This window comes from Salarias fasciatus, chromosome 22 (genome assembly GCF_902148845.1).
Source record: "Salarias fasciatus chromosome 22, fSalaFa1.1, whole genome shotgun sequence".
Taxonomy (NCBI): Eukaryota; Metazoa; Chordata; class Actinopteri; order Blenniiformes; family Blenniidae; genus Salarias; species Salarias fasciatus.
Genome location: NC_043765.1, coordinates 5905227 through 5977158, shown reverse-complemented (window position 1 = coordinate 5977158; position 71932 = coordinate 5905227). Strand labels below are relative to the sequence as shown.

General features: G+C 42.9%; 3 protein-coding genes and 1 pseudogene across 5 annotated transcripts in view; 3 read left to right on the top strand and 1 right to left on the bottom strand.

Annotated features, from left to right (window-relative positions):
• LOC115409768 (neurensin-1-like) overlaps positions 1 to 2269 on the top strand; it is a 4668-nt gene extending 2399 nt beyond the window's left edge. The window contains exons 2-4 of the mRNA XM_030121044.1: positions 1 to 20; positions 512 to 664; positions 1839 to 2269. The exon at positions 1 to 20 is cut by the window's left edge and continues 56 nt beyond it. Of these exons, the coding sequence (XP_029976904.1) occupies positions 1 to 20; positions 512 to 664; positions 1839 to 2240 (575 nt within the window). The 3' untranslated portion in view covers positions 2241 to 2269. The remainder of the gene's footprint in view (positions 21 to 511; positions 665 to 1838) is intronic.
• Positions 2270 to 19966: 17697 nt separating this feature from the next.
• Positions 19967 to 35398, bottom strand: LOC115409769 (lysophosphatidylcholine acyltransferase 1-like; annotated as a pseudogene).
• Positions 35399 to 40510: 5112 nt separating this feature from the next.
• On the top strand, positions 40511 to 42057 carry ndufs6 (NADH:ubiquinone oxidoreductase subunit S6). Its single transcript, XM_030120549.1, is given in 5 exon segments — positions 40511 to 40836; positions 41149 to 41160; positions 41162 to 41203; positions 41372 to 41494; positions 41915 to 42057. Coding segments are annotated over 5 exon segments (420 nt in total). The 5' UTR covers positions 40511 to 40662; the 3' UTR covers positions 41984 to 42057.
• A 1184-nt stretch (positions 42058 to 43241) lies between these two features.
• On the top strand, positions 43242 to 68493 carry LOC115409375 (major histocompatibility complex class I-related gene protein-like). 3 transcript variants are annotated; one of them, XM_030120533.1, is made up of 9 exons: positions 43242 to 43293; positions 44069 to 44335; positions 46988 to 47266; positions 47475 to 47656; positions 65573 to 65717; positions 66259 to 66360; positions 67790 to 67807; positions 67914 to 67960; positions 68192 to 68493. In XM_030120533.1, the coding sequence occupies exons 1-9, from the start codon at positions 43242 to 43244 to the stop codon at positions 68267 to 68269; spliced, it is 1170 nt and encodes a 389-aa protein (XP_029976393.1). In that variant the 3' UTR covers positions 68270 to 68493. The 3 variants fall into 3 exon arrangements, 2 of the variants coding, with proteins under 2 accessions (XP_029976393.1, XP_029976392.1); XR_003933941.1 differs by lacking the exons at positions 43242 to 43293; positions 44069 to 44335; positions 46988 to 47266; positions 47475 to 47656; positions 68192 to 68493 and adding exons at positions 59506 to 59652; positions 62476 to 62739; positions 64259 to 64534; positions 65914 to 65970 and having other exon boundaries at positions 65391 to 65717; positions 67914 to 67927; XM_030120532.1 differs by lacking the exons at positions 43242 to 43293; positions 44069 to 44335; positions 46988 to 47266; positions 47475 to 47656 and adding exons at positions 59506 to 59652; positions 62476 to 62739; positions 64259 to 64534 and having other exon boundaries at positions 65391 to 65717.
• The last annotated feature ends 3439 nt before the right edge of the window (positions 68494 to 71932 follow it).

Sequence of the window (71932 nt, the reverse complement as noted above, 5' to 3'; positions counted from 1 at the left end):
GAGAATCCTCCGGCAGCGAGGTGAGCTTCCCCACTGCAGCGCATTAGACTGAGTTTTATTCCATTTTATTACGGCTAAAGGAGTCTCATGGTCAACATTAGTTCACTTCAATTCAATTCAGTTTTATTTATATAGCGCCGTTTACAATATAGCCGTCCCGTGGCGCTTCACAATAAAATGAAATATGAAGTTCAACCCCAACAATCCCACATGAGCGACATGAAAGACAGTCTACGTTTTAAAAAATGACCTTGTTGCTGGTTGATAACTCTTTGGTTGGCGTTACAGAAGGTCTCTAAGCAATCTGAAGCAGTTTAACTGAAAAAAAAAAAAAGTTACACTGCCAGAAATCTTGCAGTGACATGCAATACTGACATGGATGTTTTTAGGATAAGAAGCATTAGAGAATGTCTCTAAGCAGTCTAAACCTAAAGCAGCTTAGGTAAGAAAACCACCCCAGACTGCGTGAAATGTGTTGATACCTGTGATTTGTTGCTCCGTGTCTCTCCAGCCTGGTTCCAGCTGCCTTCAGTTCGGGGTTCGGTCCTATCTGCACCACTTCTATGAGGAGTGCTCGTCCTCCATGTGGGACAGAGACCCCGAGGGCCGGGGGTTCGTCCAGAGCCAGAGATCAGCCCAGTGGTGGAACTCAGTAGTCTGGAAGGTAAAATTGTCAAATCGGTTCACAAACCGCTCCGTGCCATCATAATTACTTCCCTCTCAGTACCTTAACTGCAATCCTGTAACGCTCATTCATCTCCTCGATCCATTATTAGTCATTTCTATGACAACTGCGTCAAGTAGCTTGATTGATTAGGAGCTTATTAGCCCGAGAGGCTGACTGACTGAAGGTTTGCTTCAATAAAAATGGGCAGGAACGTGATATCGTGCACACAAACCCTGAAACTGATTTATTACCAGGGCGCGCTGAGGGTTGCGTATGAAAGGTGAACAAAATCACACTCGTTTAATGCGTTTGCCATCATGAATATGGAACACTTCATTCAGCCGCTCCACAGAGGAGGCAAGCGAACGATACCGCATTCAGCAGGTCGCATGTGAGCGCCAGGGCTGTCAACACATTCAGTTTCAACATAATTTCATCTTGAGAGGGCCAAACCAGCAAAATAGAGTCTGAATAACCTTAAAGTTGAAACTCAGTGGCGTAGAGGATATGTGATGAGAATGGTTTATTTTCTTAAAACCAAACAAATACAACAGAAAATGACTGTAAAGTCAACATGAAGCCAATTCCTTGATTTAAAAAAAAATAATCAATGTTTTCTCTGAAATTTTTAATATATTTATATATTTACTTCATGGGTCGGATTGGAGACTCTTGAGGGCTGGTTTTGGCCCACGGGCCTTATGTTTGACACCTATAGTCTAAAGCATAGAAAATCCTCATGTAAATGCTCCCGTTTGTGGTTATTCATAGTAAATCACCTGTAAAACACACCAAGGTGGAAGAGCTTTGCATTAACGTGCATTTCAGCCCGCTTTCTTACTAAATCAGGCCCTAAATGAGTAAAAATGGCTTCTAAAACTGGGTGGATTGTTCCACCTGGTCTTTTTACCTGCTGCTGGTGGAACAGCTCCAGGAGAATAAAACAAACCTCTCATATGATGCAGACGCTGCATTCTGAACTGTCTCTGCATGATGAACAGGCTGCGTTGCGGTGGTATTTGTAAAGGCATGAGCTTCACGCACGAATCTGGACGCTTCTGCATCCTGACCTTTTCTAACAAGAAGTGAGGAGCGCCGAGCGAATAAGGCCAAATGAAGAAGCAGGGCGGCGGTACAAACGACCGGCTCAGCTCAGTGTGTGTCCCTCCAGGTGTCCTTGGCCCTGGGTCTTCTGATCCTGACGGCGGGCGTCGCCACGCTGTCGGTCGGCTACTCCACCCCGCGCAGGATCGAGTCTTTCGGGGACGGGGAGCTGTTCTTCGTGGACGCCCGGGCCATCAGCTTCAACAGGGGGCTGCACGCCAGCGCGGCGGCCGGGATCAGCCTCTCCTGCCTCGGCTCCGCCCTGACGGCCATGGCGGCCGTGGTGTGGATCCTGCCCCGGTCCAAGCTGAGGGAGAGGCTCTTCGATAGACCGGGGGAAGGGGAGCGGAGGTCAAAGGGCAGCGGATTCAGAGACGCGGGTGATGTGGTGACCAAGCCGCCGGGCAGACAGGAGGGGAGAGTGCCCTTCACTCTGGCAAAAGTGAAAAATGTGCAACCGAATTCCTAAAGTAAATGCAGAACTGCGAGGCGTCTAAACTTTCATTCTCGTCCTGGGGCCTCATTTATATTGTTTCTTTATCCAACAATTATCCTTTTCTCCTGGAAATTGTTCAAATGAGGCTCGTTTTGTGGCCTTTAAAGGCTTTAAGAGCACAAACTGATTTCAAAACATCCTCATTAGAAATACATAAATGAGGCCCCAATGCTTGAACCGAAGACCCTGCGACTTCCTCAAGCTTCCCCCAGTGCAGCGCAGGGACGTAGCTGTCGACTGTGTTTGTGCAGTGCGCTCGTGTTGTACTACAAGAAAACACACTGAGTAACGCCTCAACAATCAAAGAGAGTCAAGCTGTGGTGCGTGATGACAGAAAATAATGTTGTTTCCTCCCGCTTGGTAGCGTATGTCGTACTTTAGCGATGTTTGATATTTTTGGTTTTCGACCGAGGTGGCAATATTGCATGAATCACATGTGAAAACCCATTTACACACACACTCACACACACACACAAGCACACACCACACAGCGAGAGGCTGTAGATAAAGAGACTCATTACCAATCCCGCATTTTCACGCACCTACACTAATGCTCAACCCTCCGTTTTGAACCCATGTACAGTCTCATCCACTTTTCACCCTCGTACACACCACACACATTCACTCTCTCTCTCTCTCTCTCTCACACACACACACGCATAAATTTGCGCTCCATTGACAGTATCGCCTATTTTCTCCCCACTGTAATCTGGTTCTGTAATTGCTTGCAATCTGTGTATCCAGGCAACAGTTGGGCTTCAAGTGCTCTATTTTGAACTCGGAACAAAGACTCTTTTGCGATTGGTCCCTCACTTCCCCCCTCTCTGGATTTTCACACCAATCAGATTTTTTGTTTACAGGCACACGCAGCGACTAAGTGGCGATGCGGTGAGGGAGAAGGAATTTGCACCGGCACCTTAGAGGCCACCTGTCTGATTGGGTCCTCCGATTCATTATAGTAGCCATTAAAATAGAGAGCAGGAGTTAGAGAACGGTCCTGATTTACCGGCACTGAGTGTTGCTGTTGGTGTTTCTCTGTTTTGCTGTGGTATTAGTCATGGTGAAAATAATGAAGTACAGTGGGATTAAGTGTCATCGCTGCGAAAACAAATGGACCAAATAAACTTGTGATCTGCATACTCCATTTTAAAAAGGTGTTTGACTTTTTCCACTCAGTTGATTCTGCTGCTGTTCAATGGTTTTCAACCCTGAACCATTTGTTTTTGTTTTTGTTTTTTGAGATTTTGATGAATTAAAGGCCTTTTAGCAAACTTAAAACTCAAATGTCTAAAAACCAAATTGTCCAATTTTAACCTAACAAGTGTGTGTAGTTAATTGGAGGTAATCAGATTACCCTGAGAGAAGCCACACATGCACAGCGAGGACACCCAAACTCTAAAAGCAAATGACGGAAGGTTTTGAACAGGAGCGCTGCTGCAATGAGGTGAAAATGACAATAACCCAGTGAAGCTTTAAATGGGTAAAAATGAACACGCGAAAAACAACAGATTGAACACAGCATTTCAAAAACCTTTTATCATTGAGTTAAATCCACTGTGACGTCTAATTCGAAGCCCTTTTTTCAAAGTAAACATCTCTTTGTGTTGTGGTTTTCCAAATGCAGACTGAGATAAAAACACCTTTATTGATCAACTAATGTTCCTTCAACTAAACCATAACCTTGAATATCCTGTTAAATCAGCCAAAGAAGCTGATTTATTTCTCAAATTATGAACCTTTAGAGCCATTTAAACTAGATGTCACTGCTGTTGGCATTTCGTATGATTTGATCCATCTTCATAGTCAAGCATTCATCAGGATTTCACTGAAGTCCAGATCTCCCTTTTCTCTGAACTAACCCTAATCTGTCATTCATAAGCCTGATCCAGACCCCAAACAAACACAACAGAGGTGTGTAATGTGTTTTTGCATTTAAAAAGAAAACACTACAATTAATGTGACCAATTCAGGCACGTGTTCAGACAAAAAAAAAAAAAAAAGACTGTGATAAATGCCAGTGTTAAATGTACAATACCAAGAAGTGTGTGTGTGTGTGTATGTGTGTGTGTGTATAAAGTACATCGTGTTACTTTGGTGAGATGAGTCACAGCTGTGAGTGTGACTCATATCGTCTTGTCTCCCGAGTCACACACCAACAAACAGAGAGAGCAGAGAGACAGCCAATGTTCGCCAGCCCAGACAGGACACACACACACACACACACACACACACACACACACACACACACACACACACACACACACACACACACACACACACACACTCAGCAGTGTCATCAAACTCTGTCCATACATCATCTTTCCTTCCTGTGTTAAAATAATTAACACATCATAATCTGCAAACCTTCATGCCATCACTGGTCCTGCCGTTGGCGGCTCTTTACACTGTCGGCGCTCGTCTGCACGGCTGATTTGAGCGGGCTGGCTTTATGAGCAAGTGTACGTATGTGCATAATGTGGTGGAGAAGTGGAAGCGCGGCCAGAGTTTCCCCCGTGAAGACGGAGGCTGGTTCGCTCCACTGACTGCAAAGCTTGCAGAGTGAGTCACTCGGTCGAGGGAGAAGAGCGCCGAGCCGTCCGTCACACCCTAACATCTCATCTGCCCAGGAAAACACACTCGAAGCCGGAGTGTTTCTCAGCCTCTGGATGGAGTGGTGGGAATATCAAGCTGTCCGGATTTTATTTTAATCAACTGAGCTGTACGGCTTGATTATCAAAGGTTCATAAAAATGATAGTTTAGTGTAAAAATGTGTTTAAATGTTGAAGTTTTTTTTAATTTTCAGAGACATCAGAAGGATTTCAGTTCACACCAACATGTTGATTTATATCAGTTTGAAGAAATGTAGTTTTGAAAACAGTCACAGACATGTCTAAAGACAATGTTTTAACAAAAAAATGACATATGAATGAGCGCATGGTGACAACAGAGTACGAGTTACACTCAAATGGATCATCCCAAGTTGTGCACAGTTACTGCGCTTTATGAAACATCCCATCACAAATCCTCAGTTCTCTCCCTGATCGGTTCTGACTCCACTGGTCCTGCGGTGTCAAAAATGACACTCTTGGGCCAAAATCAGGCTTCCAGAAGGCTTCAGTCTGATTAAAAAACGTAACACGGCCTTCAAAAGGTCCTTCAGATGACTTCCTGGAATAACTTGGAAACGACATATTAGCAGTGAGGATGTTTGATGAATGGAGAACTCTTCCACACGCCGCTCAAATGAGAGGAACGTGAGCTCAAGAAAGACCGGAGACGTCTGATCACTGGTGTCAGAGAAACTGAAGATGGGAAGAAGTGGCTGGAGGACAGTTCAGCGATCGAAGTGCCTCAGTGCTTCAGGAACTAGTGGAAGGACAGGACATGCCGACGACGCCGGATTCTCACTCTCGCCCTCATTACCATACTTAAAACGGCGGTTTGCTGTGTTTTTCCATCCAGCATCTCAGAAATCTGTACATCTGGAGCTAATGTGTGTGACAGACAGAGATGGTGGAGATTCTGAATGCAATTTCTTCGAGTGAAGCTCTTTCTAAGAACGTAGCTCTGGACTGAGGCGTCCGGACGGACGTGACAGCGGCGAAGAGCGGGAAGTCCAACAGGGGGGGAAAAGAAAAGAAAATACAGGAGAGCAGCAACAGTCACTGTCTCACCCCCACTTTCATTTGTCATCGCATGCCTTGAGGCTGAAATTAACATTTCCCTCTAAAGAACTAAACCTGCGCGTGGCTCCATTACAAGTGAGGCAACAGCAGGCAATCACATCGCCAATGAACTCATCAAAATTCCAGCAGTGGTTCCGGTTGACCACGTTGATGTCTCCCACATTAGGACATGAAGAGATATCATTTCCCGCCGCAGCCGCAACTCAATTTGAGCATTTGCAATGACCAAATTCTCTCTCTGAGCAATGAAACATACAGTCCATCACCATGAAAATACTCGCCGCCGCAGCGCGCCGCACCGGCGGTGGAACGTGTCCGCCGGTGCGTGTTTTCTCTCTTCCCGTCTTGTGATTTCACCCAACGGAAAGTTTTGCTCGGGAGCGTCGTCAGACAGAAGCGGCTCGTCTCTGTACATTCTAGATGAAGTCCTCCGCATCGCGCCATCGACGGAGTGTTTTTGGCTAAGCCGACGCTATGGGCCGTGGAGATGAAACAGACCAACACCCCGTTTCATCAGCCAGAGGCGTCGTTACGGCCGGGCCGACCTCTCACATCAAACAGAGGAGAATCCAAACCCAGTCAAAGGCATTTATCCTCACTTTATGAACATTTTTTTCTTTTGCTCTTCAGATGTAATATGATGTATTGCATGGATTTTTGTGTATTTCCTTTTTTTCGTATTTTCGACTGCTCCCCAGCACATTTTCACTTTCATTCTTTTGAAAGTGTGGCTATTTCTCATTTTTCAGAGGATACAGACTGGAATAGAGCTGGATCGAACATGATAAATACACCAGATGCACAAGAAACAAGAATCACAGACTGTACAAGCAGAAATGGTAAACATTTTCTACATTTTTTACTTTTCACCCTCCATTTTTGCTTCTTGTCTATGTTTACTTTCACTGTTTTGAAACCTTTTAAAAGTTATCCAAATCTTTTAACTCTTTCAAATGGATTTTACCTTTTTGAAGACAACCTGACTCAGTTGTCATGTGAACGAGGGAAAAACGTAACTTTTCTGAAACACTGCGACTGCACATGTCTACCATGGCCGTAGTAGACTATTTTTCTGCACATGCAAGAGTAGATTGGCAAGAACGTCAGCCTCCAGAGTGTCCTGACTCCTGGTTCAGGTTCTTCTGGGTCTCCTGGTAGTTTTACAGTTGAGAGTCACTCGGAATGGCAGTCCAAATGAATCGTCTATCCATACGAATGTTGCTCTCCACATGCATGTACAGTAATCAGAAAAAAGAAAAACAAAAACAACACCCATTAGTGGCCCAACATGAAATTGTTTCCATGTAAACACACAACATTTTTGAAATGTTGCTGTGTAAACGTGAAACTTCTTTTCTGAATTTTCTCTTGAAACGTGTATAAATGGGTGCAGCTGTTTCTCCTTGTCCACAGCTCAGGAATGTATCTGCTTGAAGAAGCACTAACATGGAAATAGAGCAACTTCTCCTCCAATGTGTCACTGCAACAATAATCAGCATATCAAAAATAGTCAAAACAATGAAAAAAAAGATCATCTCATAAATATAAATTGTGAATAACAACCTAAAATCAAAGGATTTCCATCAGAATTTGTTGGATTTGGCACCAGCTGTTAACTTAAGACATTCACTTTGACAAGTGCTAAGTGAAATAACAATAAATCCCATCTGTCTTGTCACATATGAAACTATAACCTTACCTCTAGTGAAGGTTACAGTTTCACACGACGGTCTTTGTTTTGACGGATCTCATAAACGCTGCACCAATAAGAAGAAATGCACAGATCGCAGAGCTGAAGATTGAAACTGTGAAGCTCACGGACTCAAAGCCATCCACAACTCAGATGGATAATCATATTTCAACATTTGTCATACCAGTCCCCACACACACACACACACACACACACACACACACACACACACACACATACACACCTCCACTGATTGAAGCAACTATTCACTGAGTCTCTGGTGGCCGCCGTAAGTCACTCAAGCAGGAAATAAGCGTAAAAGAGAAGGTGAGCAAAAACTGTAAGAGAGGGAAGAGAAAAGTAAATTAAAACACTTCATCACAAAAAAAATCTTTGGGAATACATTAAACATTAGATATTTGTAATATATAACAGTGTTGGATGATGTGCGGTGGATTTTAATTCCACTTTTTAATAACTTGCAAAGGCTCTTCTTTTTTCCTTCTCTTGTTTCATCTGCTGTGTTGATCCGTCCCGGTTAAGTATTTATGAGAGCAGGGCGATAATAAGGTGGCTAAATTCATGGCTGCAGGTGTGCAGAGGATGGTCTTAATAAAGTGGTAAGTAGTGTTTTGAATTATTATTGCATCTTAAGAAAAATGTGTCGAGTTATAAGTGAGAATGTGCAGTGAGGCCGACCGCTGCTTCAGGCCTGAACTCACATCTTCTGATAGGGTTCAGGTTCAATTTAACTTTATGTCAGATTAAAAAACACAAAACAGAAGCGTCTCCCTGATAAGAATCATATTTGGGTTTGTAACAGTGAATAATGTTTAACTTTTTTCAGTGCAATAAAGGCAATAATGTAATAACTTTACCGATAGTGTATTAAGATCTCTGATTCATTATTGCAGTTACACTTTCCCAATAATCGCATAAATTATTATGTGACTGAATTAACATTAATTGCATTAATTATACAGTTCTTGGAAATATGTGCAGATTGCTTATCAAAAACGCACATCGTTGTCATCTTCGTTCATTCATTCATTTCACTATTTTATTATATTACTGACTTTATTGTATTCAAAATGGTTCAATTTATCACCTTACTGGTTGTTACAGAGTTTTGAAGTCGGTTATACAAGAAAACTAATTTGTGTTTTGTTGCTCATGCTTGCTCAACTTATGCTGTTGTTGTTAAGTTATGTACAAGCCTTCAGCAGTTGTTGTGTTGCTAAAAAATTGCAAACAAGATGGAAAGAATGATCACATATCAGTAAATAATTCAGTTTACCAGGAAATGCAAAATGAAGAGATGAACTTGAGCTACTGAATGATTTATTCCCACTTTGAGCCTGATTTCCTCAGATCCTAAAGAAAGAAAATATTTCACTGGATTCATGCATTTTTGAGGATGATCAACCAAACAAACTGTTTCCCGACTCCAGTAATTCCTCCTGAATGGGAAAGTCTGAAATCGTGAGAAATCCATCTTTTTTTGTCTGTTTTTCTGACGACAGATTCTGACTTTGCTCTCTGGCAGGACTTGGAGGAACAGTCAAGTACAGTTTCGAAATATCGTTGTCCATCGAAGAAGATTAGTCACAAAGTCAAAATCATAGTAAATATGTTATATTAACATCTGCGAATAAAAGCTGTGGAGAGCCAGCTGAGGATGTGTTGTACATCAATGTTTAGGAAACTCCTTCCTGTAGTTTGATCCATCTGGGATCTTTAGAAAGAGTGTCTGCATTTGAATAATCAGTAAATCAGCTTCTACGTGTCTGTGCATGTAATATCTTCTAGATACAAATAAACATTAAAGAGAGACAGTAGCAGCCTTCACTTTCTGACTGTTGGTGTGAAGCTTTGAGTTGCTGCCGGAGGTTTGATTGTGACTTCCTTTCATGAAGTTATTAGTCTTTCTCTCCATTATAGATTCAAAACAATGATGTTATTTAAAATGCACAGTAGGCATTATTTTGAAATTTCTTTTGCTCTGAAAACAAGGTAAGCTCTTATGTTCTCTTTAACCTTGAAAATATTTAAAAATGAGTCTTGATCAATAATCTTTAAGTCTGAAGGAGTCAGCGAACAGTGACGGACGGGTTGGGATTTGAGGAGGTTTCATGTCTGTGGCAGTGTTTGCTCTCCTACAGTATATTTCCAGATTCGCTTCTCTTCATGTCCCTGCAATGTCAACTTAAAGTCAAGCTGCAGGAGAGCCCAAACATGTCGCCCGGCTAATCAAAAGTTTGCATTGCAGGTAAAGTTATCCCCCCCCCCCACCTCTCTCTCTCTCTCTCTCTCCCTTTGTCTGAAACCCATCAGCAGATTTGGCACAGTCAAACACCTCCGCATATTTGCAGTCACCATTGGTTTGTTGAGCATTAAAAATGTTAATTGGAATTTTTAAAAAGGAAAGAAAATATCGCATTACCATCCCACCTCCTCCAGTCACAGGCTGTCAGAATGCAATATTCCAAATTAGATTGTATTTGGATAATCTTTTGAACTGTAATAGGTTTCCAGCCAGCAGGCATATTACTATTGGCACATCATTATTAAACAAAAGTGACACCGAACCATCACTTTGCAGGCGGCGCCAGATAAACGTTCGACACCGTGCAAATAATATTAGTTCTGCTTCCAGAGTCACTGGCTTATCTCTGGGATGCTATATTGGGTTCATATCCCTGTCGGCTGGCGAGGGCCTTCTGACGGAAGTGTCTAAATTTATGAGTAGCCCATATGTGTGAGGTGCATGTATGAATAGGCTGCTGTGTGTGTCGCACATTAACGCTTTTATATGTAAATGCCGTGTTTGTGCGCGCGTGGGCGGACGGACGGATGAGTGTGCGCCCGCTCGTGGGTGTGCGTGCAAAAAAAAAAAAAAAAAAAAGGGAAACTGGATGCATTCATATGTAAATAGGCGGTGCGTGCGCGCCTGTATATGCAGACGCGACCCATATCATGGCATAATGAGATCCGCCACTGTTGGTTACCCTCAGACAGTGGTAATTATGGCTGCGGTGGAGAAAGGCGGGATGGACGCGGGCCTCGGCCCCCCCCCCCCCCCCCCCCTGACAGCCCGCCGCGGGCAGAATGACGACCTGTCCGTTTGGCGGGAGTCGGTTAACAGGATATGATAAATTAGACGCCGCATCTGCTTTCTAATCAGCTTTACAAAACCGGCATGTTGCACCTCTGACAACATCCAACGCCAGAAACAGAGCGGCGTTCGGTGTCGTTTCACTAGAAAAACGAGATGGGAGACAGCATGGTGCCAATAAAACAAAAAAATACTGTGTGGAAAAAGGAGAAGTGTTTTTGTTTGGCTTGCTCAGTTTCCTTCCCGGAAGGCCAAATTGAGCGTTACACCTGCAAACAGCCCGTGGAGAGGTCTATAGGTTGTGTTAAATGGACCAAAAAGCTTGTTTCTCATTGAAATGGGCGAAAGCCTGGTTTGTAAAACAGTGTGCAAAGTGTTTTACAAGGCTCACTCTGTTTCTGTGGAAACTGTACTGTACCCTATCAATAAAAAGCAAATGGAGGAATAAACGCATGCATTCGGAGAGACGAGGTTATTTGCAGTAATTGGACCTTGCAGCCAATTTCTGACATATTGATGCTCGATTATTACAAGAAAACCATTCCGGGTCAAATGTTAAGGTAAAACTGGTCTTCATTATTTATTTTTCACTGTAAGGTAAAAAAAAGAAAAAGAAAAAACGCGATCGCTGATAATTTATCAAGACCAAAAACTGCGTGTCACTCAAATAACAGCCCAGTTAATCAGTTAAAAGCTGATTCATCTGCCTCTCAGACACAAACAGCTCGTCTGCAGAGGAGCTCGGACTAATGAGCCGAGCTGTGCTGAGATCAGTTTCTTCACTTCGCATGTGTGACACACCATCAGTGAGGTTATACGTGGAGTCATCGGGTGATCCAGCCTCAGCCTGCGTCCCAGTAACTCACCTCTACGCTGCTGTGGAGGGCCTGACATGCAAACACACCGCCTGGCAGCTCAGTGGGCCCCCGCCTCCCCGTCACTCCCCCACCAGCTGTGGCTCCATTTTCCTCTGGATTCTGTCAGTTCACGCAAATATACGGCAACTGAGCGGGCGAAATGGATAAAAGTGAGGCGCCGTTCTCGTATTTTTTGGCATTTTCGTTTTTGTTTCACATTTACATGGCGACATTCAGAAAACGATGCAGTTTCATGTTGGGCCAGTAGTGGGCGCTGTTGCTTGTTGATGTTATGAAATCACACCTGTGCTGTGAAAAATAGGCTATAAACATTAAAAACAGCGAGTACACTGACATTTATGTGGACAGACGACCAAGTTGGAATGAAATTAAAGTGATTCTCATGTATAAAATTATAAAGTTCCAGGAGAATATGGACAAAGAGTCATGACACTATGGAGGCAAACATTGATGTTCTTGTCCATCTTACTTACATGAGTACAAAACAACTATTTACTACATCCATGATGTGGAGTTTGAGCGTTTGTTAAAATTTCTACCTGCGTTTTTCAACAAGTTGTGTTTTCAGTGGCTCCGAGCCCCACTGTTGTGGAAACACACCTCCAAAACACAATGAAAGTTTTTCATTTTCAGTTTGACGTCTGTCATCTGAGGTTAACTCCACACTTAATCCACATCCTCTCTAAACCTAGATGTTATTTGTTAATGATCAACATTTTCTCTCATTGAAATTCTTCATACAGGTAATTTTTTCACTTTAACTGAAGTTTTTTAATCATTTTTTGAATAAACTACACTGACGTTTTGTTTACAATCAACCTTCAACACCACTTGATGCCGCAGTGACGGAGAGCTTTATGCTAAAGTTTGCTGTGCGATGAAAAGGACTCGTGATGGATGGAGGGATGAGTAAAGGCACGCGCTCCTGAAAAGCCTCACTGAGGGCGTTTGTATCCGGGTCTGCATCGCCCCATCTCCATCTGTCTTGGCTGTAATCGTCCTTGTCCCACCGTGCGTCTCTCTCCGGCGCGGAACCCGGCCCGCTCTCACCTGATGGGCTCCGCATCCTCTTTGCACGCCGACAATCGCGTCAGCCAAGTTCTGATTTATTTTCTTGATACTTGCCTTGAACCTTTCAGCGGCGAGCGTCGCTCCCTTTTACATCTCTCCATCTCTGAATGCGAGAGTTTCCTCGCCGGCTCGTCTCGGCAGCTAATGGGCTCCACGCGGCACACACTGTCTTTTATGGCGAGGGGTCCCTTGATCAAGTGCATGTTTCCCTGCCTCATATAAGCAACACAGAGGAGGAAACATAAAGGATATGGCAACGCTCCATTGGCGTGAGCCCTCGCCCATCAATACAGGGCACTCAGGGAGCAGCCACATGCACACATCCATTTTCCACAGTGTTTTTTTTCTTATATATCTTCTTAAATGATTTGAAAGGCTTTCACAGCCGCCTTTTATTAGTTTTTTTTTTAACTTAAATTCCAAAACCCACTTATCAAGCTTGTCAATACTGCTGGCTTAGAGAACCAAAATATAACTAATCATCACAGCTTTAATGTAAACGGGCGTGAAAGCACAACGTAAAGTTGTGTAAAGATGCAGCGTTGCCCGTGGCGCTTGTTTTTTTTTTTTTTTTTGGTGTCATGTGGATATGGTGGAATCGCAGTGACTTGAACAGCAGGGTGCATGTTCCTTCATGTGTCTTTCCTCATGACATCTGATGCATTTAAAAAAAAAAAAAAAAAAGAAACATCTCTGGATGTGACACAGAGCAGTGGTTTTCACTGTGCTGGTATTCTGGTTTTGGAACTATGAGGAAGGACGAGTTGGAAATAGCTGCAGCGTGTATTTGAACGATTACCAGATATTTTATTTTGCTTTTCCGAGTAGCAGCATTCTTTTTTCCCTCCATAAAGTAACATCAAATTGTCCCAGATGATTTGTACTGCCAGAGAAGTCACTTCTTAATTTAAGTTGCATTACAAGCTAAACAACAAAAGAAGATATGACTTATAGTCCAGAAAGTATGGTAAATTCTTAAACCTTTTAGTATATCATTGAAAAATAAAGACATGAGAATATACAGCCTAACTGACTTTCTTCATTTATGCTGGAATATGAGCCTCTGGTGAGATGACTCAGAAATACCAGTCATTAGAGAACATGCTGATCATTCTGAAGGTGTTTATTATCATCAAAAGACTTTAATAGATGAGGATCCTCTTGATGGCGATGATCTGTGATTGATCCTGAGTGAACATTAGTAATCAAATCACAGTTCTCAAGCAATCCTAAAATGAGGAAAAGGGTCTTTAATGTATTGCAACGGAATAAACACGCTGGAGCACGTTGGACTATGGAAACATTTGTTCAGCGTAGACGAATTCTGCGAACTGAAGGCCAATTAAGGAAGCTCTGCAGATGATGGTCCTTCACAGCTGCGAGCTCAGTCGTCTGCCTGGGTGCTGCGCTCACAGGCAAATAATGCACCTCGCTCACGTCCGCTCATTAAACAAATGCGACAACATGAGAGCTGTTCGCTCACCGATTCGCAACGTGTACGGCAATTAATGAGTAAAGACATTCCTGATATTCCTGTTGTGCACTGAAATTTCTGTTCAATTACAGTTTCCTCTCTCACGTCGAGGTGAGTTTCTCTCACACAGTGAGGAGACTGTGTAGAGGCTGCTGCCTGATACTGTAGATGCTGTTGTATTTATTAGTCTTTGAAATGAATATTACAGGAATTTACTAGTATTGAGTTCCGTACTGCACTAAACATCAGTGGCTACTGGGTTTCCAAGCGACTGAAGGTAGAAAGAAATCATGATGTGGTCTCCATCATCCTCTGACCTGAATTGGACTGACAACCTGTGGAGCATCTCCAGCATAACAATCCACAAACAGCCACCACAAAGAGGAACATGCAGGATCAGCCTCATTAAAAACATTCAGTTTCATTACGTTCTTCGTCCTTTTTATTTCTCAACAAACAAATAATTACATCCAGATTGCGTTTCATTCCTGGAGCAGGAATAAGTTACACTCTGTCATGTTCGGTCGATCTCTGCCGGAAAAAAGGAGCAAAGATCCCAGTGATTTCCTTGTAAATGTCAGAAAAACAAATCAAAATATAATTGAGTAATAAGCTGCGGCATGTCGTTTTGGTGTACTGAGCAGAGAAGTCAGCTGTAAACCAGCGACGCTTCAGTGGAAAGATGCTTCCACCGGTGAGGATTGAAGGTATTATTTTGTCAATGAGCCCCGTGGGCTGATAAGCATGATGAAACCGCAGCATGGGGCTGAGTGGCAGCGCAGGCTGACATGTTCGCTCACATGTCTCATCAATCACTCCCCCAAAAATACATTTCACTTCAGCAGTGACTCGTTAAGCAGAATCAGGGCACAGCTAAAGTGTACTGGAACACAGGGGATTATAATAATAACAGCTGAAGAGAAATTCAGTAGTGAAGTTTAAGCCATGGCAGGAAACATCATTAATTAATGCACTGAGAGGAGATCAGAATGATTTAAATCAAAGGTGACAAATTCATATTAGTCCAGGGGGCACATACAGTCCAGTTTAATCTCAAAGCACAAAAACAATCACAGTTGTTTATACTTGTGTGTGCTAACAGCTAGCAGGCTAACTGTTAGCACAGCTAGCAGGCTAACAGATAGCAGGTATGTTCTGTTCCTTCCTAATGTTAATAAACCTGCTTCATGTAATATCACAGACCGATCTGGGCTTTATTCCAGCACTGTAGAGCCTTTTACAGTTAACGTTAGCTTGTTAGCTTACAGCTAATAATGAGATATCAAACACTTTTTAACACTTCAATACTGACACCAACATAACACAAGTCAGTTTTAGAAATAGGTCCTGCATTTCCTTGACTGTGAAAAAACATGATTTAAATTATCATCCTGTAAAGTGAATTAAGATTATATTTTTTATATGTGCTAGCAACAATTTTAGCTGGAGAAAATAGCGAATTGCAGAGCAGACTTACAAAATAAGACTTTTAAGGGGAAACCAAAATAGTCTTCTTCTATTTTAGTTGTTGAAATAAAGTTTAATGGTTTACATTCATTGCATATTGAAATAAAAATTGAAAATTTGAAAGAACAATAAGTTTTACAAAAAAATTTCATTTCATCAATCAATTTTTACAGTGTGAGTAAAATTTTCTTTTTTGCATTTTTCCCAAATGACATACAACTTTTAGTTGTTGTTGTTGTTGTTGTTGTTGTTGTTGTTGTTGTTGTTGTTGTTGTTGTTTTGTGCTGTCCAGTTAGTCAAATAATAGAGTAATAGTAGGAGCATTTCTATGGTGCCGTAGCACAATTTTGTTGCCAAACATTTATGGTGCCAGTGATGTATTTTTGAATATAGTATACTTCTTGTCAAAAGTGGAATTATCAGCTAACTACGACAAATGCTATTTGTGTGACCATATTTTCAGGACAATAAGTTGCACTTATTGTCCTGAAAATATATATATATAAAAAGCAAGGATAAAGAAAGAAAGGGGGAAAACGATGACGTGAAATGAGTCATTGTTCGTCACAGTGAGAGATTGAAACTTAAGTTGCACTTATTGTCCTGAAAATACACTAATTTAAGTGCTACTGAAACTATATTTTGGGCAATCGGTAGAAAATACGGGAGACACATTTATATTAACATTTTTTCTGGAGTGTAGCTGGTATTTTTTTATCCAGAAAACATGGTAATATATACATATATATGATATGGTAATATTCAACACAATGTGACCAAAATGCTTCTTATATTATATTACCACAACATCTGGACTAAAAGTGGTACAGAGTAGCATTTATGTTACCATTATTTCTGGACTATAAATTGCACTTATATTACAACATTTTCTGGAATATAAGTAGCACTTTTAGTCCAGAAACCATGTTAATATAACATGAGCCATCCTGGAAAATGATCCACCACATTATATTCAATGTCTAAGGAAACTGTCCACATGCAGTCCTCTGTCACTTGATTTAAAGTCAGTGTTCAAGAATCCGACAATGTGATGTGAAAAGATAATAACCTCTACTGACCTGAAGGCAAGCGGCTCTGAAACTGAGGTCTAAAACCCCCGTGGGCCGTGGCAGTCACAGATCATATAGGTAGATAGATTTACACATGTCAGAGAAAACAGCTATGAGACTCTCATGAGAGGGTTAACTGGAGGTGAGCCAAGCATTGTCCACTGCTTTTATTTTGTAGGAGTCCTGGGTGTGATACAAGAGTTTGGCTTCATTTGAATATTTCAATCTTCAGTCTCAGGAAAAAATTTTTTATTTTGACTTAAAATTATGTTTAAAAAAAAAAACAATAAAAAATGCACATCAAACTGCACTTTTAGATTTGTGATAATAAATTATTTCACAAAGAAAGACTAAAAATATCAAGGACCGCTCCTGATAGAGACATATATGGTGCTCTTCTTCAATTACTGTTAATTTTGTTGTTTGTGGTCATTTTTTCCTCATATTACTGACACAGCTGGTGTGGATATTGGAGGACTGGAGACTGTTTTTTTTTTTTTAATAATTTGTTTTATCATGTGTTATTGCTATGTGCCAATATAAGGAAAGTTCTTTACAATCATTTCATCTCCCTTTTGGCTCCTGTCTAAACAGGATTCGGCACAAATGCGCCCGGTGGGGAGTAACTGCGCTGAGTTTTTACTGTTTTCCACATCTATGAACCTCTGATTGCGAATATTAGTGCTGGCAGCGAGGACTTCCACAACCTGGCTCGCGGGGAAGGGAACCGGCTAATTTCCAGGCGTGAAATGGCTCGTCCGCTTGGCCTGCACAACAGAAGTGAACTGAATCTTTGACCCCTGCAAAGTAAAGTTCCCACCAGGGATCTCCGGCGCTGTGATGTTGCCCCCCCCAACTACAATCGCTGGGATTAGGTCCAGGTTTGTATTTACTGTGTGACGGCTGGAGATGGATGGATCCCCAAATGCTGTGAACACATTCCAGCCCCCCTGTGTGGTGGGCTGCTGTCTTTCATGGCACGCTCCTTTGAGGCGCGAGTATCTGAGAGAGACTGCAGACAGGCGCTGCTCAATGAGCAATTTATATGTTCTCAACAAAGCTTCTTCTCCAGACCCCGAAGGCAGGTCTTAATTGTTAGACGTGATATCTCCACTCTTCCCTCTCCTCCTTTCTTTGACTGTTTTCCTCTCCCTTTTCCTCCCACCCACCCATCCACCCTCCCTCCAGCTATTAGGAATTGGATTTGGAGCAGAACGATCCATTTAGTCTCTCCCCTCCATCTCTATCCCTCTCTCCCTGCTTCCACACCTCCTCTGTAGGTTTCTCTCATCAAAGCCTGGGCTTAATCTGTCTATTTTTACCTGGAGGAATGAAAGGGAAGGGGATGAGGTAATGCTTTCCCTGTCCATCAGGTGGGCAGTGGTGCATGCTGGGGGATCACACAGGGAGCTAGCACCACCACGTGGATGGGTGAGGAGAGAAAACACACACTGTCCAAACCTTTCTTTCTTCCTTTTCTTTTTTTTTTCTTCTTTTAAACTTTAACAGAGTCCCAGAGAAGACATCAGTGCAGACAGATCACAGACTAAAAGGAAGATAAAAAATAAATAGTAGTGACAATAATCTGAGTTTGACCTAAAATCATTCAGTTTCCTGGAGGTCAGAATGTGACAGCAGAGCTCCACCTAGTGGACACAGACAGGAAGTGACTAATACGTTGGGCTGTGAATGAAATATGACAATGAAACAGTACAAGAAGTGTCGAGTGGAAAAAAAGTCAGACATTCATTTTTAAACTTGAAAAACATACAAAACTGTAGATTGATTATTTACTGGCTTGTAAAATTCCTCCTAAACATTTCTTTTTTAAATAATTCCTGTCTCTTTTTTACTCATCTACACACATTTTTCCCTTCTGAATAAAGTCGATCTGTTGTTACTGCTTTTAAATCACGATTTCGCCTCATTTCCAAGACATGTATCATGTTTGAATGCATGTAAGAGAAACCTCATTTATATATCTCACTTTTGACTGAGAAAAAAACATAGATTTTGGATTATTCTCATTCTAGTAATGATCAGAGACACAGGAGTTGAATATACCAAAGCTTTGTCAGGATACTGTGTTGAAATTACTTACTGCCTCTTACTGACCTGGCAAAACTACAGATGCCAAATGTTTTTAATGAAACGCTCAGATTTCAACAAATGTCCTTCTAATACTTATGACTTGCAAAGAGAGAGGTTACAATATGTCAACTATGAAACAACAAGAAGATTCAAGAATCTGCAATTGGAGAAACTGTTCAGAAACACTTCATAAAACTACTAGAAAACGGTATGTGTGTGCATTGCCACTAGAGGGCAGCAGAGTCTCAGGCTCTAAACAGTTAAATCACAAACAGCCGTGACTTTTATTCAACGTTGGTTCCTTTTCTGTGAACGAGTTAAAAACACCTGATTTGGGTTTAATGAAGGTAACATCAATGTTAAGAAAAAAATTTAATAAAAAAAACAAACATGTAAAGTCCTCCTTTGGGGTTGAACTTCTCAACACTGACATCCAGAACAGTTTTGATGCCTGGAATGTGTTTCCGAAGTGAGGAAGATTTCTCCTCTTCTTCTTCCAAGAAGAATGAACTTTTAAATCAATTGTTGTATTTCACAAACTATGGTTTTCTAATCTCCCGTTTTGCTGCAACATAAGAAATGATTGACTATGCATTATTTGATAATTGTAGTAAACCACACATTATTAGAACATAATGTAGTTTAACTTCAGGTCTTCTGTTGCTTTTTTGAAATTGTTTTCAAAGTTCCCCACAACAATAAAAGCATTTTCCCATAATATGATAAACTTTTAGAAATCTGAGATTTAAATAATCACTGCTTTCTATGTGGAAAAAAAGCCTGTAGTATAAATTGTAATAAATAGCTCAGATTTATGTGATACATCAAAAATTATCTTTAACTTGTGATGAAGCTTTATTTAACTTTTTAAATCACTCCTGAAAAGAATGATTTCAATAATTAAACTATTTTTTAGGCCCTGTCTACACAACCTTTCAAGTGAAAAGAGTTATTTCAAGTTCTGTGCTTTCATTTCAGAAGTTTTGCCTTTACTCAGAAACGTTTTGAAGCTGATGTCCATTTACACAGAAACAGCAGTAATGTTGAAATCAATGTAGTTTTCATGTAGGGCCACTAGTGGGTGCTGTTGTTTGTTTTTGTAGTGAAACCACAGAGGACAAGATGCAATAAGCATGAAAAACATACACAGACATTCTCAAAGAGTCAATGAATTTTAGTCTTTTCAGAATCATTGTTGTTCTTGATAAGTAAACAAACATTTGTTTCATGACTTGTTTTTTATATGTAACCTAAAAAAAAAAATCACTGAATATTTGTAAAAACCCTTTTCAAAATCTTCTTGTTTCATCCTAATCATGAAATGATACTAAGATTATCAAAAAAAAAAAAGTGTGTTGGATCAGCAATGTCTCAAACTGCTTGAACTTTCTAAAACTGCCCCATGAAAGGTTAATATCAGTTCACCTGAGAAAACAACACCAGCGATCACCAGGAAATGGAAAACACTCCTCCATTTATTGGTTTAAGTCTTAAATAGCTGTGCTTTTTTTTAACAAAGGAAAGAAAATAAATAACTGTTTGAGCGGAGCACTAAAAGAATAAAAACTAAAGAGAGTGAGGATCCGTGTCCGTTGCACTCTAAGGCACAGAGGTGAAGCTGCTGCCACGCTGGACACAGAGGAGGCCAGGAGAAAAATCGGTCTGTCTTTATTCGTCTTTGCCGTGCTTCTGTCCGTTGCAGCTCTTGTCGTGCGGCCGGACGCAGAAGCGTCGCGGATGATCTCTGAAGTCGATCCAGTCCAGCGTGTGAGGATTCTGCTGCACGTACAGATAAAACTCATCTGGAAGAGAGGAGAAGATTAAACATGATTGTCCAATTTTTTTTTTGCTGTGAAATGAGATGAGATGAAACGCTCCGGTGTGTTTTGCATGTTCCACACGAGTTTGTGCAGATGGAAACTGTGCCCGACTGTTTGATGGTTAAGAGGAGGAAGAGCTTCAACAGGACAAGAAGAGGAAGAAGAGGGTGCACGGAGGAGCTTTTGACAGTTTCTAGGAAAGACAGATGGTGGATGTAAAAATTTCCTCCAACAGATGGTATTTATCTTCTTCAGTGAAGCCAAGAAGAAGCGGAGTGTGATGGTGACAGCACAGACGAAGTGGGGGGAGACACTGACAGATGCTGTCAATCATCTCCAACACACTAATTTCTGTAAAATTGCGATAAATAATTGAACGAAATAAAAAAATAAATAAATAAAGGGAGCGGTTTCTCACCGTAGCTGATCCGGCCCGTGTCGGGCTTTCCGAGTGTTAAAAACATCGCCGAGAGGTCCACCTCCATCACTCCCAGCATTATCTCCAGGGTGACGGCCAGATCCTCCTCCAGGATTTCCCCGCCGTCCTCGTTTTCGTACATCTGCACACCGACATGTTGCCTCAGCAGACAGAAACAGGCTCGGGAAGGAGGGGATGGAAAGGGCTGAGGAAACAAGGAAGCTCACCTTGAAGGCCAGTTTGACCGTTTCCATTGACTTTGAAGGCCGGTAGACGGTCGATAAAGCGGTGACGTAGTGTCTGACGTCTATCTGTCCATCTTCACTCTGCAGGAGAAGTATAAAGAAGAAGCATAAAAGGAAGAAAGGAAGGATATTATTCTCAAGATAATGAGACTGTGTTGTTCATTCTGAGCAGAGAAGCTTTGTTAAACTCTAAATATGTAAATCTCACACATTCTATGCTGTTGCACATCCCACAAATGCATGGCTCTTACGAATGTGGCACCATTTAAAATGGACATAAACAGGCATCGATTTACTGCAAAACCAGTATGAAGAACTGGTGTCTCCCACCTGGTGGAAGACCCGGTGGATTTGTCTGAGGGTGTCAGAAACAGGCAGGTTGAGGAAGAGGGCGAAGTGTTCCAGCGTCAGACCGCCCCCCTGCAGCTTCCTGGCTCTCCTGGCCAGCTCCTCCAGCTGCTCCGCCGTGCTGCCTGCTTTCACCTTGCTACGGCAAAGGGAAGCACAGTTAGCTCTGGAGACGAGTCAGGACCAAACTACCCTCTCTTCTTCTTAATTCAATAACCAAACTCAGTAATGCTATCTTTCTTTAACTGTATTGTCTCGTTTTGCTATGATACATTTTTTTTAATTATTCTATTCAATTGAATTTATTTTGCACTGTTTTGACTGTTTTTCTGTCCCTCCACCAATAGGTGGCAGTGTTCACACACTGTCTCTGCGGTCCCACCGTCCCACCGTCAGGCCGGTCCAGCCTCCCTCCACTCACCCCAAGCGGCACACCAGCCGGTTGAACTCCAGCAGGCCGCTGCAGTCGTGCACGCTCAGGGGGCCGTGCGACAGGCTGATCTCACGGTCGTCGAAGGACAGGTCGGTGAGCGGGGCCCCCAGCGCCCTGTCCGGGTTTACAAGCGACACACACACACACACACACACACACACACACACACGTCTGTGAGTTATGGGTGTCCAAAGTAATGAAAAGTCACGTGCACGCACACACGTTACAAACACCTACTCGGCCATGAGCTTCCTGACGTTGTTGGCAAACAGAGACGGGTTGATCTTCTCCTCGTCTGAAGGAGTGTAAACAGGCAGGTACTGCGAGGACAGACAGTCAGCTCAGGAAACTGCGGGAGAAAAAAGAAAACGGTTCCGGCTCCATAAACTGCTCACCTCGATCTCCATAGAGTTGTGAGGTTGGCACAAAGTCAGCCACAAGATCTTCAGCCTGAGAGAAAGACAGAAGAGATCTATCAGGAAAATGACAGAGTGAATACAGATGGTTGTGGAAGTCATGGCGGTTCCCCGACAGCATCTCGCAGCGTTCCTTTCTAATGGAAAACAGGTCACTGGTGTTTTAACCACATGCTTAACAGTGGGGAAGGAGATGGTGTGTGTGTGCGTGTGTGTGTGAGTGTGTGTGTGAGAAGCAGAAACACTCACGCTCCAGGACCTTTCCATGTCCATGTAACAGTATCCTACAGAGAGGAAAGAGGAAATAACTCAGAACGAGCGGAGGAACACCCCGTGACACAATTTTAACTCAGCCATTCACTCCTGTTTGCCATCTCTCTCACACTGGGACATGTGGTGTGGTGGTGTGTGTGTGTGTTGTGTGTGTGTGAGTCACTCTCAGTGTAAACTACAGATATGTGGATTTATCGCCGCACAAAGTGAATCAAACACAATAGTCAGGATTCATACTGAGGATGTTTGGATAATCAAGGCTGTGGTTGAGAAGAAGCATGATTCTGTGTGACCAATGTGATGATTAAAAAGACTTTAGAAGTCTCAGTGAGTTTGAAGCCGGCAGTGTGAAATCAGGAAAAATAAATTTAATCTCTCTAGATTGAACTGCATGAATTATCTGTTTCTATGAATTAACCGTATGTTCATGTTCAGAGGAAAAAGATGGAAAAGCAGTAAAAATTAACAACTCCCGGTCTTTCTAACTATATTGAAAAAAATACATTAAACTACAGATGATCCAAAAAATAAAAAGATAAACAAAAGAAAAAATAAATGTTATATGGAGTGAAAATTCCAAAGCTCAAGACAACATTATATCATTCAGTGGTTCTTTCAAACGAATAATATTAAACTGACTAGCTAATTCATAATAATCCAAAAAACTTTTAAATAAGTAGTTATTGCACATAGTTGATGTAGACCAGTGCAGTTTTAGTGACATTTACAAATTATACACTCAAGACGTCAACCTCCTGAAATTTTTTCTGTTAGTATTTCCTGTCCGCAGGTTGAATCTTCATCATCTTATTAAAATGTACTGATTTACATCATGCTGCAATAGTATGATTAGATACAGTTCGAATAAAATTAGGGAAATCTTTGAGTAAAACCAAATCTGATTCTGAAGATCAAGGAAAGTAATCACTGCAGGAAACTCTCCCCGATGCTCTCTCTGCCTCGTGGTGCCACGTTGTCACGAGGTCAGTGCCGAGCGCAAAGTGAAGCGGTGACAAAGCTTTCTAGGGAAACAGACGAAGAAAAGGCGGTATGAGAGCTGCGTAATTTATGAGGGAGCCTGGGAGAGGTGCCGAGAGCCAGAGACCTGACACCCTGTGTTGTGTGTGTTTGTGTTTGTGTGTGTGTGTGTGTGTGTGCTGTGTGTGTGTGTGTGTGTGTGCGAGGGATAAAGACGGAGATGGAATATCATCCCACTCGGACGTGAAGTCACATCGGCACCAGAGGAGGAAAGAAGCCATACATCAGAGCCCAGCGGGCGGGGTCACAGGTCAGGGATCAAAAGCCACAGGGGGCAGAGTTCAGGAGTTTACCCAGTTTGTTGGGGTAGCGCAGGATCACCGGCTGCACTGGAAGTCCCGGGATTGAAAGCACCTGAGAGACATGAAGGAAAAAAACACACAGACCATGAGGAAGAGTCGGCTCAGAGCGCAACTCTCCAGACAAATCCGAGGCGCTGTGCTGCAGATTTGAAGACAGCGCAGAGACACAGGACCGAGCTGAACCGTGTGGACCGGTTTGGATTATTGTCAGAACCTCAGGATAACCTCCGGCGCTGGCAGACCGACTTTGTGTTATGTCCTGCTGATGACAGGCGAGCTGATAAATGCAATATACACTATTTATCTTGGGACAAAGGCCCATTCAGGCTTTTGTGCAGCCTTAGAATGGCCAAAGAACATTACACATGACAAAGGGACTGAACCCTCCGGAGTATAACTTACAGTTTTGTGTAACAGGTGAAACAGAAATAAAAAAAACCAGAAGATTTCTCCTGTTGGGACTTAGTGGAAATCCATGTTAGGAAACGTGGATTTAAAGGCTTTAGATCCAAAATGATTCACCAAGATGACTTGAGCTTAAATCAACTCGGAGATGTCTAATATAAGAATATATCATAGCTTGAAGTGAGAGCGGCGAGGCTGTGAGCGAACATAAAGATGAATATTAAACAGACGAGAGTGTGAGGAAGGACAGGTGCAGACGGGGAGGGGATGAAGAGACAGCTCCCTGGAAGGCTGTTTGAGATGAGAACATGACTGGAGGTATCTGTGGAGGCTGTTCATGCACAGGTGGTCAACACACACACACACACACACACCACACACAACATCACACACACAGCTGATCTGTTGTGCTGGGAACCAGCGATGGGACGTAACTGAAAGCGACACATCCAGAGAAGACTGGCAACACAAAGCTGACAGACGAAGCTGGAAACACACACACACACACCACACACACACACACCACACACACACCCACACACACACACACACACACACACCACACACACACACACACAGCGAAAAGTGTGTCCCAACAGGGCTTACTGGGAATGACAGAATTACAGACTGGAAGAAATGGGATTACACAGAGCAGGCTGTGAACAATGCCACACACACCACACACACACACACACACACACACACACACACACACACACACACACACACACACACACACGGGATATGAGCACAATAACAAGCCTCTGAAGCGTTGGGGACAACAGCTCGTCCTGCTGCAGTGTCCTAAAGCGAGACACTGAACGTCCAACAACGTAAAATTAATTTGTCCAGACATCGACACCTGCAGTTGGCAGCTCTGCAGTCATACCCCCCCCCCCCCCCCCCCCCCCCCCCCCACCCCCCCAACACCTCCATCCCCCCACCCTCCATAAATAAATAATCATGCACAGGTTCAAGCATACAAAATGAAAAGCATGCTGAACATAGCGATCACACAAAGTCGTTCTTTTGGCAAACAGACACGCCCGTCAGTGAAAACAGCGCTCCCAGCAATGGGGAACGGCGCTTTTTACCATCTAACAACAACTGCAGACACAAATAAGAGGCTGGTTTATACAAACGTGCTGCTATGTAAATAAATAAATAATAATGTAGAAGCATTACATTGTTTCACATATTTCACCCTGCTCATTATAGCCTTTAAGTCGCCCTTCACCATGATTACCACATACTGGCATGCTTGAGCCTGAGGGTGGATTTCAACATGGCAATAACAGCTGGATGACACACTGACGTGCTGACTCTTGAAATTTTCCATTCAGATCACTCAAACATTACAACTCATCATTCAGCTCAGGACTAAAACACTTTAAAGCTTCAGATCAAAAGAGAAGTGTTTGTTTTTTTATTGCACTAAGGACACTCAGCAATAACACCAGGCTGACCCGCCGTCTAGTTTCATGACACAGCTGAAGCAGGAAGGCCAAGGAATAATACCAGCCTTGAATAAGATGAGCCCTGACCTGTTGGTGCACGTCCCTCAGGAAAAATCATGATCTGAAACATACAAATAGAAATGGAGGCACGTGCACACAAAATAAACCCCTTTAACTTTTCCTTGATGTAGTTTGGATCCATTTGTGTCACTTACTCTACATTTTCTTTGTTTTACTTCCCTATGGCGAGAGCTAAGGTTAGATATGTGTGTGGATTTATGTGCATATTCACATATTTTACCTGAGGCCACTTCCCCCCAGACTGGGCTCTCCGCTTGATCTCCTCTACAGTTTTCTTCCTGGAGTTCCTGATCGGACGGAACACAAACACGGGCCTGATGTAGCTGATCAAGCTGGGGGGCCGGGTTATGGATGAGCACCGAAACAAGAAAGAAGAAAACATCACATTACTGTCAACACAACAGCTGCGTATGAGCCGTATGGAACCAACAGCCGCGTGGGATTGTGGGTAAATGTGTCTCACTTACTGCCCCAGACGGGATGCTCCTGCTCTCCAGCTTGGTGACGATGGAGCACATGGTGTTGGTGACTGGGATGGCATCGAAGTACGAGGAATGCGGCGCCACGGTGAGGATGGGAACTTCGGACGGCGGCGCTCGCTCCCCTTTCACCTGATCCAGTGAAACCTCCGCAAAACCACATGGCGCGCATGATCACCCGGAGACACACGTCTACGAACCTGGTGGAGGCGACGGTTATCATCAGATACTTCAAGGAAAATAAAGACTTTATGGTTACGAGTCACTCCATATAACTAATCAATCGTGGTTGTCAGTTCATGTGAAGAACAGCACCCACTAGTGGCCCAAGGTGCTAACTACACCATTCATTCAAAAACACAAAAATGATGTCTTTTCACTTGAAATATGTCGTGTAAATATTGCAAACACACCTCCTCCACCATGACTGCGGCTCAAGGACGAAGTCGGAGCGGCCGAGGGAGGCAGTGAAGGCGAAAGGCCAGGCCAGCAGCATGAGGAAAGACCCAGCAGCAGGCGCACCTGGGAAAACTGTGACCGACCTCAGTCCGATCTGCAGAGAGAGAGAGACAGAACACAGAGAGCGGGACGTGAAACCGTCGTTCCGCCCGCTGCGTTTCAGCGACCTGCGAGCTACTGTAACATTCCTGGAGCTTTTTTCAGTCCCCTGTCAAGCAGTTATCGCCGTGCGTCTTTATCGAGATGCGCATTCCTGCGCAGGAGGAGAAGTATGTGTCTGTACGTTCTGCAGGGTCAGGAGGAGGAGAGCCACATACCGGCTGTGCCTTCAGGAAGGAACAAACAGCCATCCGTCATCCAGCCTCAACAATCACGCTCCCCTGGCTGGGAAACCCAACGCGGAGAGCGAGCTTTCATGTCCAACTCAAATATATGTTTAGACCAGCAGTAATGAGAGAGGAAGCAGGGGAATGTAAACTAGTTAAGTTATTTACATTTATTTGTTGTGATTCCATGCGTTTGAAGCTCATCCATTAGTGTGTCTGTTTATCTCATTCAGCTAACCAGATGTAAGATATTCTGTATTTTTACTTTTTGACCTCCCCTCCATCAGCAGCACTTCTCTTTATTATAAATATTTGTGAGATATGCCACCAGCGCTTCCTATTTTTATTAAATAAACCAAATGTATTACATTATTGAAGCAACTGGCGTTCAGCAGAGCGGCTTTTAAAGGGAGTATTGAAGAGAAGCACGCATGAAGAGATTCGATCAGGTTTTATCTCATAACCACCTCTGTCTTAAAATCTTTGCAGAGATAAACCACTATACGTCCTCCTCCACGGGAAGCCTTTAAGGCACTCACTGAAGATATGAACCCCAAGCTTCTGTGAAAGGAGGTATTTATCAGACATTATACATATAAAGCGACAGAAAAACTAAAATAAAACCAAAAACACATGTATTTTAGCATTTTGGATAAAAATCTCTATGAATGATCTTTAGTCCCACTTACTCCACCAAACTGCAGTAGTTTTCTGTGGACACTGCACATGTGCAAGAACATTTCTTTAATATATTTTATTAGTAAAAATGCACAAGTCATCAAATCCAGTCAGGGTTAGCAGCTTTTGATAAACGGTGTTTCCTTAATGTGAAAAACACACAGGTGCAAATCATAAGTCACAGCAACTTGTGTGGATTTTCTGGACTGCACAACAAAATCAGTCACTCCTCAGTCCTCCAGTGACAAAGAGAACACACACTGAGCTGATGACAGTAATGACTTTCCATCTTGTTTCCTCTTCCAGCTCTACAACCCCTGCATGAGTTTGACCTCTTGCCGAGCTGTTTTCCCTGAAGTGCAGCTTACTGCAGCCCAAAGCAGAGATGAGAAGTCATCTGACTGACCTGTCATGCCTCTTCCCTTGACTGTGTAATGAGAGGGATGCGGTGCGTACGCACCAGCGGGGGTCACAGAGTCACGGTCTCCACTGTAATTCAGACCGTGTGACATGTTAAGCTGCCGCCCGACCCCCGTTCGATCCCTCGTTGTGATCCCTTCATTCCCCTCTCATCAGGCTCCCGGTCAGCCCCACAGGTGATCTCCAGTCCCAGAGGAAACTCCTCTCCTCTGCCTCTGCTATCCATCCATCAGTCCTCTGGCTCTCTCTGCCCGTTTGCTCAGCCACACCTCCATTTATCACGCCGCCGTCCCTCCGGTTGTTTTCCTCCTGCTTTGCATTGATGTGCTTTCTGTCACCACTCTGGGGAGTCATTTCTAACCCCCCCCCCTTCAAGCATCCCGTGCTCTTCTCAGTATGGTGGAGCACAGGTGCACACTTCAGGGCCGTATTAATAAATAAACAGCAATAAGGTTGATTTACGACGCTCTAACGCCTCCCTGAGACGCCGCAACCCATCACCGTCAGAGCCTAACAAATCCATCTGGGAGGATCCGCTGACATTTTCTCAGGAGGGGGCACAAGAATGAGCTGCGGCGGGGTGGAGGGGAGCGATTCCCAGTGTTTTATGGAGGCGGTCACCGATCCGTGGCTGATGATTTGAAATCTGCTGTAAAACGCTCTTTAGGACAGCTTCAGCAGAGCTTAGGTGTCCCACTGTGGCATCATAGTGACTCCCAGGTTGGTTTTTCTTCTGTTGTCTGTATATCACTCCTTAAATGCTAGTTCCAATATAGCAAATTTTTTTTGTTTCACACACTTCCCTTAGAGTTAAGATTGCATTGCAGTTTTCCTTTGATCAGACTTCAACCCTGTAAGAAAACCTGTGTTTTGTGTGTTTTTTTTTTTTTCCCTATGGCCTATTAGGGTATATTGATTAAAGTTCTTCATGGAGTTTTGAAATCCTAAATAGTTGCGTTGTTTATGCAGGTTGATTCACGTCCAGGAGTACTTTTTGCATTTGAGGTGCAGCCGTGCTTTTCGTTGTTTCCTGTAAAACATGGTGCTTGTTAACTATACTGGCTGAGGTCTGGGTCCTGGTCCAGGTCCGTGGTGTGGTCTGAGCTGCTCAAACAGCAGGGAAAGGTCAAACAGGATTAGTTTTCAACTAATTTTTCTTGCTTTTGAGTTAAGAAATTGTAAAATAGGGTTAAAAACTGAAAACGACAGTAAAAATGAACCAATTTATCTCTTAATTTTATAACAATGACTCATTCTAGTAATTTCATTCACTATTTATCCAGTGACAGATTTGTCATACCGACAACAACAAAATCCTGTTACACTAAGAGAAGGAGATCATTCACACATGTTATTAAATGAATATGCCATAATGCCAGTACTGAGACAACAACATGATTCTGAATAAATGCAATCACTGAAATTTATTCTGATAAAAATGTTGCCTATTTTTCACACCACCTGCGATTAAACTGTAGTTTTTGTTTTTTGTTTGCTTTCTGTTTTTCGTTGCATTTGCAGCCTCCAACCTGCAGCATCATATAAGCAAACTGCTGTTGATGTTGAGTAGGCCATTTCCCCCCCCCTGATTTTTGTGCTTCTGGCTTTTTCAATCGCAATTTCACTTCTCTTTTATAGTGTTTTCATTTTCAAATTTGCAAAGCATGGATGCACACAGCATACACACATAATTTAATCACTGTTGCTCTAAAACTGTCAACGTAAGCTGTTGCTGGATCAAAAAGTAGCCCAAGCAGCATAACCAACGTCAAACTACCCCAGGGCCCGATCTGAGAAGGATTGAGGACCTCTCATGACCATAACTCCAAAAGATAAAAGCAACGGACATGTTATTCAATTTATTAAGTGTTCTATTCAGATCTTCTTTAGGGTTTATATCTAAGACCCTGTTTACAAAACAACACATGTAGCATTATTACAAAAACAAACAGCAGCACCCACTAGTGGTCCAACAGGAAAACTACATCATTTTCAGTGTTTCAACGGCGCAAATGGATTCGTATAATTTGAAAAACACCTGAGGTCTCCATAGAATTAAACCACATCAGTAAAAGTCACCAAATTCGAGCCAAAACTTCCAATCGAATGTGATTAAACAGAAGTGAAACAGAAGAAAAGAGGGAACAAAATGTCCTGATTCCACCGTCTGCCAGCAGTTACTGTACAAACACAAAGACAACGGCCCGTCCCCTGATCTGTCATGACCCCCTCAGGAAGCCAGGACACCCACACAAACACACACACACCACACACACACACACACACACACACACACACACACACACACGGAGAAAACTTCTTGCTTGTTTGTAAGGAAGCAGTAAAGCTGTCAGGAGCCATTAAAGACACAGGGCCTCTCATCCTGCAGCACTGAGCGCTTCTGCTTCCCTCACGCACGCTGTCAGCTGAAGTCGCACCGCCTGACGCGTCGTCCTCACCTGTGCTCGTACACAATCAGACAGCGGGAGACGGCGTGAAGACGAGCCAGACACGACTAAAGGAAGCTCATCCAGGCTGAATCCAGCCTCTGTTTGATCAAACATTAGCACTATTTCCACACCTCACTGCCAAGCTCTGCGACCCGGAGTCCCCCGGGTGTCGTGGCTCGGTACAGTCTGATCTGCTCTGCACCCGTGCAGCGAGCTCTAATCGCTCCCGCTTAATTGTTTTCAAGGAGCCAAGGGAAGTACGCCCTGATTTCCACCCGAGGGCCCGGGAAACGCCCAACCTGACGGTGAAGCTGGGCGAAGGGAATAGAACCCGCCAGGTTCACAGCACCTGCCAGTCACACTCGTACTGTACACGGCCCCCGGGGGGGGTTTACAGCAGCTCCCTGTCCGGCCTCACACCACCACGGCTCTCACCCGCATTGTGTGATGTTCACTGCTCAACCAAAGTGTGACTCAGCGCTGCCGTCGGTCTGTTTCGCATGCTGACCTGGTTTTTCTTCATCACGCTGACTGGAAAGTAGAAAAAAAAAAATTAAAAAAAGATTCCAGGAAGTACTGTGGGGCCAGGAAGGAGAAATATGTTCGTTTAGCTGGGAGCAGGAAAGAACAGAAACTATGCCGCATAAAGCAGGGTTGACAAAAATGTGGTCCCCATGGCCAAAACCTCTCCAAAGAAGGTTCAGTCTGACGAAGCGATTCTGAAAAGCATAAAAACACAAACTAATTTACAAAAATGGCTATTTTATTGATTGTCATCGAGTCTCTGTTCATAAATATGAACAATTTTAGAGTGTACCACAACTTAAAGCTCAAACAAGAGAAAAAAATGCAAAAACAAACAAAGAAACATACTAAAAGTTTAAAAAAACCAGCAGAAAAAAAAGCATATGCAATAAACATGACTCCAAAAGCTGGTTTTAAAGCCTGAAAGAAAAGAAGTGTTTTTGAGGCAGATAAAAGCTAAAAGCCAGCTATGCTATGCTCCGGTTCACTACACGTTTCTGTTAGCTGGAAAGCAGCAAACAGGTCTGACTGTAGAACAGAAAGTGAAGCTCGATTAAAACCAACATAAAGTGTGTTCCAGTACTCATGACACAACGACTTGAATACACTTCAAGTTCTTCAAATAACAAAACAAAACAAAGAACAAAGGCTTGACTCAGAGGGCTGCTTGAACAGGGAAAGGGCTTGATCAGGACCCACACAGTTTATCTTGGAGTCATTTTTTCAGGTATGAAACTACAGGTTTTTGACAAATGAACAAGGAATTCTCCCGGAGGAGCTATCAAACCAAAATGATCTGCTCCACTGTATTTGATCTTTAAAAAACTGACAATATGGCAGCGCTATCCTCGATGTCATCCATGTCACGCCCGACGCCTTCAGGACGTGACGGAGGATAACGTTCCTGTTGAAGCAGCATTTACATGCAAGGAGAATATGAAGCTTCGAACACTTCATCCTGCTGCATTTCTCATGACGGCAGCCGCGTATGATCAGCAGTCATGAAATTTATGTCGTCAATAAACTGTAGGCAGTCTGTGGTTGCACGGAAGTCACATTGGCCAAATGTGGAACCTGGATCACTTTTCAGCAGAAGACGTCTCCGATTATTCATCTTAATCAGAGGACTTTTTCTGAATCCAAACACATATGAATGATCACAACTGAGCTCCTTCTTTTGAACTTTGATTGACTGGAGAGAAGCTGCAGACGATCACAACCAGGATAGGCTGTCTGTGAACCTGTCTCACTGTTCTACAGCGTATCTGTATGTGAAGGCTGTTACGTGTTAGTACTGGTCCGACTCGATCAACCATCAAACAGGGAAGTGTGTGTGTTTTCTCAGTTAGTGGGGAGGTTCTCTCTAACTTGTTTCTGCTCAGACAGAACTGTGTTTGTTTACCAACTGTGTGCTACCGATGAGACAAGTGGAAAGAAAAAAAAAACACACTCACACACTCACCACACACATCTCACTGCCACTTTGGAAGAGGCAGCTTGAGGTGTGAACCACACACTCACACACACAGGCTCGAACTACAGCGTGTGGACCCGCTGCTGTCACCTGGTATAGACACACAATGTTTACAGAGTACGACACTACTCCAGTGGAAAAACCGACAGAGACACGCCGCTGGAGACTTTCTTAAAGTAGGAGCGAAAACAAAGAGAGTAAATAAAGCAAAGGGTCCTTCTACATGAAACATGTTGGTGTTTAAATGTCTCAGCTGATCGGTTGGCTGGGTTAGCAATATATGCTCAATATGCTAATATGCTGTCAACAGAGGCAACAATCACCGACCATGGGAATCTATGGATCTATTAGGTGATTTATGAGGAGATATTTCAGTGCCTTCTTCGAACAGAGAGCGCATTGATTCAGTGGATGATTTAAGGCAGCGGAAACCCAGCAGAGCATCTCGCCACGACTGGATACACAGACCTGATTTTATCTCACCTGGACTATCTGAGTACACGCCACATGTGCTTAGCCATCAGTATCTCTGTGTAAACACACACCAATAGAAGGGACAGCGAGGAAATAAGAAGTGAGGAGAGCGGAGAAAGTCAGATCCACCCGGAGGTCGATACGCATCTGTCAGCACGGCGGTTCCAGGAGTCATAAAGTAACTTATGGGTTCAAGGCGTACTTTGATTCAAGAGCTCTTCCCTTGGGAGAAAGTGTGTCTTAAAAAAGGATGATGCAAATGTGTTATATGCAAATATGTTCAAGTCAGACTGTAATGCAGGTTAAGTGCGTAGTGGCCAATTCAGGTAAAGCAAACAAGCACATGTAGTTTCATGTTGGATTGATGATTCAAACATCTTGTAAGAAAGTGTTAGATTACAGAAAAAAAGGGAAACGTGGTGGAAAGAGGAGAGTCGTGGCCTGTTTAACCAAATAAACTTAGTTAAAAGAGAAATTTTCCCTCCAATCTAGTTTATTTTAGACCAGATAAATAATAAAAAGGGGGATCCTTTGTTGTAATAGCATACATAAATTAAAGCCATAAAGCTGCATGGATCAAGTCTCCTGCAGTTCTTACTGTGATCTATTTTTCAAATTATCAGACCACCTCCAACCCAAATGATTTTTTGTTAATTTTTGTCTCTCCAAACAATAGCATGGCATCTCTTCTCTCAATCTCATGTTGCACTGTTAATATCTTTGACATGCAGGGTCAGCTCTTTAAAATGCTCTTAATGATGGAATCTGCACGACTCTTTAAGCAAAGTGTTTGGCTTTAATACTGAGTAATAGAAACTAAAGTTCTGAAAATGTCATTTTTGAACAACATCTCCCAAGGGGGGAGGAAACTTTGGAAAACACTCTGACTCCGTCATTGTGTCAACAGGGAAACACAACTTTCTGGAAACGCTTGGGCTGCTGATCATGGCACCACCACCATAATGGAATAGTTATTGCTTTTTTTTTTGTTTTGAATTAGCATGAGTAGATGGACAATATCAACTATGTCAGCCTCCACAGTCTCATGAACTTCCTGTTGTTTTATAGTCACCGTAATAGCAGTGCAACTTCACTATTTGTCCATGTTCTTGCACCGTTAATGTTTAAAGCATATTGTTCTCTGTACCAATGTGTGTGTGTGTGTGGTTTTATTACTAAACAACCAACAGCTCCAACTCTTGGCCTGGAATGGCCATACGAGATGTTTTCAGCATTTTCTGCCGTTCTGTGTAAATGGACATCATTGTCAAAATGCTGCCTTGTAAATGTGAAACTTTAACAAACAAACACTTATGTGTTTTCAACTGGAAATGTCAATAAAATTGGCTTAGTTGTCCAATTACAAGCTTGACGTTTACGGCAGTTGCAGAATATATGGTATATATAAAAACTAGGACAGATATTCTGTATTAATCATTCAACAAGGAGGAAGTTGGGATTTTGTTTCAGTGGATTCCAAAAGGTTCTGCAATTTAAATTAATTTTATAACTTGGGGTGGGATACAGTGTTTTTGTCGATGGGGCTCAATGGTTCAAGCTCTGTGAGGAAGGGGACTTTACTATATTATATTACATATTTTTTTTGTTGCCTATAAGTTGATCATCTTGTCTTGTAAATTTACATTTACTGCTAAATGACACATCAGCATCCAGGAAGCATGAGAAATGACTGTCATAACATCCACTCACTGAAATAAACCTACATTGCTGTTTTTCTATATGCTTTGTTTACGCACATACCAGAGTGACGTCACAAGGTGCGCGTGTGTCAGCGCGAGCGGCTGCGCGTGAAGTTTGGACGTTTTTACGCAACACTTTCAGATGAGTTGACGCGTCGAGAGAGTTTCTTACCAAGCTTAATAAGAATGATCTTACCTTATCTTCTCTGTCAGGGTGAAGCTCAGCTGGGTGCACGAAGGGGTTTTGCTCACTCCTGAAGGTCGGCTGTTTGACGTCTTCATCTCTCAGAGTTACGCGCGCACGCACGCACGTGCTAAGAGCTACAAGACAAATAAATAAATAAATACAAAAAAAAAAAAAACCCAAAGTGTCCCGAAATGTAAAGTGACTTTGCTGTTCCTCCACATGAGCGGAGCGTCCCTCCTGCTGCTCCACGCGCAGAGACTGATGGAGGAGGAGGAGGAGGAGGAGGAAGAGGAGGAAGAGGGGCGGAGTCACTCCTAAACTTCTAAGGTGTAGTGTAAGAAAATGAAACATGCCCTCCTGAAAATATTAGCAGCTTGATTTAATGAACTGGTGTTTAAAGCAGCATTTGCTTATATGTTTGTTGTCTGAATGTAGGTTTGTGTGGGTCAGGATGTGGGGCAGTGGTTAGCGCTTCATGATGGGTTCAAACCCAGAATTGCATGTTTTTGCTGTTCCTCAGGCCACAAACATGCATGTCGAGGCGTCTTGATCAGTCTAACCATGACACCATCTCAAGTCAAAATGCATCGGTTTTCACCGTTTAGTTTCAGGAAAGCTTCACATTTACACAGCGATGTTGTGAAACTATGTTCATTTCTACCAAAACGGCAGGGCCACCACGCAGGTGCTCTTCAAGGCACTCAAGACCTGTGAAAACTTTCTTTTTCTTACATTAATCTTTCAACTAAAAATCATTTATGATGTAGTATGTACATTTTACACTGAACACTGTGTTGTTCGATCTCTGATGGCACACCTACTTTCTCTACTATCAAGATTCAAAGTAAAACATTATCACACATTTTACTGTAATGGAGTTAAATTCTAGATATTTTTATTAGTTTCAAGAACTAATACTGAAGTACATTTCATACCCTGTGATCTACTTTCGTATATGTAAAACCAATCTGAATACATTTGAATTTAGAATCTTCTGATCTGCTTTTACCAAGGAGGTTTTTCCTTTCATTTAACCAAGAAGAAAGCTGGTTTACAGCAATAAATAAAATGATAAATAAAATATCTACTATGACAGTGTTTTTTTTAAAGTAACTGCTCTTTAATATAGTTTTGAGAATCTTATAATAGTTATTTATTTGCAGTTGAGTTGAAATGTAGTCATGTGAAATTGGTATTGTACTTGAACACAAACGTATCCCTTGTCATGTCTGCTCACCACCAACAATCCAGTCAGTTATCAAGGTCAGCACACTGCACCACGTGGTCACCGAGGACAGACTGGCAGCCTTTGAAGGAAACCTCGAACCTCTGGAAAGCACTGACAGGAACTGTCGGTGGACTGCGTGTTTGAGATGCTCGGGGAGGTTTGGCCTTCACCGAAGCCATTTGAAGTCCGGTTTCCTCCCCGTTTGATCCTCCCCGTCAATTTCTGCTGACGATCTGTTCTACTCCAGATGACAGCCACTGTCTGTGTAAACAGACTTTGTTGAGCCTCAAAGCCGCAGATGGCCGATCCACATTGTGTCCCGCGGCTGACTGGTTTATCAGCTTCACATCAAAACCTGCCTCACTGACCCACGGTTACGATCGGGCCCAGTGAACCCGCTCGCTCCCGCTTATCTGACAATATGCCACAACTCGCAGTGCTCACTGGAAAGCAGGCACACAGGAAACTTCTAACGTGTTTGTTTCAGCTAAAATACCATGAAGCGGAGCCAACTACAGAAAACACACATGACATTATACTGTACACACACCTCACACACACAGAGGTGTCTGGTGGCTCTCCATCGGTTACACAATAACCTTTAGGAAAAGTGTGAATACAGAGTTGTGGGCTCAGTGTTTGTTGCTAAACATCCTCAGTGTGCTGGTGGAAGCAGCAGCCTGTCCGTACTGCTGAGTGTTATTAAACTGTATTTAAGAGATATTCAATGACACAAACACGATCTGTCCTGTAAAAGCTAATTAAGGGTGAAAATAGTTAATAGAAAGTGAGTCAAATTGATCTGAGGTCATTATAGGAGAATGTTTTTAGACAGAAAGATTTTGGCTCCCTCTAGTGGAACAAAAGATAAACTGTCACTTTAACCAGGGCTGTACTTCCCAACTTTAGGGACCCAAAGTTCCCAAACCAAGCATTCATTTTTTAAAAGGAAAAAAACATTAAACTAAACCTGAGATTCTTGTGTAACGATGAATCCTTTTCTCTGAGGATAACTTATGGGTTTACACACACACTGTCTCTGTGCATTTGGTGGACTGGTGCCCCAGCTTCTTTCGGGGATTTTTCCACCAGCTTTTTCACAACAAAAATACATTTTAGCTCTAATTTTGTACCATGAAGTCATATTCTCTGTAACTCTCTCCCTGCACAGTTTGCCACATTCGTATTTTCAAGCAGTTTTAGATTTACTGAATAAATTCAGTCAAATGTGTATGGAATCTCCCTACATGGTCTGGGAGAACATGCAAACTTTAAAGAGCAATGCACTCTCAATTCAGGCTCAAACCAGGGATATTTTCATTGTGAGGTAATGACAACTACAGCACAGTACAACATTACTACACCACTAACGCTTCAAAGAAATCCTTTCCACAAACAGGGTCAAAAGCTGTCAGATTCCACCTCGTTTTTCCCCTTTTTCTTGTCCTGTGACTCCATTCAAAGTGGACTAACAAGAAAGTATTTAGACTCCAACACACTAAAGCATATAATGCAGCATTTTGAATACAGCCTACTTTAATTTGATTAGACTTTATGGACTCATTGATCCTCAAAACTCACTCCTTTATAATGTTGAACAGTACAATTCATTTAGTGAACAGGCAACCTTTTTCCACCTGAGTCCACAGTGATCAGCTCACACTCTGCAGTTTTACAAAATCTGACCAAAAGGACAAATCTTTCTGGATTATCTGATGAACAGAGCAGATCCAACAACAAATCAACACTCTATAATCGCTGTAACTCAAATAGTATTAAATGGTTAACTATGGAAGGGGTTGATTTTAGTTATTGTATCCTGAATATCTGATAGTAAAGAATCTGAGTTTAACATTGGATTGTATAAAATTATATTCTTTTTAAATCAATTACCTTGGTGTGTGGAAAACTCTTCTCATATTCATTCTGGTTAGCTGAACTCACTGTACAATACTATTTCCCTGTGAAAACTTTGAGCATCTGAAAATGAATTGCAGTGGAAACTGAGCTATTCCAGCTAAAGAATTTATTGTTGCTGCACAGTTCTTACAACGTCTTGGCTACTCCGACACGTCAGCCCTGCCGCTGCTTGTGTCTCGGGTGAGTCTTGCAGAACACGAACAAGCGTCCCCTGCGTCGCACGAAGAAGCAGTCCTTGCAGCGCCGCTTTAGGGCAGACTTGGTTTTCATCCTGCGGAAGGGAGGATGCTGGGAAGGAGGAGTCGACACTGTCCCAGAAGAGACGCTCCATGCGGGCGGCGGGGGCCAGGTGGGAGGAGCAGACACCGGGCGGCGACGGGTGTGGTGTGCGAGGTGCAGTGGCGAGCGTGCAGAGACCTCGGTAAGCACCGGGCAGATTCAAGCGGCTGATCTGGACCACTGGGCGAGCCAGGGAGGAGGCCAGGGCCTCAGAAGGAGAGGAGCCATGCGTGAAAGGCTGCAGGAGAGGCACAGCACGCACGTTTTTAGAGGGAGGGATTGGAATAACGTGATGGTCACCACCAGAACAACAAACTAGATCACTGACTTCCTGGAGACTGTATCAAGAACTTTGGGTAAAATCCTGCTGTCAGTCCCAGAGTTCAGGGAAATAACTTTAAATAACCCCAGATGTAATGCAATAATCATATAAATGCCTAATGAGCCGTTTTGAGATAGAAATGAATTGATTTCGAGTGAGTGATCACTTATTTATGACATAAAAAAGAAGCTTGTCAAGAAAATGCAAGAGGTGCAAACTAGTAATCATAGCAAAGGGTGGCTACTTCGAGGAATCTAAAACAGGTTTTGAGTTATTTTACAGTTTGTCATTTACTATATAATTCCATATATGTTCATACATAGTTCTGATGCCTTCAATGAGAATCTATAATGTAAAGAAATAAGGTAAACAAAAAACATTCAACCTACTGTTTAATGCACAGAAAACGTATAGTTGGTAGCGTATCTAAATGTGTTAAATCTATCCATATTAGATTTATAAATACTAAGGTTTATATGTTTAAACTTTATGTTCTGCTTTAGCATGAGTTCTATAAATCTGGACCAGAGAAACATGCTGCCTTTTCATTACAAAGCGCAGTGATGTTTCCATATCGTTAGCCTCATAGCATAATTGCTAAGTAATTTTTTGGCCAAACTGTGATATCTGCCTAACTTTTACTCTCCTTTCACTGCTGCATCATCCTGTCTTATTGCCTCTGTCCTCAGCCTATCAGAACGTTTGTTAGAGTCCAAAATCACTATCTGCCTTGTCATCCTCTTTGACTTAGGTATTTTTGACGCGTCCAAAACATTGATGTCCAAAAACATTAAAATATGACTTTGGCAATTATGCTATTAGGCTAACGATATGCACACTAACATGAGCAAGGAGGCATATTAGGCAACCTCGAACAAACTCTGAAGTGAAAGCACTTATGACAAGCTGACGACTGTAAATGCAGTTATTTTTTTTCCATTTGTTCGTTGAATAAAAAATAACACATGTGGCTTCAGAGCTGCAACACGCCAAGGAGACAACTGTGACCTGCTAACAACACGGCTCATACATCAGCTCGAAAGCACTAGATAGTACTTGAAAGCCACAAGTACAAACAAAAAAGAGTAATTATGACAGAAAAAACCTACCAGAAGACCCTCGTCGTTTCAACAAGGGTTTTACCCCTGAATGTCGGGTTTATTTGCAGAAACCCCCACCACAATGCTCGGCTTGCTAGCACGATGTTTCGGATTAACGGGTCCCCCTGTAAACTGATGACTGCAGTGACTTCCTCCAGCGGAAGTCGTTGCTGCAGCTGACGTTAAAATAAAACTCAAAAAAGGGACGACTCTTTCGAAACTTGATGAAAGTGTTTAAATTGTGTTAAAAAGACAGCTACGGATTTCTGTCGGGTTTTTAACATCTTCTGTTCCCTGTGGCAATGGCAGGCACCAAAGTAGTCGGTCATTAGTAAGCATGGTAACCAGTTAATCCAAAACACCACACCGGATAAACAACTTCCGGTTTAATTTGTAACACAATCCCATCACTTTGTCTGTCAGGTAGTTCAACCCTGTAACTTCGGAAGATCTTTATCTCTGTTTACACCAGAATACTATTACTGCATGTGAAATGTTATAATAAATCCCCAAATATCACATTTTATAAAAGCTTGCTGAAACACATTGCAGAGGTGATTGAACCTTGGAGTCAAAGCGTAGGGTAAAATTCACAATGCAGCCTAGTAAACGGGCTGTGGTAAACATGGCGACCGCCGTAGGCAGACTTCTGTCCTTCAGTGGAAATGTTCGGGCGCTGGTTTCTCCTCTAAGGCTGGCTGCTGTTCCTGCTCACCGGTACAGCATAGAGGTTTCCACCACCGGGGAACCCATCGGTCACACTGGCCAGGTAAGCACACGGTAAACCCCGTAGCATAGCATTAGCCGGCGGCCTAGCGTTAGCTAACCTTAGCCGAGTAACATGGAAAGGTGCCCTGCATCCGTTATCGGACAGACCTTTTGTGTTGCTCAAATTTCCAGCTTTCTACTTGGTCAAACGTCTCTAGATTAGAACAACGAACATATTGTTCTCTTATAGTTCCAGATCATTATGTTTGTGGGGATCAGCGATAGATGTCATAATGTCAGTTACTAAACGTGATGCTGCTGTCCGTGTTGTTTGTCCTGCATCCAGATTCATGCTTTCATGTTTTCCTCTCAGGTGTTTGATGAAAAAGGACCCCAGGAGAGCCAGATTTGTTGGCAGGCAGAAAGAGGTAATCCCCCTCTTCATCAAATGAAATTATTTCATGTCAAATGTAAATCTTACTCCTTTATGTACGTGTAAATAACTTTTACAGTGAATTGCCCATCATGATGATGAACCTGCATTGCCACTGGTTGAAGGTCATGACAATGATGTTCTTTTCTTTATTCATGTCAAGGTGAATAAAAACTTTGCCATCGAGCTGGTGGCAGAGGAGTCTGTGTCTGAAATCGGCGCCCGAGTGGTGTCCTGTGATGGAGGTGGAGGAGCTTTGGGACACCCTAAAGTCTACATTAACTTGGTATGAGAAGACAGTTTATATTTGAACATGTGACTCTGCAAAGGGGTTGAGTTTAGTGCACACAATGCAAAAGCAGAAAAATGCATCCAAACTCCATTTATATCCGTTACCCACTCTAATGAAGGGAAATCTCCATCTTCTCCTCTTTAAAGCATTATTTTGCTTGCAGAAACAGTGTTTTTGCTTGGTGCTGCATTAATGAACCTGACTGCAGGGCAGTGTCTCTGTATTTACAGTCAAGCTTAGGCTCACCAAATTACATGAAATCAACATGAACACAAACTGAGTTTTTCCTTACATCATGCATTTAAAATGATTAAAATGGCTAGTTTTTGTTTCTGTCTTTTAACTGCTGTTTAGCCTCCTACTACCTGTGTAAGAAGCTCCACATTGAAATGTTCATTCTTTTTTTATCCCCAGGACAAAGTGACTAAAGTGGGCACGTGCGGCTACTGCGGGTTACAGTTCAAGCAGAAGCTTCATCACTGAAACATCCCCTCTGTCTGTGCTGCTCTCTGTAAATCACCATATTGGTTAATAAATTATGTTTTGTCTGTCTGAGAGTGATTTTTGTTTTGTTTTCTCAGCGTGTGCATGCAACAGACCATTTTAGCATAAATTTGTAACATATTTCACTTGTGGTTAAGCTGAATGACATGATCATCACAAATAACCTGAAATCATAGTTATTCGTTTCAACAGATAGAGGTTCAATAAAATTGAGACAAATATCTACCTCCATTTTTGACTAAATTTATATACATCATTGTTTGTCAGCTTTATACATAGATGCTGTTCATTTGTTAGTTTTATGCATTGAGCATCAACATCACATCAAACTGCTCTCTCACAGTTGTCTGAAGTTTAACTTCTTTTGTGTCTGAAACAATCAGAAAATGCAGTAGCAACAATACATTGTCCTCATCCTGCATTCATCTGATATATGATCAAAATAATGTCAAGTTCCAAGTTCCAGTCGCTTTCTCGTAATAACACAGCAAATGTACCAGTATTCACATGAATTTCTTGTTATGGTAAAATGAAATAGTGCTTTTTCTGCTAACAGTTAAACCATAGATCTGAATGTTCCTTTAGGATTAATAGTTAGCTTCATGATACATTGTTTTGGAGGAACTCACAAGAATCACTGTTTGAGATTCAGGTGTGGAAAATTTTCTCTAAGATTTCCAGTTTTTGCAATGTTGTGGATCTCAATGACTGCATCGTCTTCCAAGGTTGTTTTCCTCTAAACTGCTCAGCACCTGCTCTGGGCTCCTGCGACTTTAGGAGGTTTTTAAGTTTTTGTTTTTTTTTCTGTGTGTGTGTGTGTGTGTGTGTGTGTTTGTGTCAGATTGATTTGGTCGTACAGGCAAGCCGGCTGTCTGTATGACTCATGTACTCCGAATAAACTCCAAACAGACCATTCATTGAAGATTCTTTTTACCCAAAGCTGTCAGTGATACATCATAGAATTTCCACGACACTTCCCACCTGATATGTCATCTGTTCTTCAGCCAAACCTCAACTGTACTGCAGCTCGAATGAGGAGTATTGAACATCTGCATAAGGGCAATTCCTTTGAAATCAATTATTTATTAAAAGTTCAGTGTAAGTTCACTCAGGCGCAGGTTTACAACTCACTTTCCTCCTTTCTTTCTGAACTTTGATCTGCGTTTCTTCAGCTCAGACGCACAAACAGAAGAGCCGTGAACTCGTCCAACTGAGAATAAAGTATGGATATGTCATGATGAAGTTCTTCATGATTCTCTTTCTGCTGGGAATCCCCACCGTGGCTCCAGGTAGATCACATATGTTTTTACATTAGATGAATAATCAAGAAAATAGCTTTTTTTCTCATTTTTTTCTTTCTCTGTAAATATCTAAATCCTTGTTGTAAATTTGTTCTCAAATTGAAGCTTCTGTGCTGAAACTGTTGGAAACCAGCACGTTTAATTTGTGCAACAACTAGTACAATATTATATCCTGATATGAGCCTTGATCATGTGATTTTTACAGAACTGAATATCCTGATAAGACATAAAGGCAGATTTCCATTTGAGGATTTGTCCCAGTTTTTATTATGACAAATGTGTTTGGTCTTATCATCCAGTCCTGTTAAAAATCTCAAACTCTTTTCTCAGTGTTTCTGATTCATATGAAGCTTCTGATGAACTCCGTGATACTTGTGCGCTAATGTCAGTTTCTGAGCTTTCACTTCCTCAGGGTTTCAAACACATGGCCCATGGGCCCCACAGAGCCTCACTGAATTGGTTGTATGTGACTCCATTTGATATTTAAAATCCTTCAACAGTCACAGCAGAATAAAATCAGACTGATATGTTGTGACATTAAGCAAATAAAGTGCAAAGTTTCCAATTCAAAACTTTATGATGTAACAGGAAGCTGTCTGGATATAATTTACAGTTTGAAACAGAGAACCCAGTTAAAGTGAAATAATCAATAAGACAACAGAAAAAGTTTAGTTTTGTTGAACATTTTGAGAAATAAATCATATTTGCGATGTGATGATGTTTTGAGTGTAAATTTTCTGGACTTTCTGGACCTTTTTTACAGTGATGTACTCTCTGAAGTATTTTTACACTTCATCCAGTGGAATTCCAAACTTCCCAGAGTTTGTGGTTGTTGTTTTGGTCAATGAAGTTCAGATCATTCACTATGACAGCAACACGAAGAGAGCAGTGCCCAAACAAGAGTGGATGAACAAAATCACAGAAGATGATCCAAGGTTCTGGGAGGAGGAGACCAACATGTTGAATTCAAATGAGCTAACCAGCAAAGTAAACATTGCCATTGTGAAGCAGCGCTTCAAGCGAACTGAAGGTTTGTTTCAACTTTTTCTTTTTTACTGAAACTGTCTTCAGTGTGTTGGACTGTTTTTGTGTTTTTGACTGATTGTAAATGTTGGTTTCAGATGACAGATTCATTCATTTAGCAACTTCATGTCTTCTGTTCTCCAGCTCGCATTTGCTATCTGGATAAACTTGATCGTGTATAAATGTTGAACTGTAAGATGGTTAGGCACGTATAAGCTAAGTAGCTTCAGCCTAAACCTTTTCGGTCAACCTGGTTTTCAGTGGTGTTGCTTTGGTTGGTATACTTTTAAATATGATCGAAATAAACTAATAAAATGAAATGAAAATGAAATGATAACAGTATGTCTCAGTGCTTTGACAAACACATTTGTCCATTGTGGTCAGTTAATGGCTCAATCGATTCACTTTATTCAAGATCAACAACAAACATCAGATCAAATGATTGTTGAAGAGTTTTCATCAGGTCAAACTGACAGTTTGTTGTGATAAATAAACAACATTCAGACTTCTGGAACTTATTCATTATTTCACTTTCGATCGGTCCACACAGTCTCTGAATGATTTGTTCTATTCTTTGTCTGCCCTGGCGAGGCACAAAGATTACTATCCTAGCCGGGCCTAGTCCAGGGTTTACACTTTATTATTTTTCTGCTGACGAGAAAACTTTGGTAGAAAGAATTGTCCCACACAAATAGGAGCAACACCACAAAAAGCACAACAAATGTGTCGAAAATTCTGGGAACTGTGTGCTATGAATTTTCTCAGCATTCCTGAATTCTGAAAAGTTCATCCCTGAGTAACTCTATCATGCCTCAGCTGTGGACAGCTTGCTGTATTACTTTTTAGGTAGTTCCTTCTTAAGCTTCGCATCTCTGTTCAGTTCTGTCAGAAGGCTAACTTCTTCCTTGTTGCCTTGATTTTTACCACTAGCCATAGAAACAGACAAAATATCCTAGCAAAATAGACTGATTCACATTCTATTGATTCAATCAATAGGTTACGTTTCGTCACTGTATCACAAACTGCCATGACACTGGGTTCAGCCATCAGAACTTAATGAAAGTCAAACTTAGAGTGTCTGCTGACAGTTCATCTCAGTAGTCTAAACAGACACTATAGCCATTGAAAATCGATGCTTTCTAACATGAGTTTTTCCAAAAAATATCTTCTAGTTCAGTGTTTGAGCAGCAGCTTTCTGACCCCACAAGCCCTCTCTGTTTTAATGTGGATTTTGTTGAACATGATGATTATTAAACAGCAGTTTCACAAGTGTCTCAACACCACAGTGAAGGTGTTACAGTGTCTGGTTAGCGGGTGACATTAGCATGAATGAGCCAGGATCACATCTGTTTATGCTGACTTTATCATCTGATAACAGCAAAAATAAACAAATGGGAGCTGTCTTGCAATGATGACAAGAAGAATTATAATAAAATATGTTCATCACATCATTACCTCCGCCAGGAGGTTATGTAATCATGTCGGTTTGTTGGTTGGTTTGTTGGTTTGTTGGTTGGTTTGTTAGCAAGATCCCGCAAAAATTAATTAACGGATTGCAATGAAACTTTGTGGAAAGGTGGGTCTTGGGCTAACTTAGAATCCATTAAATTTTGGTGATGATCTGGATCACTGTCTGGATCCAGGAATTTTTTAAAGGATTCTTTATCATTGAGAGATACGGCAGCCTTTGACATAGTTGGGCAGGCCCACCGACAGGGGGGACAAACGCCTGGTTCACACAGGACGCGCCGCACGCGGAGGCGGAAGCGCCAAGCACCGACTTTCAGATCGGCGCCCCTGTTAACCTATCTGACGGTTCATACAGGAGGCGCGGGACAGCGCCGCGTGCGTAGCGGCTTGCGCTGTGGACCGCGGGTGCGCCGTTCCTCTCTATTTTCTCTGCGAGCAGCGTGCGCCGTGCACCGCCAGTTGTAAAGCTGGACAGAGCAGATCGCACCACACAGGAAGTTGGGAACGGAAAATACGAGAGAATCCGGTCAATTTTCAAATTAAAATGAAGTAAAATAACATAAATTATGTTGCTTTTCGGTTTTCCTTTTCAGATAAACACACACAAACACACAGGGAGAGAGGGCCACAGAGATAGGCACCGCATGTTTCAGCGCTCCACTCCGATCACACCCTCGATCACAATGTTCTTTTGTTATATATGGTGTTCTTATTGTTGGTGACTGATTTGACCTGTGGCGGAGGTCTGCGCTCTCTGAGTGCCAAATTCTAGTTTACCAATTAATATGTTAACAATATGTAATAAGTGACATCTTTACATATGGATTTGCACGTCACAACCGTAGAAGTTGCTGCGCTCCAGCGCCGAAGTGGAGTCAGAGGTCGTCTTAAACAGACGCCCTCAGGACATGATCTCCACCTGCAGTCGCAGCTGAAGGCAATCCCATAATCGTGACCTCCGTCAACACTGCCGCCCAGCACTGACCATCTAGACAGACAGGGGGACTAAAACAGACCCCGAGCGCCCCATATGACCGCAGAGATACAGGATGTGACACTGTATGTGTGTGTGTGTGTGTGTGTGTGTGTGTGTGTGTGTGTGTGTGTGTGTGTGTGTGAGATATCACTTGTTGACAGATGAATGTATTAGATGCTCTGGTTTAATGAAGTCTCTCTTTCTGTTTCTCAGGTCCTCACATTGTCCAGAGGATGTCTGGCTGTGAATGGGATGATAAAACTTATAAGATCAATGGTTTTGAACAATATGGTTATGATGGAGAAGATTTCCTAGTTTTAAACATGACGACCGAGACGTGGATCGCTCCAAGACAAGAGGCTGTTATCACTACAAACAATTTGAACAATAACAAAGCACAGTTGGCATATTTCAAATTCTACTACACCAAAGAATGTACTGACTGGCTGAAGAAGTTTCTGTACTATGGGAAGTGTCCACTGATGAGAAAAGGTACATTTGGAGTTTCCTCTTTTTTTTTCATTCCAACCACTCTTTTGTTTGAAACAAACAAGGAGTGTGTCTGTGTGTGTGTGTGTGTGTGTGTGTGTGTGTGTGTGTGTGTGTGTGTGTGTGTGTGTGTACGCATGAGAGAGAATCAGTGATGTTTTCCAGGTGAGACTCTAATAAAGAGTGAGGTGTCTTCCTGCTTGTTCTCCAGATCTTCCCTCAGTGTCTCTCCTCCAGAAGACTCCCTCCTCTCCGCTCACCTGCCACGCTACAGGTTTCTACCCCGACAGAGCCCAGATGTTCTGGAAGAAAGACGAGGAGGAGCTCCATGAGGACGTGGTCAGAGGAGAGATCCTCCCCAACCATGACGGGAGCTTCCAGATGAGCGTTGATCTGGGTGTCTCATGGCTCAGAGATGACTGGAATAGGTACAGCTGTGTGTTTCAGCTGGCTGGAGTTCAAGAGGACGTCATCACACCACTGGACAAACGTGTGATCCTGACCAACTGGAGGAGAAGAGGAGCGAGTATGACGGTGAGAGACATTCATTTACATTTCTCATACTTTTTTCCCACTTTCATAGTGATTTTGACACTGTGTTAGTTTTTCTGCAGGCATTCCCATTGCTGTTGCTGCTGGAGCTGCTACCGGATTCTTGTGCTCATCGTTGGCATCATGGTGTATATCATCATGAAAAAAAAATTTATGGTAAAGAAGAAACATTAATTTCCTTATGAATAGATTCCTGACTTCTGGAGCTTTCAGTTATCAAAGCGACACATTAAGGTTACTTTTCGTCCTCCAGACTGTTCAGGACCCAAAAGATAACATTTAATCCTCAAGTTACAGACAAATACCTTTTATTGTTTGAGGATAAATTCTGAACAAAACTCTTCCTGTGCATCAGAGTTCAGATGCAAAGCAACCAGTCTCACTCCAAACTGTAAAATACCTGCGTTGGTCCAAAGCACATATTGTAGTCATGTAAAGAAAAATGCCTAGAAAATGTTACAATGCTACGTTTTATCATCCCAGTCTTTCCTATGGACATATCTTCAGGTCACATGACCGCTGTCTCTCTGCCTGCTCCAATGAAAAACATGGCCGACATCTCTTCTATTTTCTGTGGAAAATGTATTTCAAGATAGTTTGTAGACTTACCTTCATTTTGACGACTTTTATAACGACGGATGTCCACTTCATTCCCATATTCTCAGTTCAGTTGATGAACACGAACCATAGATTATTTGATTTGGTGTCCATTCTTTCAGCTTGTTGAACATCATGTTGCCTTGCAAGGATTGTTTTTTTTTTCTTTTTCTTTATTACTCTTTAGCAGAGTTACATTTATGTTCCTCTGCATTAAATAATGAATTCAGTTTAATTTTCAAAACATAAAATCTTTAAAATATTTTCTGAAACAAGATGTGGCAGGCTGCTGCCTGTGTGTGGGTTCAGCTGCAGGGAGGATGCCAGCCTGATCGGAGTTTCCATTCTTTTATCCAAATTAAATACCAAAACAAAAACTACACTGCCTGGAGAGCCTCCCTGGCTTCCCTCCAGGCAGCAAACTAAAATCCAGCCTGCTTGACAGCCCTGAGAATACAGACTGTCCATCTGCTGTCCACTGCTCCTCATCTGTCTGAGCTCAGAATGTGCAAGAAAACTCTTCTGTGGGTCCTCTGTCCTCCTGGAGCAGCTCTTTAAGCCTGGGAGAGGGAGGAGGGAGAGATGACTAACTATTCACGCCTGAGTACAATCATCTCCCCAGCCTGCTCCAGCACTTCCTTCTCTCTCCATCTCTCTGCCATGCATCCAAGTTCAGCCACGCCCCACCACCACACAAGGATAACCACAATCAAAACTAAAGAATGGAGAAATCTCTGTAATTTACACAATGTTTCCCTAGAGACAATATACATTTTATCTTAGTATCCACTTGGTTATGCATGTGATCTGTGTTTTTTTTTTTTCCGTTTTGGTCTTGACGTGCATTCCGACCACAGTTTTCACAACGGAGGTGGCACTTCACTGGTTGCTATGTTGGTTGCTAAGGACTCTGACCCTTGACCTGGAAGGAAGTTAATCTGCATCTCAGACTGATTTTTTTCCTTTTTTACAGCATGAGTTGTTGCTTTTAAACTACTTATATTCCACAAGCACACTTCTGAGTATTAAATAACAACTTCTGTTTGATTTTATAAATAATATTAATTTATATTTTTTTTTAATTCAGAGTTTTGTATTCATAATGCTGCAACAATTTTGTTCTTCTAGAACATTTAAAAACATTTGAAAAGGAATCATATTATTTTGTGATATATGTAAATGCAGAGAGACAGACGGATTGAATGATTTATTGATTGATTTACAACTGAAGAGGAACACAATTCTTGCAGCAGTATCAATACACAAATCTGAATCAAAAATAAAACAATAAAGAAGTATTATTTAGAAAAACAACAGAAGTTTTTTAAAAGCACAGAAGTGTGTTGGTCTGGGACAGTCTGAGACACAGGTCGACTTTTTTGTGGGTCGTGGGTCACAGTCCTTAGCAAAAGCATAGCAACTAGCATAGCGACAGCTCTGCTGAGAAAGCTGTGGTCAGAATGCACGTTCAGGTTGAAAAAAAAAAAACTACAGATCACATAAATAAACCAATATCTTGAATATAAGTAGTATCTTGAAATGCAGCAATTTCCTACAAAAACAGAAGAGATGTCGCCCATGTTTTTCATTGGAGCAGGCAGAGAGACGGCAGTCATGTGACCTGAAGATATGCCCATAGACTGGGTGATGAAATGTAGCATTCTAACATTTTATTGGCGTTTTTTGTGACATGACTACAATAAGTGCTGTGGACCAACATAGATAGCTATTGCACCATTTGGAGTGAGACTGAGTTGCAACCTAAATAGCAGAAAGCTGCCGCCTTGGAGCCCTGTTCTGCAAAGGTTTATTCCTTTTTAAAAGGGAGTTTTTTCTTCAGCAGTAGCTTATGCTTACTCTAATGGAACTGTTGGGTTTTCTGTACATTGAAATGACTGTGCTGTAATTTGTGCTATATAAAATTTACAGGAGCTTTATTAATAGTTTTAATGCTGAAATTACAGATAAATACAATTTTATTGTTTTATTGAACAAAACTCTTTCTCTCCCGTTTTTCAGGGTTCAAACACACTAACAGTGAGTACTTTACGACTGACTTGAAAATTTTAAATTTCAACACAAACAGTTTGACAGAAATCACTGAGAGCACTTTTCCTCTTTTACACATTAAATTTTGCTTTCTAGCTTCTGACGGTCAGGAAGAAGATCCAGCTGTGAAGAAAGTGATGTGAACAGATTTCATAAATAAGTCCATAGTCTTCAACATTGCAGTCAAACTCAAAATCTGACAAATTGCTCACATCTGATGTTTGAATTGAAGGCTTTTGACACATTTCTCTGTTTGATTTGGTGTGTTTACAGAAAATAACATAATGTAGAGTTGATTCAAAGATGAACACTGGATTGTAACCAAACTAAAAGCTTCATTATTCATCTTTATTTGTCTTGACAGTGACCAGTGAGATGTCCATGTTACAGCCTTCCTCAGGTTGAACATTTTAAAGGTGAAAGAAAAGTATGAGTGGAAGGACAAACCACACCCTGGACACGCACAATTTGAACTGCTGCCATCAGACACATTTCTCTTAGGGGTGTGCGGTATCAACGGTATAAACCGTATGTGATATAAATTTGGCCCACGGTAGGGATTTTGGTCATACCACCCAACCACGATAGCACATTACGTCCTCTAGACGGCAGTAATGCAAATTTTAAGATGCCCGGTTCCCGAAGAAGAAGTACACAACAACAGCGATGGCGGCGAGCGGTGAACAGACAGAGGAAAAGCTTGTGAAAAAGATTGGTGCAACATCTATAACAGCGGTCGGCAACTGGTGACCCGTGGGCCACTTTTGCCCCATGAACAATAATATCTGGCCCGCCAGATGATTTTGAGAATCTGAGGCAGCTGCTTCACGGAGGCAGTAACACCGTCCATTAACCTGTCAGTATACATCTCCTCCTAAACCGCCAGTGAAACACCTTGAAACCCTCTGCATCAGTGAACAACCTGCAGCTCCTGCTGCTTTCAGGGACACTCCGTGAAAGTAGCCAGCCGCTAGATACCACCGGTGTCTCAGTCAGCTGTTAGCTTAGCTGTTAGCCATCGGCGAACTAGCTGGCTTTGAAAGATTCCTTCGTGCTCCAACATAATCAAGTTGCTGACCCCTGATCTGTAATCTGGACATGGTTTGGCTTCAAAGTAACTTTACTTCTGTTATTTAATAGTTTAAAAATTACTTCCTGCTCCCATGCTTTTACCATGTATTATGGTAACCATTAAGAAACTCTTATGCTGTAATTTATATGTCAAATTATACCGTGATATATACCGTCTACCGCGTAAGGTTCAAATTATACCGTGATATAAATTTTTGGCCATGTCGCCCCACCCCTAATTCTCTGCCATGAAAATCAGACCTAAGAACAGTTTCTATCCATAAGCAAACTCCACACTACACAGAAAAACACATCTGATGTGCAAAATGTTTTGTCATCAGTACAATCACAATGCCTACTTGACTGCGAGTGATGGGTGTCTCCATGAGTTTTCAGATATTGTTCAGCACATTCCATTGTACTTGTTGCAATGACAATATAAATATTCTATAAAAATTTTGATACGATTGATATATTAAAGTGTTTTGAAGAGTGTGTCTGCGCTATGATCTTTTTTTTGCCCCTTGTACCTTTGTTCCAATGAAACTCAGGCTCTTTTTGAAACCAACATCATTGACCCCTGCTGGAATTTACCGAGAATTACAGCTTTTTCTCTGGGGTTGGGGCTCGCAAGCGAGCGCCTGGTGGCCGGGCCTTTGCCCACGGGGCCCGGCCGGGCTCAGCCCGAAGGGGCGACGTGGGCCGACCCTCCGGTGGACCCACCACCCGCCGAGGGAATCGTAGGGGCTGGGTGCAATGTGGATTGGGTGGCAGCCGATGGCAGGGTGCCCGGCGACCTGATCCTCAGACACAGAGACTAGCTCTAGGGACATGGAATGTCACCTCGTGGGGGGGAAGGAGCCCGAGCTTGTAAGAGAGGTTGAGAGATACCGGCTAGATATAGTCGGGCTCACCTCCACACATAGCCTGGGCTCTGGAACCCAACCTCTCGAGAAGGGCTGGACTCTCCACTTCTCTGGTGTTGCCCGCGGTGAGAGGCGGCGGGCTGGTGTGGGTTTGCTTATAGCCCGCAGCTCAGCCGCCATGTGTTGGAGTTCACCCCAGTGAACGAGAGGGTCGCATCCCTGCGCCTTTCGGGTCGGGGATAGGTGCCTCACTGTTGTTTCAGCTTATGGGCCGAACAGCAGTGCAGAGTACCCGGCCTTCTTGGAGTCCCTGGGAGGGGTGCTGGACAGTGCTCCGACTGGAGACTCCATTGTTCTACTGGGGACTTCAATGCCCACGTGGGCAGCGACAGTGAGACCTGGAAGGGGGTGATTGGATCGCATGGCTCTCTGATCTGAACCCGAGTGGTGTTCTGTTATTGGACTTCTGTGCTAGTCACAGTTTGTCCATAACGAACACCATGTTCGAGCACAGGGGTGTCCATAAGTGCACTTGGCACCAGGACACCCTCGGGCGGAGGTCGATGATCGACTTTGTTGTCGTGTCATCTGACCTTCGGCCGCGTGTTTTGGACACTCGGGCGAAGAGAGGAGCAGAGCTGTCGACCGATCACCACCTGGTGGTGAGTTGGATTCGCTGGCGGAGGAGAAAACCGGACAGACTTGGCAGACCCAAACGTATTGTGAGGGTCTGTTGGGAACGTCTGGTGGAACCCTCTGTCAGCAGGGTTTTCAACTCCCACCTCCGGGAGAGCTTCTCTCATGTCCCGAGGGAGGTTGGAGACATTGAGTCCGAGTGGACCATGTTCTCCACCTCCATTGTCGAAGCAGCTGCTCGGAGCTGTGGTCGTAAGGTCTCCGGTGCCTGTCGTGGCGGCAACCCCCGAACCCGGTGGTGGACACCGGAAGTAAGGGCTGCCGTCAAGCTGAAGAAGGAGTCCTATCGAGCCTTGCTGGCTCATGGGACTCCCGAAGCAGCTGACGGGTACCGGCAGGCCAAGCGAACTGCAGCCCGAGCAGTTGTGGAGGCAAAAACTCGGGTCTGGGAGGAGTTCGGGGAGGCCATGGAGGAGGACTATCGGTCAGCCTCGAAGAAATTCTGGCAAACCGTCCGGCGCCTCAGGAGGGGAAAGCAGGTCTCCGCCAACACTGTTTACAGTGAAGGTGGGGAGTTGCTGACCTCAACTGGGGATATCACAGGACGGTGGAAGGAATACTTCGAGGACCTCCTCAATCCCGTCGCCACGTCTTCCGTGGAGGAAGCAGAGGCTGAGGTCTCAGAGGTGGACTCGTCCCATCACCCAAGCTGAAGTCACCGAGGTGGTTGGTAAGCTCCTCGGTGGCAAGGCACCGGGGGTGGATGAGATTCGCCCTGAGTACCTCAAGTCTCTGGATGTGCAGGGACTGTCTTGGTTGACACGTCTCTGCAACATCGCGTGGCGGTCGGGGACGGTGCCTCTGGGTTGGCAGACCGGGGTGGTGGTCCCCCTGTTTAAAAAGGGGGACCGGAGGGTGTGCTCCAACTAGGGGGATCACACTCCTCAGCCTCCCCGGGAAAGTCTATTCCAGGGTACTGGAGAGGAGGATCCGACCGATAGTCGAACCTCGGATTCAGGAGGAACAATGCGGTTTTCGTCCTGGTCGTGGAACAGTGGACCAGCTCTATACCCTCCATAGGGTGCTCGAGGGTTCGTGGGAGTTTGCCCAACCAGTCCACATGTGTTTTGTGGATTTGGAGAAGGCATTCGACCGCGTCCCTCGTGGTGTCTTGTGGGGGGTGCTCCGGGAATACGGAGTCCGGGGCCCCTTGTTAAGGGCCGTCCGGTCTTTGTATGACCGGAGTAGGAGTCTGGTCCGCATTGCCGGCAGTAAGTCGGACCTGTTCCCGGTGCATGTTGGACTCCGGCAGGGCTGCCCTTTGTCACCGGTTTTGTTCATCATTTTTATGGACAGAATTTCTAGGTGCAGCCAGGGGTCGGAGGGGGTCCGGTTCGGGGACCACAGGATTTCATCTCTGCTTTTTGCAGATGATGTTGTCCTGTTGGCTTCATCGAACCAGGACCTACAGCATGCACTGGGGCGGTTCGCAGCCGAGTGTGAAGCGACAGGAATGAGGATCAGCACCTCCAAATCCGAGGCCATGGTCCTCGACCGGAACAAGGTGGCTTGCCCTCTCCAGGTAGGTGGAGAGACCCTTGCCCAGGTGGAGGAGTTTAAGTATCTTGGGGTCTTGTTCACGAGTGGGGGACGGATGGAGCGTGAGATTGACAGGCGGATCGGTGCAGCGTCTGCAGTGATGCAGTCGTTGTATCGGTCCGTTGTGGTGAAGAGGGAGCTGAGCCGAAAGGCGAAGCTCTCGATTTACCGGTCAATCTACGTTCCCACGCTCACCTATGGTCATGAACTTTGGGTCATGACCGAAAGGACAAGATCCCGGATACAAGCGGCCGAAATGAGCTTCCTCCGTAGGGTGGCTGGGTGCTCCCTTAGAGATAGGGTGAGGAGCTCAGTCACCAGGGAGGAGCTCAGAGTAGAGCCGCTTCTCCTCCACATCGAGAGGGGCCAGCTGAGGTGGCTCGGGCATCTGTTCAGGATGCCTCCTGGACGCCTCCCTGGGGAGGTTTTCCGGGCATGTCCCACCGGGAGGAGACCCCGGGGAAGACCCAGGACACGCTGGAGAGACTATGTCTCTCGGCTGGCCTGGGAACGCCTTGGGATCCTCCCGGAAGAGCTGGAGGAAGTGTCTGGGGACAGGGAAGTCTGGGCATCCCTGCTGAGACTGCTGCCCCCGCGACCCGGCCCCGGATAAGCGGCTGAAGATGGATGGATGGATGGATGGATACAGCTTTTTCTGTACTTGACTCATTGGCTTCATGTTTCACCAGCGGAGGTAGCTGCTTGGTGTGACCGTTAGGTGGCGACCTCTGACAAACCACTCCATCACAAACCACTCTGTCAGGACTCTTTTAGCAGCTCTGTGTGTCCTTAGTAGGCTTATTTAGTCTATTCTGTGGAAAACAAGCTGCTGTTATTGAGTTTGATCTCACTGTATTCACTTCTGTTTTATGTACAAAATGACTCATTAAATGAAAAACAACTTGTGTATTTCATGGAAACAATTTCATAAGACCGAGTACATATATATATACAGAGAGACAGAGTTGAAGGGTTTTTCGATAGAGTGAAGCAGAGTTGGTGGGAGTCTTAAAATCGATGGTACTGAGAGGTACTCAGACCTGCCAACCTTGGCAAAATTTTTGGAGTACCAGTTGCCGGGACAGTTGTCGACCGGGGGTGGGGGGGGGGGGGGGGGGGGGGGGGGGGGGGGGTACTGTCAGTTTTAAATTTTAAGTTTTCATTTGGTTCTTTAATTTGTTTAATGACAAATATTTAACAGATGTTTTTCTGATACACATTACATTGCGGCTGACCTTGCACGTCGTCCCCAGAAAAGACCTTCAAAATGCTGCTACGTGTCCTTTAACAGAACATTTTATGCTGTGTGTGTGCGCATGCGTGCGCGTGTGTTCCATTACTAAAACCTTTATAAAGCCGTCAATACGGTGTTTCAAATTAACTGGTTTCCTTGTTAACTGGTGACTGACTTCCTTTAGCACTTCCTGCTGCTGCTGCTAGTAGCAGCAGATGTTGAAATCAGACTCATAAAAGGTCGGACACGGCTTTTTGTCTGGTTTTTAACATCTATCAGCAACAAGGGACGTGAAAGAAACCCAGTCGCCAGTTAATAGGGAATCAGTTCTTCCAAAACACCGGCTCCTTTCCGGTTTCGCGACACTCCTCCTCCGCTAGTTAGCTGCTGCATTCAGGTGACTGGAGCAAGCGGCGGAAAACTGAAACTCCATCATTCACATGAAGGCAGCGGAGACAGCTGGACTCAGGACACTCAGGAGACATGTGAAGGAAGCGTGGACAGTTTGCACAAAGGAACGGCTCTCAGACAGCTGAGAACCAGTTCTCGTCGTTCACTTGAAAGAGCCGTTCAAACAAACGACTCGTTCATTGAACGTCGCAGCTCTACGAGGGTAGCACATGTGTTTCCTCCCGGTTCCATAGCTGCGGCGCACCAGCCTAATTTACCGGTATTTTTTTCAACGTGACAAATACAATGTGTGCCGGGACTGCGTGACAACACATCGAAATGCGTGACACTTCAGAGCCCTGCTGCTACATTGTGTTGTCAGACATGAGAACGTCCACGGTCCGCATTTATAACAGCGCTCACAGATGTCTGCAGCTTTTTGCGTAGTTTAATGAGGCGGAGCGTACCAGCGTATTTTAATGTCAAATTGCGTACCTGCTACGCAAAATGCGTACAGGTTGGCAGGTCTGGGTACTGAGAGGGCTTGTCTAGAAACCTGGCTGTCTTCTGGGCTTTCTTTTGGCTGGATGAGGGAGCAAGGGTAGAGTTCCAACCAGACCGAGAAGCCTGAGCTGGAGAGGTCAACACATTGTGCTTTCATTGTGTTGACTGAAGGAAGGAGTTATGGAAGAGCTCAGACTAACCAAAACCTCAAACTAACTGTAAATACTTCCTTTCTTTTTTATTTCTCATCTTTGCAAGTACCTTTTGTTCATCACTGGGATTTTATTGAACAGTCATGTTTGACAATGCCATATAATATTTAAGAAGTTTGCTGGAGTGAACCCCGTCACAATGAAAAGCAACAAAAGAACACTACTGATAACAGACACTGACAAAGAAAACAAAAACAACAAAATAGAATTTTTGTCGTTGTGCCCCATCTGATGAAATTATCAGTATTTGGTAAACCACACAGCATTATTCAGTCGCTCCAGGAAGTGTCAAATGCTGAAACTTCAACTATTAGTTTAAATTAAAACAATCTCTGCAAGTCGGCACAGAAATCATGGAGCCTGGAAAAGTTAAGACAATGACAACATAAAATGTGAGTGTAAGTGCTTTCACATGTGTAGGTGCTTTTTTTTTTTTTTTTTTTTTTTTTGTTGCTTAAACCTGACTCGCCACTCTCTGGATGTCTGTCATTTCAAGCTGGCAGAGACACTAACACCTGTAGCAGGTAGAAAAGAGAACTCGCTCTAGAGATATAGATGTTGATATTAGTCAGGTTTCCAGCCAAATGTCTCGAAATTTTTGAGTGAATTTAGTGAAAATTCACCAAAAGAACAGGTACCTGTTTCATTTGTCATATATTTTGCGATTACTGAGAGGAGAGTGCGCCATAGAGAGAGAGAGTGCAAAATAACACCACCAGAGAACCCTGCTCTCCCCTACGCTAAGCAGAGCAAGACAAAAATGCAGCGTATAGATGTTTAAAAGCTCAAGCAAAAAAAAAATAACCAGAGACCATATTAATCAATTCCATGATTCAAAATAACTGTTTTCTCAATGAAAAAAATGGAGAACTGTAAGGCTTTACACCAGAGAATGGTGATATCGTACAGAAACAGATGAAAACAGCCCAGCAAACTGTTACGGTGACAGCTCACCAGGCAGACACACATGATAAAAACACACAAAAATACATGATTATGATAGTAATATTCCTATGTATCTTAAATAAAATCTATGCCTCCCCATCGTGTTGAACTCCCGCAGAATGGCCTGAGAATCAGTAAGAATATCATGATGAATGTTCATCATGTTTCCAAACGATGTAAACAGCCGAATGAACGCTCAGCACTGGCAGTGGACTCGGGCATTGTTGGGAGAACCTTCAAGACAGCATGCACATTGTGATAAAAGTCTGCGGTTATTCTCAGAACTTTCAGAATGTCACTGGTGACAGCTGTATCATCCTTCGGCCGGTTGTGCCTGCAGTGTCAACACTGGGCATCAATGCACCGTACTCCTCCTTTATCTCCATCCATAAACTGTCTGTCAAAAGTGGAAATTTGCCCACATTTTGGTTCCTGTAGCCCATTGTTCAGTGGTGTGGGTTGAAAAAGCTCCAGAGGCAGACGATGAACTCGAATGTCTCCATTGCCTGAGTAAGCCAGGATGCGGTGGAGCTGCACTTGGCTTTGGAGTCCATTTTCAACTCAGTCGTGTGGTTAACACGTCCTCATAATTTTCTAAGACAGTCACATATAATGCTGAGACCAACTTCTGAAGGCATTTTTATTTACTGTTATGTTGCTCAGCAAACACTGCAGATGGTTTAGGGAGGCTGTAATGAAGCTCTCTAACTGTTGGGCTGTATTCAGAGTGTTGTGGACAACAGGGGTTTTTGTAGAATGCACAATGGCGGAGTTTAGCACATGATTTCTGCTGATACACTGCTGTTCTCTGATGCATTCCTGGACCCCTCACACCTTTCCACTGACGTTCCCAGCCCCATCATACCCCCGTCCAATGAAATGACCAGCGTCCAGGCTTTGTTCTCAGAACCATATCTCCTGATGAGAAAAGCATGCAAGCTACACAAAAATGCCATCAATGCCTTTGCTGTAATGCAGAGTGGGACAAATGCGCTCATCAAAAAACTCCTCTTGTATTTTCCACTGCTCCCTACATGACTCTTGCTGGGGGTTAGCCAGTCACCCTCCTGGGAGGCTTGAATCTCGACTGTATCGCCTTCAGATTAACAAAGTCAGATGCCGTTTTGAGTTCATCAGCCCGAACACAGCCAAGGCCATCTTCAAAAACAGCCGCACCCACCACCATTTGCTGCTGCCATGTGACTCCGGTGGGTTTAGAGCATGGGCCGGCGCTGGCAGTGGCTGTAGCCGCTAAAGAGCCAGTAGAGCTAGGAGCATAGCGAGCTAGCTCGTGTTCCCGTCCTGCCTGACTGCTGCTTGCACCTCCATTGTCACTGTTCTGTGTTGCAGGCTATACCGGGTAATTCTTTTTTCTTTCAAATGCCAGGCCCTGGAAAAGGCTCAACTGTCTTTTATGACTTTTTTTTACCGAAATGAACCGTAATCACCACACACAATCAGAGGTTTTGATAGCTCGTCCTCACCTGGGAGTACGGTTGAGCAACTCGCTGGACTAGAATTTCAAGATACCATAGCATTCACTTCGAATTGTTGTTGTCATTCAGATGCAGGTTCACGTGTCATTCTTCTTGTTTCCTCATTTCCTCTGATATCACATGCACAAGCTCAGAGTTTGAAGTTGTGAACTGCTCCACATGAGAATACAGATGGGATATGTCACAATGAAGCTCTCCATGGTTCTCTTTCTGCTGGGAATCCCCACCGTGGCTCCAGGTAGATTTCATGTTTTTAAATTTTATGAATATTCCCAACAAAATAGCTTTTTTTCTCAACTAAACAAAATTGCTTTCTGTCGACATTGGATGACTTCTTGAAATCTTATTTTCATCTGAAGGTTCCTTCGTGTAAACAGCTGGAAATGAATGAATGTTTAACGTGTTTAAGTTAGTACTTGGTTGTATCCTGATATTAGTGTTGATAATCGATAATGTAATGTAATGATTTTTACATAAGGGAATATTCTGATATGACATAAAGTAAGAGTTGGGTTTCAGTTTGTTTAAGATTTTTATAATAACTTTGTTCATTGTCCGGTTCTATCTCTCACATGTGACATTGTTCTTAAAACCTATTACAGTTCTTTTTTTGTTTGCTAAAACACATCTTTCAAAACTGCACACACAAAACTCCAAACATCACGCACAAATTGCTAAACCCTTACATCCCCTTGCAAAACAACTCTGCCGGCAAATCTCTTAACATCTTCACAAAATGGAACTCGTGTTTTCATTTGGTTAACACAGCCATTTTTTCACATGACACACACATACCATTGATTGAACTAGAATTTGGCACTCAGAGAGCGCAGACCTCCGCCACAGCTCAAATCAGTGACCAACAACAATAAGAACACCATATATAACAGGATGCACACTATATTATGACTCGTGTTTGTCATTTGTTTTTGTTTATTCAACCAAAATGACCCCAGGTCATAAACCTGAAATACAATAACAAATAAACCATCACAATACAATTACTTGAATTTTAATCATTATTCAAGCAAAGAAAGCTTGCAACATCTATCTAAATAACAAAATCGGCTGAAATCAAGCAAACACTATATTTCCCAGAATGCCTTGCGCCTACTGGGCATGCGCAGTTTGAGCCCCGCATCCACGAGTCTTCTCAAACGTAAACAAAGCGTCACGTGCTCATAAAGTGAATATGAACTCTCATCTTTGAAGCGCAACACTTGAAAATAGATCGACACCATGCACCACGCCGCTGCCAATGCTGTAAGTCACCGAGCAACAAACAGGTTCGGGCCGCCATTAGCACCGCTAGCCGAATGCTATCACTGCTAGCCGAATGCTAACACCGTTGAACGCCCACAACTCCCAGGTTTCTTACCCCACTATGTGCTGCAGCGCTCAAGCAACAATCAACACTGGCCCTTAGAGGCACACATGGAAGCACATAACTTTATGCATGCGGCGTGCGCATGCCACACAGGCCCCCTGTCGGCGGGCCTGCCCAACTATGTGAAAGACTGCCAATGCTCAATGATAAAGAATCCTTTAAAAAATTCCTGGATCCAGACAGTGATCCGGATCGTCACCAAAATTTAATGGATTCTAAGTTAGCCCAAGACCCACCTTTCCACAAAGTTTCATTGCAATCTGTCCATAACTTTTTCTGTAATCTTGCTAACAAACAAACCAACAAACCAACAAACCGACGTGATTACATAACCTCCTTGGCGGAGGTAATAAACACAACGAAGCTTTTGGCTGAACACTGCCAAGCATGTACAGAACACTGTAGAGCAAAATTAAAAACACAATTATAGAAATAGAACACACTGAATTAATGACAATGACCCCTTCTCTCATAGACGAACAAAACATCACAAATCAGGCCCGCCGTCAGGGGGGGACAACGGGACGGGTCTGTTGTCCCGGGCCCAGGGATGGGGGAGGGCCCATCCAGCACCCCAGTCACGGATCCCGATGCAGCATGCAGGCACCGTGCTGCTCCGCGCCGCCGTACCGCACCGCATGCCGCACCGCTCAATTTTTTCGATAAGTAGTCCATGAAAACAGTACTGCTGGACTCAATACATGACATATTACTGGTACAAGTACTATGAAGCACTTTTACTGAGTACTTTTCCAGTAACTTGTCGCCAAAGATCATTATAGGAAAAAAAAAGCCACTTTCGCCTGACTTTGAAGTGCAATAAAATCCATTTTTTCAATAAGTAGTCCACAAAATCTGTACTGCTGTACTTAATACATTGCATATTACTTCCCCAAGTACTATGAAGTACTTATACTGTGTACTTTTCCAGTAATTTGTTGCCAAAGTTCATTAGGCATAGTAAAAAAAACCACTTTTGCCTGACTTTGAAGTGCAATAAAATAAAAAGTGTCGATTATCAATGTGTCCTGCAATTCACATTAGTTCTCTCAGCTAGCTACATTCTTCATTGATGCACGAGCCGAGTGATCCACCGCTAAGAGTTGTCCAGAGGTTGTGTTCGAGTTTGAGTGTCTCTGGCCAAGGTCCGACAGACTGCGGTCTTCCGTGTCTCGGACCCGGAGGTCCGAGAGAGAAACCGGGCGCTCGTCCATGGCAGCATGGTACGCCTGCTAAATAGGCCGTGCTGAAACAAAGCGAGAAAGAGAGAGGCAAAAGGATCGTTTTGGCTGCATTTTGCACCTCATGGGAGTCTAAACCGACAGACTGCTGTGGGCGGAAATAACTGGTGTTGCCGAACGTCTGCGGTTATATAATCGTGACGTTTAAAACCACAGTTAATAGAAAAACCGGTTAATCGTGGCACCCTTAGTTTAAAGCAAATAAAATGTGAAGTTGCCAATTCGAAACTTTCAAAGACAAAAAGAAGTTGTATCCAAATACAATTTATGGTTTGAAATAGAAACTTCCATCAAAGTAGAATAAAAAAATAGAAGAAAGTTTGATTTAATTGAACATTTTGAGAAATAAAGCGTGTTATTTGTGATTGTAATCATATTTGACAGTAAATATTGTTCAATGTTTTTAAATCTGTACTTTATCTTTTTCTTACAGTGCTGCACTCTCTGAAGTTTTGCTACACTGTAACATCTGACTTACCAAACGTCCCAGAGTTTGTGGCTGTTTATGTGGTTGATGAAGTTCAGACCATTCACTATGACAGCAACACGAAGAGAGCAGTGCCAAAACAAGACTGGGTGAACAACGTCACAGAAGATGATCCAACGTTCTGGGACGATGAAACTGAGAGACTGAAAGGAAATCATCTGTTTTTCAAAGCAATCATTGAGTCTGGATTGCAGCGCTTAAACATCGAAGGTGGTTTGTTTGAATTTTCTCTTTCTCTTCTGGGTTCACTGTTTGTTATCATGAGTTTTGTGTGGACATGTTGACTGATTGTAAATGCTGTTTTCAGATGACAGATACAGTATTTTATCAGATTGACTTCTGTTCTCCACGATCTGGATGAACTTGATCAGTGTGTTTCAGTGCTATGAAAAACACACTCATTCATTGTGCTCAATTATTGACACAATCAACTCACTTTGTTCAAAATCAACAACAAACATAAATAATTGTTGAAAAGTTTCCATCAGGCCAAACTTAAAGGGATAATTCAACGTTTTGGCAAATTGGCCCATTTAGCGCAATTCCTCAGTCATTTCGAACAGCATGCTTACTGTTTTTTTGTGAGGGCGAGCTGTTGTTTATTCTGTGGTGAGTCGAGGAGGGCTTCGCGGTGGACATAATGGAAGTGAATGGTATTTTTGCTTCCCCTCGTCAAACTCATCAAATACACAATCCAACAACCCCAAAACACTTTGGTGGACACGTTATAATCCGCACATTCACTACGCTGTGGAACACCAACAAATAATATTGTAGCATTACGACACTGAAGCAAATACTGGGAACTACTTTTTCTTTTGAAATCACTACGCCCAGACGCCATGTTTAGTAAGTAGTTCCGTCTTAGCAATCTTCGCATAAACAACTCCATCTCGTAATTTTGCATTAATATTTCACAGCGTAGTGAATGTGTGGATTATAACGTGTCCACCAAAGTGTTTTGGGGTTGTTGGATTGTGCATTTGATGAGTTTGACGAGGGGAAGCAAAAATACCGCCCACGTCCATTGTGTCCGTCCCGAAAACCTTCCCCGACTCACCTCTGAATAAACAACAGCTCGCCCTCACAAAAAAGTAAATATACTGTTTGAAATGACTAAGGAATTGCGCTAAATGGGTCAATTTTCCAAAAGGTTGAAGTATCCCTTTAAATACTTTCTTCTGGTTTTCTTTTTCTGCTTCCATACAGTCTGTTTAATTTATTTTGTTACAAAGATTCCAATAGAAATAATATTAAATGTATAAATTTTGGTTCCATTAGAATCAACATTATCCATTCAGAAATGTGTGAGCTGCTTAATGAATCTCAAATAGGCATTTCTTAGAGTGAACTTCTTTCAATTTTAGAACATTTTAAAAACCATGTTTAGATTAAAAATTGTGGAAAAAAAAAAAAAAAAAAAAACTTCCCGGTTTGTGACATTATTTTCGTTGCCGTCAGGAGTCTTTTGATTTTAAAACGTAACTCTGAGTTGTAATTTTGGGCATGAAAAAACCAACTTCTGTGATAGTTTGAGCTGGAGGGCTTTGTGGTGTGTGTGTGTGTGTGTGTGTGTGTGTGTGTGAGCGTGTGTGTGTGTGTGTGTGTGTGTGTGTGTGTGTGTGTGTGTGTGTGTGTGTGTTTGTGTGTGTGTGTGTGTCATATCACAGGTTGACAGGTCAATGTTTTGTGTCTCTGTTGAAATGGAGTCTCTTCTTCTTTCTCTCAGGTCGTCACGTTGTTCAGGGGAGTTTTGGCTGTGACTGGGATGACGTAACCGATGAAATGAACATATTTAGCAAATTTGGCTATGAGGGAGAAGATTTCATATCTTTAGACTTGAAGACACAGACCTGGATCGCTCTAAGTCAACAGGCTGTTGTCGTCAAAGAAATGTTGGAAGATGACAAATCACTCTTGGTATTCTTAAAAAATTACCTCAACCATGAATTTAGTTGGCTGAAAAAGTTCCTGAACTATGGAAAGAGCCTCCTGATGAGAAAAGGTAAAATCACATCACTTTCTGCAGTTTTCACTACAAACAGATCTTCATTAAAGGGGCTGTATCATGCTTTTTTAGCTCGTCCAAACCCTAGAAATGGCTCTAACATGGTAATAGTTTATTTTAGGCACTAAGGAAAAGTCATTTTGTGTGAAATAAAAGATTTTCTGGGGCTAATTCTGAAACCCGGAAGAGAAAACGCTCTGTTTCACTGAAATCCCGCCTCTCCCCCTGTGGACTTTGACTGACAGCGAACTTCAACCAATCAGTGCTTCAAAACAAATACGCTGGCTAGCTTTAGCTCTTTAGCTCTAGCTTCTCTACACACAAAGACACGCGAAAACGTCTTTTCCTGTTAGAAACTCACCAAGCGCAGACCCTTCAGACCCTTCAGACTCTTGCTCTTGCTTGACTGCTGCTTTCAGACGATGGTTAAAGTTTATCTCCGTAATCAGAGTTAGAAAAAAGCGGCAACTCTGATTGCCGAGGGCCTGCGGGAGGGGGGGCTGAGGGGAGCCATCTTCTCCGTGTGACGTGAACGTGGGAAACAGAGCGTTTTCACGGGTGCGGGAGGGGCTGCCTCTCTGAGCAGCACAAACAGGAGGAAAGCTCAAACACGCAGGCACAAAGGAAAAAAAATGCTTTGGGGGTGTTTTTGGTGAGTACATAACTATATAACAAGTTTAAAACATACAAAAAGTGACTTCTGCATGATACAGCACCTTTAACACATTACATGGCTCATATATTCACAGTCGTACTGAATTCCATTCCTACTCCAGGACAAGAGAGAGAATCAGTGATGTTTTCCAGGTGAGACTCTAATAAAGAGTGAGGTGTCTTCCTGCTTGTTCTCCAGATCTTCCCTCAGTGTCTCTCCTCCAGAAGACTCCCTCCTCTCCGCTCACCTGCCACGCTACAGGTTTCTACCCCGACAGAGCCGACTTGTTCTGGAAGAAAGACGAGGAGGAGCTCCATGAGGACGTGGTCAGAGGAGAGATCCTCCCCAACCATGACGGGAGCTTCCAGATGAGCGCTGATCTGGATCTTTCAGGGCTCAAAGATGAAGACTGGGGGAGGTACAGCTGTGTGTTTCAGCTGGCTGGAGTTCAAGAGGACGTCATCACACCACTGGACAAACGTGTGATCCTGACCAACTGGAGGGAGAAGAGGAGCAGTGTTGACGGTGAGCGACATTCATTTTCATGACTCTTCACTTTTTCACTTTAATGGTCAATTTGTATTTTATTCTCTCCATTTATCAAAAAGTTATTTGTTTTTAAAACTGTTTTTGTATGTTTTGCCTTTGTTTGAACAAAGGTTTTTTTGAGTAAAGGTTTAATATACCATCATGATTTTCCTCCCTGATAAATGATCCTCAGCTGTGTTTGAACCTTCACATGGTGGATGGAAGATCTGGAGTATTTCCACTGGCTGAAACAGCTTCTGAAACACTGAGGACTCAAAGACACTTTTTTTTTCTTCTTACTCATACAGTTTGTTTCTGAAAGATATTTAACGTTGAAAATGTGATGTAGCACATGTTTTAAACCTTGACATATAATATAAACCTGTAGTTTATGTTGCATTAATACATGATGAAGAACTGCTGAAATGCGTGCAGGAAAAGAAAACAAACAGTGGCTGATTCAGTGTTTCACCAGAGACATCAAATGTGACTGTGAATGGAAAGAAAACAAACTGACATTGTGTTGGTTTATCTGCAGGGTTTCCCACTGCTGCTGTTGTTGGAGCTGTTGTCGCTGTACTGCTCCTCCTGGCAGGCTGCATCACTGGACTCTTCCTCCTCTGGAGAAGAAACAGTCATGGTAAAGAAGAAGCACTCATTTCCTTATGAATATAGGTCTTCAGAGAGACTTGACCTCTGAAGTCATGAGTTATCAGAGTGACACATGCCTTTTCTTCATTTATTTATTTATTAATTTCAAGCAAAATTTGAATACAAAACCCCTGCATATAACCAGACCCAATAATACAAACACTTGAAAGAGAAAACAGAAAACATGCAGGTTTAATGTTCAATTGAACTGACAGCCAACAGACGCTGAGGCCATTACCGCTGGAAGTAGGTGTGCTGGGGACCCCCAGTTGCAGCATCCGGTCTTTTGCCACGCAGACACGCCACATATTGTATTTCTAACACACCCCCCCCCCCCCCCCCCCCCACCCCCCCCCCACCGTTGGATTTAGGCGCTCGTTTTGGGCGCTGAGCTTTTTTTCTCTCAGCACCCCCTGTTGAGAAAACATTCCCGCGGCTATGGCTGGGGCTGACTGGTGCTTGTCTTGCTTCCACTCCAGTGTGCCATATGCCTATGGCTGGAGTGCGGAGATCCTGCTTGCAGGCTGAAGGAACTGGTCGCTTCGCCTGTGGAAGTCTCAAATATCAGTTTGTGAGAGTTGAGGCTGTGCTCCTCTGGCCTGTTCTGGTGGTTCTTGGTGGGAAGACTGGATGCTGGATGCCTGACCTCTCTGTGGTTAGGAGCTGGGTCGGAGGGCTCCTTCCTTTGTTAGCTGTTAGCAGTGTTGGCTAGCTGGCTTTGGGACCAGGACAGTCCCTTCCTGCCTCGTTGGAGGTTCCGGCAGAACTGCTGCTAGATGGAGGAGGAACCCCGTGGCTTGGGCTATCTCTGTCAAACCTGACCAATCACAGTTCATTACCTCCTCTCAGAGATGGGCTTTGAAACTTGGCTCCAGTTTTAAATGCTTATCCCTAGTGAGAGTGGGGGGAAGGGGCTGACGTCCCCCCTGCTGTGTGTGTGTGTGTCTTTAGGGCAGTGGCGTCCAACGTTTTTTGACCCAAGATCTACTTTTTTTTTTTTTTTTTTTTGGTCGTCCACGCTGTCCGCCGTTCACCCCCGTTGTTTCTCATGCATGAAGTGTTGCATGCGCACACACACTCGCTCGCTCGCACACGCGCACATTGCTGTCTTCTTTCTTGTTTTTTTACCGCATAAACTTTTTGGGGTTTTTTTCCCTGCACCTCGCGGTCTACCTGGTGACACGTTCGATCGCGCTCGACTGGTTGAGCACCCCTGCTCTCGGGAGCACACACACAGCAGTCATGGCAAATGAACAGTTTCTTCCATGTAACCACAAGTTCCAAGCAACATCTAAAAGGTAACGGGCCAAACATGGCAACTTGGTGAGGAGCAACAAGCACAAAGCAGTTTTGTAAAACAGAAAATTACTCGCTATATCAGATTATGAATTCTAAACAAAACTCTTCTTGTTTTTCAGGGTTTAGATGCGCTAACTGTGAGTACTTTTGATTCACTTAAGATTTTATGTTCAACACAAACAGCTTGACAGAAATCACTGATAACAATTTTTCCTCTTTTACAAATTAAACTTTGTTTTCTAGCTTCTGAAAGTTCACCTCCACCAGGAGAAGATCCAGCTGTGAAGAAAGTGAGTACATGAGGTGAACAGATCTCATAAATAAGCCCAAAGTCTCCAAAACTGCAGTCAAACGCAAAATCTGAAAAATCAGTAACGTCTGATGTTTGATTTGAAGACTTTTGACACATTTATCTGTTTGATCTGGTGTGTTTAAAAAAAACACACACAAATGTAGAGTTTGACTCAAAAGTGAGAACTGGATTGTAATCAAACTAACAGATTTATTATTTTTCTTGACAGGAGACCAGTGAGAGGCAAACCATGTTAGAAAGCAGAGGATTAACGGAGACTCGATTGTCTTCCTCTGATGAACATTAAAGGTTGAAAGACAAAGTTTGAGTGAAAATCACATTGTTCTGATGTGATTTCTGTTTTTGTCCTTGAGCCTCATCACCTGTATTCCTGCTTCATTAACTCAAGGAATTTTTTAAAGGATTCTTTATCATTGAGAGGGCAGTCTTTCACATAGTTGGGCATAAATCAACAATAAATGACAAGGGGGCTTAGCAAAAAATTACAGTGTAAGTTCTTCAATGACTCTAAAAGATATCAGCTGCTGATCCAGATCACGGAAGCATTTCGGATACCAGGATCCAGAACAGACAAAAATAGGGGGATTCCGGAGTGTCAGTCACTGTGAGGCAACACATTGAGATATGAACATGCAACAAACAGCTTTCTCCCATACACTGTTTGAAATAAAATGTTTTTTAGTATATATGGTGTTCTTATTGTTGTTGTTGACTGACTGACTGATTTGAGGTCTGCACTCTCTGAGTGCCAAATTCTAGTTTTACATGTTGCCTGTTGAATCAGATCCTGTTGTACACTTTATTCAGTCGAGCAGGACTGAAGTTTTACTCTTGAGAATCTTTAAATGAGGCTTTGCACTGATTGGAGGAATGTGGCAAAACAAGAAAGCTCAGAGTGCAAACATTGATAGGGCATTTGATGTCAAGCAACGACAATGACAACATGAAATGGGAGTGTCGGTGGTTTGAAGGATGTGGGACAGTGACTGTGTACAGTGTGTGTGAAAACTCACACTTGTATAGTCACATCATGTAGTATCATAGTTTGTTTTGCTTTATTTAAATCGAGTGTGACCAAGTCAGGACTTAAGAAGCTTCTTCTCGTGTCAGGAAAAAAAAGGAAAACAAACCAACGTCACCTTGGGACTCTCACCCAAAGACTGTTACGTCCTTAACGTCTCACCCTTCAACAGAGACTTTCCCCTTTAAGAACCACAGGTAAGGCCATAAATGACGGCAAACTGAAAAACATTAATCAGTGCTCCCTGAGTGTGGTCAGGATTCCATCCTACACCAAGATATGCTCAAAGACTCTGGGGCATAGCGCCACCTGATGGCTGCAGAAGGAGTGCACTATAAGCAGGGCGCAGGCAACCTGAGTGAGCCTGACAGCTTGAACTCAGGGCACCAATACCCTCGACTGTTCTTCAAGATTCTGGTTCACGTTGACAAATTGTTTTACACATTGAAAACTCTCACTATGGACAGACAGTTTGAGATTCAGACGGACAACTCTCCATACAGATGAACAACTCTAAATACGCATTGACAAATAGTGTTACAACAATAAAACCCCCACACCCTCAACAGCGCATCTCCAATCTGAGCCTGGAGCAGGGCAGAATCCCTCAGCTCTGGAAAACTTCCTGCATCCTTCCAGTCCCAAAGAAATCACAACCTGAAGAGCTTTGCAAGAGAAAATGACCATGGAGTGGCATCTGTTTTAACATCTGAGATCAGAGGTCATGCCCTTGACCCTCTGCAGTTTGCACCTCACCCACACCAAGACTGGAGGGCTTCAGGAGACCGAAGCTGCCTGTCGTCACTGAGGAGGAAATGTGTTGACACTGTACAGATGAGTACCTGAGAATACAGCTGGATGACAGGCTGGACTGGAATATTAACATGCAACACTCACATTTAACTGTCATTGGTTCAGACACACGTTTACCCCTCATCCCCCCCCCCCCCCCCCCCTTTTTTTTTTTTTTGTTTGTTTCTTCAGGTCAGATGCAGAAACTTAGCCTCGTAAACCAGACCGGCTCACTCCTCATCCATATTTGGATTTGGAGTTAAGTTTAGTCTGGATAGGAGCCCATAGAAACTTCTTGCAGGGGGTGTTGGTTACTCCTTTGACTGACAGCGCACTTCAGCCAATCAGCGCTTCAAAACAAATACGTCATCAAAATGCATTAGCTTCTCTAAGGATTAGCATTAGCTCATTAGCTCTAGCTTCCCTACACGCAAAGACACGCGAAACCGTCTTTTCCTGTTAGAAACTCACCAGGCGCAGACCCTTGCTCTTGCTTGATTGTTGTAATTCTTGGTATTTTGGCTATGACTTTACTGATTGCAGCTTCCAGACGATGGTTAAAGTTAAAGTCCGTAATCTCCGCTACGCGCTGTGATGGACTGCGGTCAAGTGAGCCTACACTTCTGAGCCCACAGTCAAATGGTGATGGACTGCGGTCAAGTGAGCCTACACTTCTGAGCCCACAGTCAAATGAGCCGCACGTTCACTAGCTGTGCGCAAATACACCGAGCATTACGGTAACACCGTTCCAAAACCCATTTCAAAAAAAAGTGGAGCACGACGGAACACAGCTCACTGCATGGAATACATTATATATTGATGATTATATATTACTGCACTTCATGAATTATATATTACTTTCATAAACACTATGAAGTATGAATACTGTGTACTTTTACTCTCATTTGTTGCCAAAGTTCATTAGACATAGTAAGACAAGCCATTGTTATCTGACTTTGAAGTGCATTAAAATCCTGTTTTTCAATAAGTAGTCCACGAAATCAGTAGTGCTGGACTTAATACATTACAAATTACCTGCATAAGTACTATGAAGTACTATTACTGTGTACTTTTCCTGTAATTTGTCGCCAAAGTTCCCCGTTGGTGTGAATAACAGCCTTTTTCACCCAACTTTGAAGTGCATTAAAATCCTTTTTTTCAATAAGTAGTCCACGAAATCAGTACTGCTGGACTTAGTACATTACATATTACTTGTACAATGACTATGAAGTACCTTTGCTGTGTACTTTTCCTGTAATGTGTCACCAAAGGTCCCTGTTGTTATAAATGAAAGCCATTTTTGCCTGACTTTGAAGTGCAATAAAATCCTTTTTTTCAATAAGTAGTCCACAAAATCAGTACTGCTGGACTTAGTACATAATATATTCCTTGTGCAATGACTATTAAGTACTTTTACTGTGTAGTTTTCCTGTAATTTGTTGCCAAAGTTCAACGTTGTTGTAAATAAAAGCCAATTTCGCCCGACTTTGAAGTGCATTAAAATCCTTTTTTTCAATAAGTAGTCCACGAAATCAGTACTGCTGGACTTAATACATTACAAATTACTTGCACAGGTACTATGAAGTACTATTACTGTGTACTTTTCCTGTAATTTGTCACCAAAGTTCAAAGTTGTTGTAAATAAAAGCCAATTTTGCCTGACTTTGAAGTGCAATAAAATCCTTTTTTTCAATAAGTAGTCCACAAAATCAGTACTGCTGGACTTAGTACATAATATATTCCTTGTACAATGACTATTAAGTACTTTTACTGTGTAGTTTTCCTGTAATTTGTCGCCAAAGTTCAAAGTTGTTGTAAATAAAAGCCAATTTTGCCTGACTTTGAAGTGCAATAAAATCCTTTTTTTCAATAAGTAGTCCACAAAATCAGTACTGCTGGACTTAGTACATAATATATTCCTTGTACAATGACTATTAAGTACTTTTACTGTGTAGTTTTCCTGTAATTTGTTGCCAAAGTTCAACGTTGTTGTAAATAAAAGCCAATTTCGCCCGACTTTGAAGTGCATTAAAATCCTTTTTTTCAATAAGTAGTCCACGAAATCAGTACTGCTGGACTTAATACATTACAAATTACTTGCACAAGTACTATGAAGTACTTTTACTGTGTACTTTT

Bases quoted from the DNA above. Each gene is read 5' to 3' on its own strand.
- LOC115409375 (XM_030120532.1), top strand. From the start codon at position 59,574: ATGAGAATACAGATGGGATATGTCACAATGAAGCTCTCCATGGTTCTC. The intron at 62,740-64,258 runs GTGGTTTGTTTG...TCTTTCTCTCAG, and splicing joins GCAGCGCTTAAACATCGAAG to GTCGTCACGTTGTTCAGGGG. The intron at 65,718-66,258 runs GTGAGCGACATT...GTTTATCTGCAG, and splicing joins GAAGAGGAGCAGTGTTGACG to GGTTTCCCACTGCTGCTGTT.